Source organism: Mchenga conophoros, linkage group LG20 (assembly GCF_057382185.1).
Source record: "Mchenga conophoros isolate Kocher_MC1m ecotype Shallow Benthic linkage group LG20, M_conophoros_male_GT1.1, whole genome shotgun sequence".
Classification (NCBI taxonomy): Eukaryota; Metazoa; Chordata; class Actinopteri; order Cichliformes; family Cichlidae; genus Mchenga; species Mchenga conophoros.
In genome coordinates this window covers 26,813,801-26,885,889 of record NC_140545.1, presented here as the reverse complement: position 1 = coordinate 26,885,889, position 72,089 = coordinate 26,813,801, and the positions used below count along the sequence as shown (strand labels likewise).

Here is a 72,089-nt window from a genome sequence, read left to right as displayed (position 1 = left end):
ACTGCTAAAAATAGTAAAAAAAAAAAAAAAAAAAGTAATACTTTGAAAACACATCAGATCTAAAGTATATCAAAAAAATCTCCTTTGGGCTATATAAAATATTATCAGTCAATCAATCAATCAATAAACCAGTCTGTCCCTTGTTTTGGAATTTTGTTACATGTGTGCAAACCCATGGACATACCCAATTGAGTGTTCAAAGCGGTTGTGGGATGCTCCTGGATAAACAAAATACACCCCACCAAGTTGCTTGATGTTTCGTAGTCTCTGGAACTCAGGGGTGTTTATAATTTTGACAAGAACTGGGTGTAACTCAATGTGGCCATGGATGGGATCATTAAACACCTTTGTGAAGAAAAAGAACAAGACGACAATCAAAAGAAGACTAAAAAGAATTAAACGATTTCCAGGTCTTACCCAAGAACAGGTAGCAGGTCTCAGTCCTTTTATATATAACTTAATGTTTTTCAAACAGTGGTATGTAAGCATTGAGGCTGATGCTAGGCTAAGGATCTTCTAGTATCATGCCTTTTACTGTGGCAATGGCAACTTGTTTAAATAAAAATAAGGTATTTTCCCACGAGGAAATCTAACTGATATTTTATCCTTGTCCTTTTGAATATTTTTGATATTTGATAGAGCTGATGCTCTCATGGAGTCCTTTAGTGCTGCAGGCAGATTCTGCTATTCCTATACTTATTTTCCACCCTGATTTACGAATAAATTCTTTACAAATCCTACCATGTGAATTCATGGATTTTTTTTTTCACATTCTGTCTCTCACAGTTGAAGTGTACCTCTGGTGCAAATTACTGACCTCTGTCATCATTTTAAGTGGGGGAACTTGCGCAATCGGTGGCTGACTAAATACTTTTTTGCCCCACTGTATATTAGGTTTGTCATTCCATGACCAATTCTGGACATCTGTATGACGCCCAAACTTGGTCTACAATTTGGGCATTCAACCACGCCCCAACCTGGATGTCAATAAGACGTTCAACATTTCAACTTTGGTTGGGTAATTTTTTTGGATGTCATGTAGACATCTATGACAGGTGCAGGCCAATTTATGATTAATAAATGTAATTTTTTTTAATTGGACAATATTGTAACGTTCACAAATGCTCTCAAGCACCAGACGTTTTGATTTCACCACGGTTAATTGAAAAGGCACAGGAAAATGGACTGTTAACCCACAGGAGAATCCTCCAGTCCATTCCCCTCCAGCTCCGAACAACAACAACAGGACCCACCTTCCCACACACACTCACTCACTTTTTCTGCAATGCAGCCAAATATGTCTTTTAAAGAAACAACAACAGTGCACAGAGATTATTTTAATTAAACAACTTATTTGTTTGTAACTAGGCCCATTTACAGCATCCTGCATGCATTTGTCCCTAACCATCAGGAACCCTCCAGTTAACTTTTATCAGGTGGGAAAAAAGTATTCATCCTCCAGCTTCACTGTGTTTATGTTATGCTAACATAGCTTTGTCGCTAGCGATCACATAGCACATTATTATATACCAGCTAGTCCAACTTCAGTAACTCTACAAACATCACTGCTGTTTAGTTTTTGTCCTTATTTATGTTGGAAGTGATAGCAGAGCTGTACGTTTTAATTTATTCAAAAATCTCTTAGTCAGAACATGGTATATCATGTTTAGCTGGAAATTAGTTAGAAGTTAGCAGGAAGTTAGCTAACTCTGTTGAATTTAATAAATTCTGTTTTCATGGATACCTGGATGTTAAACTTAATTGTTACGCCTAGTAAGGCAGCAACGCTGATCATTTTATTAAAGATGAATTAGACAGTTTTTAACTCTCAGTGATGCTGCAGTGTTCGTTGGGAAAGAAAAGCAATTTACCGTATTTTTTGGACCATAAGGCGCACCGGATTATAAGGCGCACTGTTGATGAACGGATCTGTTTTCTTTCGTTTGACTTTGGGACATGAAGCATACAGACTTTTGGACCCAGATTACTCCACGAGGCTCCTGACTACGGCAGCTGTAATGCTCCGACAATCCATCAAGCAGTGCGGCTTCGTAGTTACCAAAGTCGTACTAAAACATTTTTTGACAGATTTTTGAGCGCCGTGGACCAAATCAGTTCAAGGTCAGTAAGCACAACCAGAATTCATACATAAGGCGCACCGGGAGGGAGAGACCGAGAAAGAGAGCCAGGGACAACGACATCACATTAGAAAGGTATAGTAATCATCCACAACTATTTTCAGTTGCGGATGATAAAAGATTCAGAAAGTTTATTCATGCAGGCCCATATGACAGAGAATGTGCATCTTCTTTTTGTTTTCATATTTTAATTTATATTTAATTGTGTTGTGGTTTGCAGTGTTTTGTGTTGTTTCAGTTTAAATTTGTTTAAAAGGAAAAAGCTGAAAATTTAAATAGTTAAAAGTTGAAATGTAAATAGTTGTTTTTTGTATTATAAGATTTATTTATTACATTTTATGTGGAGTAAATAAATAAAAGTATATTTACAGTGGCCCCTAGAGACAAAGCACATAAAAACTCCAAAGCACATTCAAACTCCGAAGCATGCAAAAACACCAAAATGCATAAAAACTCCAAAACACGTAAAAACTCAGAAGCACATACAAACTCAGAAGCACGTATAAACTCCAAAACACGTACAAAACACTAGTGATGTGTGGCTCGATCCTGAAATATCGATTCCTCCAATACCAGTCATTTATGTTCTAGAATAGATTCTCACATTAAAATATCGATATTTTTAGTAATTTAGGGTAAATTTGTAGTTTGTCATTAATAGGAACACAGTGGAAAGAAACTATAACATTCGGATTGTCTTCATTCAAAGGAACTACTTCCTCTTCCGCCTTTCATAGTCATGCGCGAAATACGGCTGTATAAATGTCTTGTAATCTGGGTCCAAAACACCGCCGGCTTCATATCCCAAAGTCAAACGAACACTGCAGCATCACTGAGAGTTAAAAACGGTTTAAATCAGGGGTCGACAAGTACCATCTAAAATTTCCAGGGATGTCAATGTGACATATGATTGCATTAGCAATAAATTTAATAACGCTCTATATTAACAGTTACACACTATATAGAACAACTTTATAGAACTATAGTTGTTCGCAGATGTTGGCAGCTATAAGCGAATAGTTATCAGCTATTTTGAAACAAAAAAGACACTTTTTATCCATAAAAAGAACACTATAACAGCAAATGAACTGTACAACAGAAAATGCAAATGCTGATGATTCAGGATTTCAGGATGTTAGTAGGGCACTTTGAGCTCTTGTTGCCAAAATTGGGACCACATTTAATGAGCTAAATGACCTGAAGCAGCATCTAGCTGTGTCTCCAAGGTAAATAGTTATTTTACTATTTACATATCATTGTATATTCAGTACCACTGCATGTTTTGAGCTACGAACAAACTTGTTGCCAAATCCAGTGGTCTGATTGGTCAGATCTGAAAATAACCAAATTCATCCACCTAAGCGCATTTGGTGTCCAAAAAATATCCATTCACATAAATATTTTGGATTCCTTTTCTTGGAAAATGAAGCAAGTACAAAATGGGGTACTTGGACAGAAAACTCAAATACAAAAACATATTTCAATATATCGAGTTTTTTGTGGAAAATTAACCGTCACTAATCCGACTGAAGTGTAGTTAAAAGGCTTTAGCAAACTCATCTTGAACAAAAAACTATATACAATATAGAAATATGAAAACAAATAAAATATAAAATTTAAAAAATAATTCTTATATGAGTCCCCCCAACCCAGCACCTGCTTCATAATATCATGACTTATGTTACTGTTTAAGTGTGTGTTAATTACCTTGGCCATGGTGATGAACTTCAGTCTGCACAAAAAGGATGTCTCTGTTGCTGATGTCAAGTTCTGACTGCTATGTACATCAAGCTCTCCTCCTTATATTAACATGTATTTGGTGTTTATGCTCCTCCCCTCTGTCTTCTGTCTTTCTATTTGTGTATGTGTATCTATGGGTGTGGTGCTCACATCACTGACTACTTACCTCTGCATAGGACAGACCCAGTGTTGCCAACTTAGTGACTTTGTTGCTATATTTAGCGAGTTTTCAGACTCCCTTGGAGACTTTTTGATGTGAAAGCGGGTATCGCTTTTACTCTCAAAAAGCAGCGGGTGCCGCCCGTTCCAAAGCGCTCACGGGCGGAGGATAGTCCTCCCCCAGCTGCTATCAGGGCAGAAGATGTTCACGCCTATGCATCCGAACTGCAAATGAATCCCGCATGAGCGAAGCCGCTGCTCCCGCACTGACTGTAACGCAGTCGCTTGGTGTCAAAGCTGTGGTAGCTGGACTCCATTTTGTCCCTGTAGTCCTTTCTGGCCTTTTTTATGGACTTTCGGAGGTCATACCTGGCTGCTTTACATGCATCAGCGTCCCCGGAGTTAAAGGCAGAGATCCGCACTTTTAGCTTGGCGCGAACGTCTTTATTTACCAAGGGTTTCTGATTTGGATATATGTGGTTTTTGTGATGGTATCATCCATGCACTTTCCAATATATCCAATGACAGAGTCTGTGAGTTCATTGATGTTGCCATCAGTTGCATCCACAAATATCTGCCAGTCAGTTGTGTCAAAGCAGTCCTGCAGGACCTCCTCAGCCTCACTGTCCCATTTGTAAATAACCCTGGAAGCTGGGTTTTTCCTGTTTTAGTCTTTGAATGGAGTGTAACAGTGGTCCAGTGTTTGATTACCTCTTGTGGGGAAGGAGATGTGCTGATAGTATTTGGGGAGAACTCTCTTCATGTTCTTCAAGTGTCATGTTATCTCATCAACTGCCAGAGAGAGTACACACACACACACACACACACACACACACACACACACACACACACACACACACAGAGTTTGTAGGTTATTTTGCGTGTTGAAAGGGAGCAAATAGGGAAAATCGATTTGAATGTGGAAACATTTACATGTGTACTTTGAAACCCAAATATATAGTCAATACCCAGCATTTTGCATTTAACCAAATAAATGAAAGCGTAAGACACTGAGTTTGTGGAACAACTTTGGATCACAGCCCTACATGATTCTCTGAAATTATTTCCAATGCAAACAAAACTTATTTAGAAATGAATGTGTGTTTCAACATACCTTTTTGGCCCAACACGAAACAAACCAGAAAGCAATTAAAGAAATCAACAAAATAAAATCTAATCAACAATAAAAGACAAAAGGTGTGTTCAAATAGTTCATTTTTTTCATTACTAAATAAGACAGGTAACCTGTGTGGTAGCCATTGTAAGAGCTGTTCCAATTCTCCAAATAATAAAGAAAGGACCTTTGGTGCTTCCTTTGTTGTATTTTTACAGTGATATCATTATATAGGTATTTGTAGTACTTTCTACAGTGGGCCTGTGAGGTCAAATGTACTGCAACTTAAGGAAGAACCAACAAATAGAAAAATGCTGCTTGTTTCGTCCCCTGGCTAGTCTAGGGGGTTGAAGGGACGACCATAAAGGTGGATAGAGAAGGAGGAGCCAAGATGGTAAGTGTAGAAGGTTTATTTAGTGCTGGTGATGAGATTTGGGGTTCAGACTGAGGTATAACGTCAGGGAGAGCCAAGGCCAACATAACAAACAAAACATCCCTGATGTAGAAATAAAAGAAACTTACCTAACTCAGAAACCAGTCTTACTTGTTATCATCTATCGTCCACCTCGGCCTTATACAGAGTTTCTGTCTGATTTCTCAGACTTTATATCTAATTTAGTTCTGAGCTCAGATAAAATAATTATTGTGGGTGATTTTAACATCCATGTAGATGCTAAAAATGACAGCCTCAACATGGCATTTGATCTGTTATTAGACTCAATTGGTTTCTCTCAAAATGTAAAAGAACCCACCCACCACTTAAATCACACTCTAGATCTTGTTTTAACATATGGCATAGAAACTGAACATTTAACAGTGTTTCCTGAAAACCCTCTCCTGTCTGATCATTTCCTGATAACATTTACAATAATTGATTACACAGCGGTGGAGAGTAGACTTTATCAAAGTAGATGTCTTTCTGAAAGCGCTGTAACTAAGTTTAAGAATATAATCCACCCGGTTTCTGGACAGGGTATTTTGCTATTATGTCAACTGTTCTTGGGGTAACTCTTCATCCTTGTCCTCTGATTGCTGTGTTTGGGATTCCTGCTCGCTCACTTACACTTGATTCCACACAAAGGGATATTATAGCCTTCACATCCCTATTAGCGAGACGTCTAATATTGTTGCATTGGAAGTCTGCTAAGTATCCTACTATTTCCCAGTGGCTTAAAGATGTCATGTTTTTTTTAAAACTTGAAAAAATTAAATATACGTTGAGAGGTTGCACAGCCAAGTTTTTTCACAAGTGGCAACCCTTTATCTCTTATTTTGCTAGTCTAGAGGTATTGCCTGTTTAAATCTACTTTTGTTACTGTTATATTCCTCTAATATGTTTGATGGTTGCGTTGATCTGTGTGGGACTGGGGGGGGGGCATTGTGTTTTTTTTCTATATATATATATATATATATATATATATATATATATATATATATATATATATATATATATATATATATATATATATATATATATATACACATTTACTTAGGAAAATGAAGAAAGGTTGATTGTATTTCGGTAACTGCAAGTACTGTTTTCTTTTTTCAATAAAAATATTTTCAAAAAAAAAAAAACAAAAGAAAAGAATATAATCCACCCACTGTTATTATCTTCAATGCCCTGTACCAACACTGAGCAGAGCAGCTATCTGAACGCTACCCCAACAGAGGTCGATTATCTTGTTAATAATTTCACCTCATCACTACGTACGACTCTGGATACTGTAGCTCCTGTGAAAACCAAGGTCTCTAATCAGAAGTACCTGACTCCGTGGTATAATTCTCAAACACGTACCCTAAAGCAGATGACTCTTAACCTGGAGAGGAAATGGCGTGTCACAAATTTAGAGGATCATCATTTAGCCTGGATAAATTGTTTGCTGCTCTATAAGAAAACCCTCCGGAAAGCCAGAACATCTTACTATTCGTCACTGATTGAAGAAAATAAGAACAAAAAGCATCTCTAGACCCAGCTGTCTTAGCTAATTATAGGCCAATCTCCAACCTTCCTTTCATATCAAAAATCCTTGAAAGAGTAGTTGTCAAACAGCTAACAGATCATCTGCAGAGGAATGGCTTATTTGAAGAGTTTCAGTCAGGTTTCAGAGCTCATCACAGCACAGAAACAGCTTTAGTGAAGGTTACAAATGATCTTCTTATGACCTCTGACAGTGGACTCATCTCTGTGCTTGTCCTGCTAGACCTCAGTGCAGCGTTCGATACCGTCGACCATAATATCCTATTAGAGCGATTAGAACATGCTGTAGGTATTACAGGTACTGCACTGCAGTGGTTTGTATCATATCTGTCTAATAGACTCAAATTTGTACATGTAAATGGAGAGTCCTCTTCACACACTGAGGTTAATTATGGAGTTCCACAGGGTTCAGTGCTAGGACCAATTCTGTTTACATTATACATGCTTCCCTTAGGCAACATCATTAGAAGACATAGCATACATTTTCACTGATATGCAGATGACACCCAGCTCTATCTGTCCATGAAGCCAGATAACACTCACCAATTAGTTAAACTGCAGGAATGTCTTAAAGACATAAAGACCTGGATGGCTGCTAACTTTCTGCTTCTTCATTCAGATAAAACTGAGGTTATTGTACTCGGCCCTGAAAAGCTTAGAAATATGGTATCTAACCAGATTCTTACCCTGGATGACATTACCTTGGCCTCCAGTAACGCAGTGAGGAACCTTGGAGTCATTTTTGACCAGGACATGTCCTTCAACGCACATATTAAATATGTAAGAGTGCGTTCTTCCTTTTATTACTTCCAGGCTGGACTACTGTAATTCATTATTATCAGGATGTCCAAAAAACTCACTGAAAAGCCTTCAGCTAATCCAAAATGTTGCAGCAAGAGTCCTGACAGGGACTAGAAAGAGAGAGCATATTTCTCCTGTTTTGGCTTCCCTTCATTGGCTCCCTGTTAAATCCAGAATTGAATTCAAAATCCTGCTCCTCACATACAAGGTCTTAAATAATCAGGCCCCATCTTATCTTAATGACCTTGTAGTACCATATCACTCTATTAGAGCACTTCGCTCTCGCTCTGCAGGCCTACTTGTTGTTCCTAGAGTATTTAAAAGTAGAATGGGAGGGAGAGCCTTCAGTTTTCAGGCCCCTCGTCTGTGGAACCAGCTTCCAGTTTGGATTCAGGAGACAGACACTGTCTCTACTTTTAAGATTAGGCTTAAAACTTTCCTTTTTGCTAAAGCATATAGTTAGGGCTGGACCAGGAGACCCTGAATCCTCCCTTAGTTATGCTGCAATAGACGAAGGCTGCCGGGGGATTCCCATGATGCTTTGAGTTTTTCCTTTCCAGTCACCTTTCTCACTCACTGTGTTAATAGACCTCTCTGCATTGAATCATATCTGTTATTAACCTCTGTCTCTTTTCCACAGCATGTCTTTTATCCTGTCTTCCTTCTCTCACCCCAACCGATCACATGGCCCCGCCCCTCCCTGAGCCTGGTTCTGCCGGAGGTTTCTTCCTGTTAAAAGGGAGTTTTTCCTTCCCACTGTCGCCAAAGTGCTTGCTCATAGAGGGTCATATGATTGTTGGGTTTTTCTCTGTATCTATGAAGCGCCTTGAGGCGACTTTTGTTGTGATTTAGCGCTATATAAATAAAATTGAATTGAATTCAAAGAAGCAAAATATACAACCTATAACCATAACCTACCTAACAACACATGAACAGGAGAAAACAGGGTGTTAAAGCAAAAGGCAGCTCTCCCCTACAAGCAGTCTGAACATGCTCATACAAGTTACAAAGGCATGCAAGCCTGCACAGGTATGGCAACCAAAATGGCCAGAGGGCACAGAAGCACAGCTCCACAGGCCTTAAGTAGTGCTCTGCTGATTACCAATTAGCCAGACTCTGCGCAGCATCCAATCAGGACAGAGGAGGTGGAGCCTAGACAAAACAAAGGGTTAGAAGGGAGAAGAGACATCCTCCTGGGGGATGTAACACTGCTTAAGCATATGCATTGTTTGTCCTTTATTTTGACCTGTGTTAAACAACAGGGTAAAAATACCTTGTGTCTAAGAAGCATGTTTTGTAGTACACTGTAAAAAAAAAATTGTAGAATTTACGGTGAATTACTGGCAGCTGTGGTATGGGGCGCCGTTTGTAAACTGAAACATGCCGAAATTAACAGCAACATTTTTCCACATTTAGCTCTAAATCTTACAAAAACATGTTTTTTCCAGTCATTTTTTACAACATTTAGTAAAATATTTGTAACTTTTCATATTTAAAACCGGATTTTAAATGTTAAATCTGAATGCTAAATGTTAAATCTAAATGTTAAATGTTAAATCTAAATGCTAAATGTTAAATATTATATATAAATCTAAATGTTAAATGTTAAATCTAAATGTTATATATAAATCTAAATGTTAAATGTTAAATGTAAATATTATATATAAATCTAAATGTTAAATGTTAAATCTAAATGTTATATATAAATCTAAATGTTAAATGTTAAATCTAAATGTTATATATAAATCTAAATGTTAAATGTTAAATCTAAATGTTACGGGAAACAAAATATTTAGCTAATATGCAAATTTATTGTACGGGTCAACGGAAATACCAAAATAAAAGCTTCAAGAAAACCTCCCGCGCTAAAGTGTGCCGGTCGTGGTCAGGTTCTGTGTTTGCGCTCCTCTCACGGTCACTTTTGACTGCCATGAGCTGCTTCAACTATTCCCTACCAGCATGTCCAGCGATTTAGCTGAAAACATCGGAAGAGCTGTTTTGTCGGCCATCCAACGATTCAGCGGTAGTGCACCCTCGACCTCACAAACGCCGCAGCACTTGGTAAGTTTATTGTATAGCATTTTGGACGGGTTGATAGCAGTGTTAGCAAAACTAGCAAAGCTAAATTACTTAGCTAGTCCTCAATTATTTCATTTGGTAGGCAGCAGACAGAGATCGAACATCATACAACTCTATTTATTTATTTGGTAGGTAGGTAACAGTCGTTCTTGATGTAAATGTTTCCTTAGGAATCCAGCAATGCACCTGGACCAAGTAGACCTGCTGTCTCCACTGGGATACCATACCGCTCGGTAGGCCTTCTTACACATATCATTTAGCTGACTGATTTCTGTTTTTGTCACCTTAAATTAAATCCTGTCAAAGTAATGATTCTGATTCTACATACATTTCATCTTCTTAGGGGTCCATCACTAGCAGTGTCACATCACCACCAACAACATTCACAAGTTTTACGTCATATTTTATTACTGTTTTTGCTGTGAAGTGTCTTTTGATTGCTCACTTTCATATTTTAAAACTATTGATAAAATATTACTCTAGCTAATCTGTCACAGTACAATTGCCTCAAATTACCCATCTTTTGTTATAGAATTGTGCTCATTGAGATTTTCTGTGCCGTGTTCTAGGATGGTTACCAAGGAAGGCTTCAGATTTCCAAAGAGGAATTGGAAAATGTTCTTTCCCTGAAAACATCTTTTACTGAAGCTGCATCTATCCTTTCCATCTCCAGGCCCACTCTGTATAAGTTACTGCAAGACTATAATATCTCAGAGTCAAAATTCAATGTAATCAGTGACCATGAGTTAGATCAGATAGTGTCCCAGATAAAAACTGAACATCCAAATGTTGGAGAAGTGATGCTGATGGGTCATCTGCGTTCCAAAAACATAGTGGTTCAAAGATGGCGCGTAAGAAAGTCACTGCGGAGGGTGGACTCGGCTGGTGTTCTATCCAGGAGAAGAACTGCAGTTGCTCGGCGAGTATATTCTGTGCCTCATCCAAATTTCATATGGCACATAGATGGAAATCACAAACTGATTCGTTGGAAGTTTGTTGTTCATGGTGCAATAGATGGATACAGCAGGATGTTGATGTTTCTTCAGTGCTCCAGCAATAATCGAGCTGAGACTGTGAAAGCCCTCTTTACTGCAGCTGTTGGACAATTTGGCAGACCCCTGCATATCAGGACTGATCATGGAGGAGAGAACGCTCAGATTTGGGAGGACATGCGAGCAAGCAGGGGTGAAAGCTCTGTCTTAATGGGAAGTTCTGTGCACAACCAGAGGATTGAGCGTTTCAACCGAGACTTAAACAACAACTGTAGCCGCATTTATGCACCTATATTTTATGAATTGGAATCACTTGGTATCCTAGGCTTGGAAAATGCAACAGACCTATTTTGCCTTCATTATGTGTTTCTACCACGAATCAACCACACTTTGAAGGAATTCAAAGCTGGATATAACAATCACTCTATTTCCACTGAAGGTAATAGAACTCCCATCCAGCTTTTTTCCTGCGGAACTCATGTGTCTCATCGTCACAACCCAGAACTTTCTACAGCAGAGGTCATACCCTCCTTGTCAAACTCTGAAAATAGGTTTGTCCCATTAAATGACAGCGATTTACAAGAGCTATATACAAGCATTATATACAAGCATTCACCCTTTTGAAGAAGACAACAATAATGGTAAAACATTGTTTCAACGAACACAGCAGTATATTTTTAACAAACTTGTAAATGTGTGATCTCAACCACAGGATACCAGTGATGTTCTAAAGAGTGATGACACTTAGTATTCTTAAATGCTGTACAGCAAATGCGTTTTTTGTACTACTGCAGAAGCCCCTCCCCTCTAGCAGTGATGCCTCCTGCCACATAAGGACTCAAAGTTAATGACTGACAGTGACTCATAGGCTATTCAGAAGGCTACAACCACTTTTAGTTTATGGGTAAAACCAGTTATTCAGATTGCAGTAAAGATCAAATTCACACTGTAACAGTGTAATACAGTATAACAGTGAAAATTATCAACACGGAACAGTCAGTCTTTAAATCAATTCACAAGATTATCTACAGTATTGTGCTAATCATTGTAAAGTTGCAATAGTCTTAATAAATGTTGCTGTTAGATGTCTAAGTAATCCTGGCCTGTTCTACAAAGCATGTTTAGTATACTCTGTGCATAAACTGTTTTGAAATCTTGTTTAAAAAAAGAAAAAGCTTAATAAAATTATTAATTGTATTACACCAGGGACTTTATTGATTTGTTGTTGAAAATACAGAGTTAGCATTTTTATAAATCTATTGAAGCTTTGAAAATTATTACATTTCAACATTAAATGCAGTCAGAATTTATTTCAACTATCTTGTATCAAGCAAAGTTACTTGAAACTACAATTAATGAACAGGATTAGAGTTAACAAACCCACCATTTTAATTTCACTTTTTTGGAACATGTTTAGATGGTTCTGAATAAAGCTCCATTCATGAGTGCTACTAAGAAGCAGTAATGAAAAGCATCATCATCAGCCATTGTTGTTTCATTCACAAAAAACTGAAGCTCATTTGCACATGTGTGTGCAATCGGGAGATGTTTGCTTTCATCGTGAATGAATGTTATTTTAGGAGATGGTTGAAAACCTATGGCTGGAACCTTGCTGCTCCCGGTGGCAAAAGCCAAGATGTGACCAGGCCTCAAAGCCTTCACAAATGCCTCTTCATCCTTGGTAAGAGTCCTTTCTCCAAGTGAGTCTTTCAGCTCTTTATCTAAAAACAAAGAAAAACCACCGTTAACCTGGGGACACTAAAATAGTTAAAGCTTGAGCTAACAACTAAATGATGGCTAATGTTTTTATAAAAAACACAGAGGTTCTGTCTTTGCCTTGCTTGTCAGTTGTAAGCTATCATAGATCATTATTCCTGTTTTGTGTGTGCATGTGACATAAAAAGACAAAGTTTTACTTTAGTGTCCCGAATTGCTTCATGGCCAGACTACATTCTATGTGAATTTCTGCTTACTTTCGACACACTGGAGAAATTCCTGAAATTTGACCACCATCAGCTCCTCTCTAACTCTTCTGTTGCTCCCAAGGACAGAATAACTTGGCCTGAGAACCCCAGCAATTAAACTGGCTGTCAGATCTTTGTCCTCCCCCGATAGGTCAAGCAGAACACGCAAACTGGGGTTCTCTCTCAGGAGTGATAAAATCTAGACAGAAAAGTTTAGATAATTGTTAAATTCCAGTTTTAAATACAAAAAGTAGCTCACTCTAAATGATTATAAAATAATGATCAATTGATACAGAAAAAATATAAATCTCACTCCATAGTAGGACAAGCCATCAGTTAGTTGATCGAAACAGCTTTGCTGTTGCAGAACTGCAAGGTATAGAGCTGCATTTTTCACGAACAGATCTTTATTGGCCATGGTGACTGTGAGTGGAAGACCTTCAACTTGATATCGCCATGAGTCGCAGCAGCTGACTGCTTCCTCCAAATCATGTTGAGTTGTTGCATTTACAACCTAAATATTTTTTTTGTGATTAATATTTTATTGTACTTTTAGAACACTACAGTCCACTGCAGAGACAGATTACATCAAATAAAATAAAAAAAACATCAGCATAGCAGCAGAACAGTAGAGAATACCAAACCAAAATGAGGGGGGGCAAACAAAGCAAGAGATAAACAAAAGCATGATAAAACAACAACAAATAAACAAAAAAAGAAACAAAAACAGCCAGCCTTTGACTATGTGGGTCTTACTGCATGCCACACTCTGACATCCCCGAGAGTGCTTCGTCAGAATTCCAATGTCTATCCCACTCTGAAGTCTAGTCTGTTCGTTTTATTCTGGACAGATATGGATCCCACTTCAGATGGAAACTCTCCACTTCATTCAGGAGCCTGTATGAGAGTTGTTCTAGTGCAGCGAGTCTCCCTAGTTGGATATGCCATACAGAGACAGGTGGGTTGGAAGGGGCCTTCCACTGGGAGATAATGAGTTTACGCCCCAGCATCAATGCAGTCTGTACCCACTCAGCAGCCTTAGGTGGAGCATAGTTAAGGAGTGATGGGTCTCCCAAAACAAATAGTCTTGGTGAAAAAGGCATATCCCATCGTATGGTTGATTTGATAAAGTCATGTATCTCAGTCCAAAAGACTTGGGTTTTAGGACAGCTCCAAATCATATGGGTCAATGTGCCTACCCCAGTCTGACATCTCCAGCATTCAGGGGACTGTATGAGGTTCGCCCTATACAGTCTGTGTGGCGACCAGTAAATTCGGTGTAGTAATTTGAATTGGATTAGTCTCGTTCTAAGTTCCCTGGACACCTTTTTACTATTCTGCAAAATTGCAGTCCATTCCTGATCTGTAAAAGCCACACCAAGGTCAGATTCCCAAGCTAACCGGAGGGCGGGTAGCCCTTTACTCGTGCCCGTAACAAGCATTGAGTAATATTTAGAGACTTCACGACCCCCCCCCCCCCCCAAAGATTTTTTTGATGTAGCTGAGATATTCAATATTTGGAGGTGGTGTGGAGGAGGAACCAAAGGTTTTGAGCAATAAGTGCCGGAGCTAAATATTTAAGAAAAACACTTTAAATGTTTGTTTTTTTACCAGTGTACACAAATACTGCAGATGGTTCATTTTAATTGGACTCGAAACTTTTTTGTTTTGGTTTATTTGGCTGTATTTCACCAATAATTTTATTTTTTTAACAAAAAGGTAACAAATTGAAAATATAATACATGGAATTGCCTCTAATAACCAAAAGTGTATTTATTATATATTATAAAAGAAGACCAGAAATGGTAAATGGTAAATGGCCTGCATTTGTATAGCGCTTTGCTAGTCCATAGGACCCCAAAGCGCTTCACACTACATTCAGTCATTCACCCATTCACACACACATTCACACACTGGCGAAGACCAGAAGACTTGTGAATATAGGAAATATTACAATATTCTTGTTATAATATTGCAATTCACCTTTTTCAGATTCTCTCTTAACTCAGGGTCACCTATATCATCCGGTGTTAGGTGTACTTGAAGAATGTCTCCTGACACAATGTAGTCTACTACATGTGGAGAGAGAAAGGCAGGTGCTTCTCCACCTTGTACTATTATTGTGGACAACATCCTGCCAATGGTTCGATATACTCCATTTTGCAAGTGTAGGATGTTAAATTTCAGTGTGCATCCATTTGGTGTAGCTGAAAAATAACACACAAAAAACGTATATTCTGTACAGACCCCAAATTGATATCTTGAGATTGACAGACAAAAATGTATTACTTTTTTTTTAACTGTTTCAGACACACAGAACATAACAGATTTATAATCTGTAGTCATTTATTAACTTGTTAATGTTCTGTCAAACAATGTTCAGATCAGGTGGTTGTTGCGTTTGTAACATTATTAAAAACGAGTGTCGTCAACAAGCCTTTAGGCCTTGAGTAAGTAAGTTAGTTTGTCTATGAAATCATATTACCTTCAAAAGCACCACTGTCCTGAAAGATGGCCTTCACCAGTAAACGGAAAAACTCCCGCCTTGGCCCCCCAAGGTCAGCAGCATCTTCCTCTGTATCATGTTCATCGCTTGCAAATGTGACATAAAGCATCTCACAGCTTTCTGCAAACTTGGATCTCTTGAACTGACGCAAAGCAGTCGACCACACATTGGCTCGACTGATATGGAGTTGTCTTGTTCCTGGTGTAATGACTTTCTCACTATGAGCTCTAAGAAGACCTTCAATTTCTTCTTTGCTGAGCTTCTTAAAAGACCTATATAAAAAAGGGACAATGACAAACAGATCTTGAGGAAAAATGGAAATTTGCTGTACATTTGACTCAAGTGCACAGAGTTACAACAGATAATTATGTTGTAATAGTCCATATTAAATTAGTCAGAAATGAGCAATTACCTTTGTAATTGTGTAACTGCAAAAAAATGATGCAAGTAAATGGTAAATGGTAAATGGCCTGTATTTATATAGCGCTTTACTAGTCCTTAAGTACCCCAAAGCGCTTTACATATCCAGTCATCCACCCATTCACACACACATTCGCACACTGGTGATGGCAAGCTACATTGTAGCCACAGCCACCCTGGGGCGCACTGACAGAGGCGAGGCTGCCGGACACTGGCGCCACCAGGCCCTCTGACCACCACCAGTAGGCAACGGGTGAAGTGTCCTGCCCAAGGACACAACGACCGAGACTGTCCAAGCCGGAGCTCGAACCGGCAACCTTCCGATTACAAGGCAAACTCCTAACTCTTGAGCCACGATCAAGTAAAGATGCAAATAAGATATTCAATTATCTTATTATTATTACTTTCAAATCTTACCTTGAAATATGAACTTCACTCTGTCTATCAGACTCTTCTAGGAGGCTACGCTGAATTGCCTCTTCAAGAGCTTCATCTTCCTCCAGAAAAATAGGGCTAAATAGATAAGAGATATTAGAAATCATAAAACATGTCAGCATTGAAGAATTTCTCACACTACATCATTAAAAAAAAATTACATGTAAATCCTAAAGTTGCAGTCATTCAGCAAAAAAACCCCAAACATGCAAATTGGAAACTTGCATCAAAACAATATCCTAAACAACATCTAAAATGAAGGATTTCTTTAACCCCTAGACAACAGCTTACACAAATTCTGCCACATTATATGGAAACATCTGCTGTCCCTCTGCCTGTCCCTCATTTTCACTCTCTTGAATGCAGCTCTCTGCTTCCTGATGCTTGGCCTCACTTTCACCTGGTGTTGTAGACAATGCATGATGCACTGAACAAAGGAAAGAAGGTCAGCATGACTTGCTTCATAATGTTAACAGAGCCTTTATATATCCTTATATTACTTTAAGTGAAAGTTGGGCACATATTCCTCCTTGGCTGTAATCACCTGTGATAATTCGTAAACATTAAAATGGTAAATGGCCTGTATTTGTATAGCGCTTTTACTAGTCCCCCCTAAGGACCCCAAAGCGCTTTACACACCCAATCATCCACCCATTCACACACACATTCACACACTGGTGGAGGCTACAGTTGTAGCCACAGCTGCCCTGGGGCGCACTGACAGAGGCGAGGCTGCCATATCGCACCATCGGCCCTTCTGGCCAACACCAGTAGGCGGTAGGTGAAGTGTCTTGCCCAAGGACACAACGACCGAGACTGTCCGAGCCAGGGCTCGAACTGGCAACCTTCCGATTACAAGGCAAACTCCCAACTCTTGAGCCACGATCGCCCCAATCGGACAAATTAATGATGCTCTCATCAAACAAACCCCCCAGGAATTATTACGCACTGCAGTAACAAAATCTAACTGGTCATTGGTCGTCTTCTCCGGCAGACTGGACTTTCAAAGTCACTGTCAGACAGCTCTTCTGGTTCCTCCTGAGGGAAAAGAAAGCATGTTCTACATAAAATCAAATACAGTTGCACCAAATCACTGGTAACACAGAGGCACATGGCTACACTAAAAACTGTTTACACCTGCTGAAACTGCAATATTAATTAATACAATTAATAAAATTATGTTAAGGGAACAGACTCACTTTTTAGACAATAAATATTTCTGCACTGCAATATAAAATGTTTACCTGTGCAGGTTTTTGTATCCCTGCCATTATATAGAGGCCGGTGGTGGAACAAATCGAGCCAACTTCTTGACCACCCCAAAGAAAATTGCTAGAAACATTTGGTTTCATTAGTCGTTTACATCCTCTAATTGTACTCAAATACTCAAAAGGGAATGTCTGGCCAGTTGACAGTGCAAATGTTCTTCTGAAGATTGCTGCTATTTCTTTTCTAAGTTGTGCTTCAGACCAGTCAGATGTAAAGGAGATCTTCCCAATAAGGCCATCTTGTGCTAGTTTTGCTCGTGAATCTCCTCACGGTATGAGAAACGTTGATGCTGAAGACAAGGGCAAGCACACAACATCTTTTGTGTAGTGTTTGCAGGTCTTGTTTTTTCTCACAAAATGTGAGCGCGTAGCATGAGCTTGAGGAACTGATGGAAGAGGAACCTGAAATGAATTCAAACACAGATACAGATAGACACCTATGCATTACAATACATCCGTAAGGTTTCTGTTATCTGTTCATTAAAAACAAACAAACAAACTGTAGACTCAGACCATCTTACTATTGTCTACCCATTACACAGAAAACTGAACCTTTTGTATCTTGTAGATTAGCATTTGGTGATTGTTGGTCAAGTTGGTGATTCAGTCCCCAGGTGCTCTAATCTAGAGCTCCCAATGAGTTTATCCGACTATGACTGTGTGCGAATGTTGGACAGAAAAAGTGCTTGTATTAATCTGTCAGTGTGTTAGGTCAGTGTGTATTTGGACCCTAACAAGTTTTATTTTGTTGCCCGTTTACTGAAACATATTCCAATCATAGTTATATCATGGACATGATGTGCAGACTCAGCTTTAATTTAGGGTATCCATATTAAAATGATGATGTCATTACCAATTAAGCAGATAAAAGGCCTGGAATTGATTTGAGACCTAGTGTTTGCATTTTGAAAATTTTACTGTGAACAGACAACATGCGGTCAAAGAGAACATAACAGAAAAAATAAAATTAAGAAATTAATACAGCCACTACAGTGACCATCAAAACGATGAAAAATATTGACGTAAAATTTATTTTGCGACACCACAGAACAAATGATAGCGTATAATATGAAATGATAGATGTTTTCATATCGTCATATCGAACAGCCCTAATACAGAGGGTTCAATGCAAGGTGCAAGCCACTCATAAGCCTCAAGAATAGAAAGGCTAGAATGGACTTAACAAAAAAAAAAAAAACCCATCTCAAAGTCAAAGTCAGCTTTATTGTCAATTCTGCCACATGTACAGGACATACAGAGAATAGAAACTACGTTACTCTCAATCCCTAGATAAAATAGCAAATGAACATTTAAATATAAGAGTGATTAAAAATGCAAGTAAAATAATTAAAAAGTAAAAATTTAAATAAATAAATACAATACAATTTTACATATAACAAGAAAGCTATACAATATACAATATAATGAGTAAATGACATTGAGTGCAAACCAGGCAGAGTAGTGCAAATGGGCAAATAGTGTAAATGGAGATTTGGTAATGTACGGTAAGAGATAGTGTAACAACAAAGTCTTATGAGGTAGTGGCAGTCCAATGCGCCGCAAAGTGACTGGTAACTGGTGCAGGCCAGTGAGTGAGTTAGAGAGTGTGTGTGTGTGTGTGTGTGTGTGTGTGTGTGACAGAGTTCAGTAGGACCGTGGAGGAGAGAGGGGGCAGAATCGGGAGGGAGTTAAGCTTCCTGACAGCCTGATGGATGAAGCTGTCCTTCAGCCTGCTGGTCCTGGCCCGGAGACTCCGCAGTCTCCTCCCCGACGGCAGCAGCTTGAAGAAGCTTTGCATTGGGTGCGTGGGATCAGCCGCTATGCAAAGGGCTTTTTTAGTGAGACGGGTGCTGTAAATGTCCTGGAGGGAGGGGAGAGAGACACCAATGATCCTCTCTGCAGCTCTCACTATGCGTAACTATGCGTATCTAGTAAAAGCCAGCAAAATTTTGGAAAAACATTCTTTGGATAGATAAAACCAAGATCAACCTCTACCAGAATGATGGCAAGAAAAAAATATGGAGAAGGGTGGAACGACTCATGATCCAAAGCATACCACATCATCTGTAAAACATGGCAGAGGCAGTGTGATGGTTTGGGCGTGCATGGCTGCCAGTGGCACTGGTAGTGTTTACTGAATATGTGACACAGGACTGAAGCAGCTGAATGTGTTCAGAGACATACTTGTCTGCTTAAGTCCAGCTAAAAGTAGTCACATTGATTGGGCAGCATTTAATAATAAAGATGGAAGATGACCCAAAACATACAGTCCAAGCACCCCATGACTTTAATAAAATAAAGAAATAGAATATTCTTGAATGGCCAAGTCAGTCACTGGATTTTAACCCAATTGAGCATACATTTCAGTTGTTGAAGACTAAATTTAGGACAGAAAGGCCCACAAGCAAACAGCAACTGAACGCCAATGCAGTAAAGGCCTGGCAGAGCCTTAGTAAGGAGGAATGCCAGCATCTGGTGGTGTCCATGACTTCAAGACTTCAGGGTGTCATTGCCAACAAAGGGTTTTGAATAAAGTAATAGAAATGATCATTTTATTTTCAGTTATTTAATTTGTCTAATTACTTTAGAGCCTCTGAAATGATAGGATTGTGTTTACAAATTAATTTTTCCCCCTCACATTTTTATGCATTCATTTAGTCCAACCCACTGAATTAAAACTTAAAGTCTGCACTTCAACTGCATTGGAATAGTTTCATTTTTAATTCATTCTGGTAATGTACAGAAGCAACATTAGAAAATGTGTCTGTATCCAACTACTTATGAACCTGACTGTATATCAAAACCAGTCAGCTAAGATAAGATAACATACCTTTATTAGTCCCACAAGGGGAAATTTCATGATAAATAAATTAAATGATATGTGTAAGAAGGCCTACCGAGCGGTATGGTATCCCAGTGGAGACAGCAGGTCTACTTGGTCCAGGTGCATTGCTGGATTCTTAAGGAAACATTTACATCAAGAACGACTGTTACCTACCTACCAAATAAATAAATAGAGTTGTATGATGTTCGATCTCTGTCTGCTGCCTACCAAATGAAATAATTGAGGACTAGCTAAGTAATTTAGCTTTGCTAGTTTTGCTAACACTGCTATCAACCCGTCCAAAATGCTATACAATAAACTTACCAAGTGCTGCGGCGTTTGTGAGGTTGAGGGTGCACTACCGCTGAATCGTTGGATGGCCAACAAAACGGCTCTTCCAATGTTTTCAGCTAAATCGCTGGACATGCTGGTAGGGAATAGTTGAAGCAGCTCATGGCAGTCAAAAGTGACGATGAGAGGAGCGCAAACACAGAACCTGACCACGACCGGCACACTTTAGAGCGGGAGGTTTTCTTGAAGCTTTTATTTTTGTATTTTCGTTGACCCGTACAATAAATTTGCATATTAGCTAAATATTTCGTTTCCCGTAACATTTAGATTTAACATTTAACATTTAGATTTATACATAACATTTAGATTTAACATTTAACATTTAGATTTATACATAACATTTAGATTTATATATAACATTTAGATTTAACATTTAACATTTAGATTTATATATAATATTTACATTTAACATTTAACATTTATTCAAATTTCACATTAAATAATAATTATTTTTTTACATTAAATGACTGAATTTAAACATAAATTGATGTGAAAACAACAGACATTCCGTTAACCTGATTACAGTTTTTGTTAAATATAGTGAAACTGTATAAAATAATACGGTATCATACCTAAAAAGTTGAATATTACGGTAAATTACTGGCAACTGTGGTTGCCAGAATTTCACTGTGGAAAATATAGTGATAATGCAGAATACATAACGGTATACTTGTTGATAAATGTAAAATTCACAGTGAACTTTGGTTTTTGTACAATTATTACATTGAAATAAAAAACTAATATAAAGTAAACCAGTTAAAATACATTTTACTAAGCTTGTTTAACATCTCCTATTGACAAAGCACAGAAGAGCTGTATAATACAAAACATGCCTTATTTTTCAAAAGTTCATATTTACACAAAATTATTATATTATCTTAACAAGGTTCCAACAACATGCAACAAGCAGAAATGGGAGTGAGACAAAACATTTAACTTACATTTCACAAACTTAAACTGGTACAGGCTGTTTTACAGCTGATCAAATATTTAGGACCACATGCCTTTAAAAGGCCAAATCTGTGCAAAACTGTGGATTCATTGTCATTTTCTGTCAGGTAGTCAGACTGTCAGGATGTTCTGATGGCAAAAGGAAAAAAAACGTTTCTTTTTGAACATGGTCGACTCGTTGAACTGCATAAGCAGGGTCGCTCACAGCGCGCCATCGCTGCTGAGGTGGGATGCAGTTAAGACGGCCATTTCTTAAATAATCCTGGGGGTTATGGAACAAAAATGTGAAGTGGAAGACCTAAAAAATCTTCAACCTGAATTAAGGCCATTAGTGGTGCCGACTGCACCCCATAACCATCAAACGGCATCTGAGACCGAAGGGCTTCAAAAACCAATTCTCTGATGAGAAAAAAATATAACCTTTTTTTTTTTTCTCCTGTAAAAAAATGCAACCTTGATGGTCCTGATGGTTTCCAACCTTACTGGCATGACAAGCAGGTCCCACCTGAGATGTTTTCTTCGCCCTACAGACGAGGGGGCGCCACAATGATTGGGGATATGCTTTTTCCTTCAGTGGAACAATAAAACTTCAGGTGGTGCAGGGGTGTCAAACGGCTGCTGGCTATGTCAGAGCATCCCTCATGACTGAGGGCCCTCATCTGTGTGGTAACGACTGGGTTTTTCGGAATAGAATAGAATAGAATAGAATAATCCTTTAATTTGGTTGTAACAGCAGCCAGAAAGACACATATACAACAAACAGTAAACAGGACACAGAACAGAAACATACACAATTTTTCTTACATATTTACATTAAGGACAATCGTTACTATACTATACTGTGCCGCAGTCGCAAGGTTTTACACACCTTTTGACTATTGTTGAACACACCACCCGGTGGCCGGAGGCGGTCCCCCTGGCGTCCACTACCGCAGCAGTGGTGGGTAGTGGACGTTTTTATCAACCTGGGTCTCGCGTTTCCATTACCTACAGCATTAACAACTTCAAAGCAGGGGCGATTCTAGGATCAGAGCTTTGGGGGTGCTGAGCACCCAAAGAGCTGCCCAGCCAGGCAAGATAAACTTTACTCGTCACGATCAGACTTCTTCCCCGTCTCTGTCAGTCCCTGCATCCTTAAACGTCTCCAGTTGTCCTAAGTTCCCTCTGACTGTCTCCTTGGTGCATTTAAACCCCTGTTCCTCCCTGTCCTGTCGTCTGTTGTCTTTGTCAGTCATCAAAATTTTACCATCTCTGTGCAAGTCTGCAAATTTCTTTATTAAATCATAAGATTCTTAAATTCATCAAGTCTCTCTGTGCCTGGGTCCTCGTCACAAAACATGACATCACTATTTTGTACATTTTAACACAATTTAATCCCACATTTGTGAAAGAAAAGCAAAACACTATTTTAAAAGTCTGTAACAAAACTATCAAATCGGATAAAGGTTATTTAAATGCTGCAAACGAAGAATGGATTGGAATAAAAAAAAAAAATACATATTCTAACCTTAATTACTGGGGGAGAATAATGAATGATGCTCATAGTGAGTAAGAAGTAAACTGAGTGCATTTTTTGTCAGAGATTCACTTTGAATGTGTATGTATAATACAACACACTCAATACACAGAAAATACACAAAATACACTCCAAAAATAGAGTCCTTGAAATGTACAAATGTACAAAATATTGATTAAAAAAAATGATGAAAATGGAGGCAACTTTGCCTATGGTACAATGTATACAATGTATGAAAAGATCTTTACTGCAGATACTAATATGGCTCTGCAGATTTTTTATTTTATTTTAACCTATGTCGCCTCACCTTCAGGTTGGCAAATCTGTCTATCACTTTTTGGTGGTCAACTCTCTCAAGCAGTTTAACAGTTTCTGTTGTGCCGGTCACTGTTCCCTGTTTCTTCCTGACCTTTCTCCTCACGTTCCCCTCTTTCCTCTCTCCCTCTTTGGACTGACAATCATACACAAATAGATTGTATTCAATTAGATGAAAATATTACATTAATATGAAAAAAATTATTATTAAGATCACTAATAAAAAGTCCTCTCTCGGTGTACTTTCAATCAAAAGGCAAATAACCAAACCACATGTACATCTAATAAAAGATATAAATATTGAAACACTGATCCAACATTAAATTTATTGACGGATCATTTGTTCTTTCATTTTTACCTGAATGTTGTTCCTGGGTTTAATATCGGCACATGCACATATGACAAAATAAGCAGCTTCTCTCATTCCATTTCAAACAGGACAGTGGCAACAACAGTAGGCTAAAACAATTTTAAGTTTTAGATTTTAAATAGGCTGTATAAATTTCAGTGGGAGCAACAGGACGGTCAGCTAGAAAGAAACATGGTCTGACTCCAAACTAACTATATAAAGAGTAACTGAAGGTTAAATGCAGCTAATATGTCCTGTTTTAAGCCAGGCACTTACACCTCTGCTACGTTTCACGTCTAATGATATACTTACATATCTTACATATATGTGTTTGGTCCAAAAAAAACTCTGACAAGTTAGGATACTTATTTTAGTAGGTAATGTTTTAATGTTGCTATATAGATTATTTTGGTAGCAATCTTGTGTTTAACAGTACTTTGATACAACTCATGGCTGAAAACGAATGGTTCACCTGAAGACTCACATCATAGACAAATATTGTATTTCCTGCTATGAAGGAAGCAGGAGCTAAGAACTGTTCAGCAACTCAAGTTGGAGCTGTTAGCTCATGTAATTCAAGCATGGATGAAAAATTTTTTCTGATTTTGTTCATTCCAACAGATTCAGAAGATTTTTTTAACACCCAAAATATGAAAAACAATAGGTAGTGAAGTTGGGTGAGAGCCCAACAAGACTCACACACCTACACTTGTCTTGCATCTTTATTTATACACTTCAGTAAAGTGATGTCACATGGCAAAGGAAAGATAAAACAGGAGCTTGGCTGCACGCTCTTCACTCGTGGGGAGAGAACAGTTGCTGGAACTTAATCTAACAATAACAGCTTGTTTTCACAACTCATTGTGGTGTTGTGATGTGACTGTTCAGAGAGTTCATGATAGAAAGACATTTGCATAAGCAGAAATATTAAACACAATCTAACAATAACAGCTTGTTTTCACAACTCATTGTGGTGTTGTGATGTGACTGTTCAGAGAGTTCATGATAGAAAGACGTTTGCATAAGCAGAAATATTAAACACTTATCAGTATATCACTCAGTTGCATTTCATGACAATAAAACTTAAAAATCCCCTGACAATCTGGCTTCATGGATAGATAAAGTTGGATATCACCTGCATAGCAGTGAAAATGTATGCTATGTCTTCTGACGATACTGCCTAAGGGAAGCATGTATAATGTAAACAGAATTGGTCCTAGCATTGAACCCTGTATCCAATGAATACTGAATCCATAATTAACCTTAGTGTGTGAAGAGGACTCTCCATTTACATGAGGAAATTGGAGTCTATTAGATAGATATGATATAAACCACTGCAGCGTAGAACCTGTAATACCTACAGCATGTTCTAATCGCTCTAATAGAATATTATGGTCGACAGTATCGAACGCTGCACTGAGGTCTAGCAGGACAAGCACAGAGATGAGTCCACTGTCAGAGGCCATAAGAAGATCATTTGTAACCTTCACTAAAGCTGTGTCTGTGCTGTGCTGAGCTCTGAAACCTGACTGAAACTCTTCAAATAAACCATTCCTCTGCAGATGATCTGTTAGCTGTTTGACAACTACTCTTTCAAGGATTTTTGATATGAAAGGAAGGTTGGAGATTGGCCTATAATTAGCTAAGATCGCTGGGCAGGAACAGTACAAAATAATTACTGAAAAAATAATTTGTTGGTAGCTGTAATCAGTCTACTGCCTTTCCATTTTCTCTTTCACAACATTTTTTACTTCAGCTTTCTGAAGTTACTGTCATGGTCCTGAGCCTGCCGACTCAGTGTTTTGTTTCCTTATGCTTTTGTTCATTCCGAGTATGTATTCTGTTGTGATTTGCCATTTGTTAGGTTTCTGTTCTTTGCCTGCCTGCTCCCACTTCTCTGTGTTCCCTGTCTGTCCATGGTGTTATTGTGTCTACTTATGAGTCTGCCTGTCAAGTTCAGTGTCCTGTCTGGTTCTTTGTGTCTGTTAGTTTCCTGTTTTATTCTGAAAGTCTGTATTCAATGTCAGTGTATTTAGTTTCACTGTTAGATTAAATAGTTAAACATTTGTCATTTTTATATGTACCATTTGTCCATTGTTTTTAACCCTGTGAAAGGAATTCTTTCTTTCCTCCCATACCCAGATTCTCGAGGTTCTGGGTGCAAGGTTGAAGTGTTTTATCACAGGAACGTCCTTTTGAAGATCTGTTTGATGTTTGGTAGAGCTTCCTACCCTTTGTATGGTTTCACTGTGTTATCTTTGGTAAACCATACATTGGGTGTGGGGGAAGACTACTCTCTTTATGACCAAGGATGTTGTTCCTGCTTTTAGGTTTTATGACCCTTTGATCAAAACACACACACACACACACACACACACTCTCACATAACACCCACACACACACACTTACATACAGTCCTTGTCTATGTAACCAAAAGGGGTTGCAGGGGGAGGTGTTTTGTAAACTATTGTTTGAAGTTTGTCAATAAAAGGCGGCGAGAGGAGGCCACCAGTGTGGTCATTTCAACGTGCTGGTCACAGATGAGAGGCCTCCCTTGCGCAAGAAATCGATCGAACGTTGTTGCCTTGCTTTTCTTTCATGGGAATAAGTCTTAGATACAGTGGGGTCTGAGTTTAGACCCAACATTCACCTCTCCTGTCCTGTCGTTAGGTTCATGTGTGTCAGCTGTGCTCCCATGTGTGGCCACTTCCCCTGATCATCCCTCATGTGTATTTAGTCTCTGTGTTTCATGTAATCTGCGTCGCATCGTCTGTGTTCCCACGCTCCGTGTTTCCATGCCCAGTCTTTTGTATCCCCAGCCATAGCCTTACCATAGTTTGTTCCCAGTTTAGGTTTCTGTTTAGTTACTGCTCTTGTGCTGCCCTCATTCTTGTTTGTTTCTTTCGTGATCATCAGCCACAATAAAAGGCTCGCTTTTGTTTAGGTTCACTCCCGTATCCTCACTTGTGTTTGCACCTGGGTCCACCACACACATCTCCGCACGGTCTGTCTCCACAAACTGTGACAGTTACTTTCATCCCATTTTCTTGATATGATTAAATGGCTATGAAAATAGTCTCCTGAGCATCTTTAAGTTGTGTCTGATTGCACAACAAAAAAGGAAAGAAAAAAACATTATGTTCATGCATTGGGCGTGTCCAACATTGTTCAGACTTGTTTTACCAATTGTTTAAGCTCATACACGTGTTTTAAATAAGTCATGTGTACACTTAACTTGATGCTTGGACTTACTGGGTATTTATGTATCAACATTTGTATATTTACGTCATCCTTCTCATATGAGAGTTTCATATTTTATTTGAACAAAATCAGTGGTTAATCAGTGGCTGTTGATCAATAGTCATGACAATTTGCATATTATTGATCAAGAAACTGACCTCACAGCCCATTGTTTAATCAGTAGGTTTGTTTCAGTCACTGTGCAAAGAAATCACTTGCAATACAGGGAGTGCAGAATTATTAGGCAAGTTGTATTTTTGAGGAATAATTTTATTATTGAACAACAACCATGTTCTCAATGAACCCAAAAAACTCATTAATATCAAAGCTGAATGTTTTTGGAAGTAGTTTTTAGTTTTAGCTATTTTAGGGGGATATCTGTGTGTGCAGGTGACTATTACTGTGCATAATTATTAGGCAACTTAACAAAAAACAAATATATACCCATTTCAATTATTTATTTTTACCAGTGAAACCAATATAACATCTCCACATTCACAAATATACATTTCTGACATTCAAAAACAAATCAGTGACCAATATAGCCACCTTTCTTTCTAAGGACACTCAAAAGCCTGCCATCCATGGATTCTGTCAGTGTTTTGATCTGTTCACCATCAACATTGCGTGCAGCAGCAACCACAGCCTCCCAGACACTGTTCAGAGAGGTGTACTGTTTTCCCTCCTTGTAAATCTCACATTTGATGATGGACCACAGGTTCTCAATGGGGTTCAGATCAGGTGAACAAGGAGGCCATGTCATTAGTTTTTCTTCTTTTATACCCTTTCTTGCCAGCCATGCTGTGGAGTACTTGGACGCGTGTGATGGAGCATTGTCCTGCATGAAAATCATGTTTTTCTTGAAGGATGCAGACTTCTTCCTGTAGCACTGCTTAAAGAAGGTGTCTTCCAGAAACTGGCAGTAGGACTGGGAGTTGAGCTTGACTTCATCCTCAACCCGAAAAGGCCCCACAAGCTCATCTTTGATGATACCAGCCCAAACCAGTACTCCACCTCCACCTTGCTGGCGTCTGAGTCGGACTGGAGCTCTGTGCCCTTTACCAATCCAGCCACGGGCCCATCCATCTGGCCCATCAAGACTCACTCCCATTTCATCAGTCCATAAAACCTTAGAAAAACCAGTCTCGAGATATTTCTTGGCCCAGTCTTGACGTTTCAGCTTGTGTGTCTTGTTCAGTGGTGGTCGTCTTTCAGCCTTTCTTACCTTGGCCATGTCTCTGAGTATTACACACCTTGTGCTTTTGGGCACTCCAGTGATGTTGCAGCTCTGAAATATGGCCAAACTGGTGGCAAGTTGCATCTTGGCAGCTGCACGCTTGACTTTTCTCAGTTCATGGGCAGTTATTTTGCGCCTTGGTTTTTCCACACGCTTCTTGCGACCCTGTTGACTATTTTAAATGAAACGCTTGATTGTTCGATGATCACGCTTCAGAAGCTTTGCAGTTTTGAGACTGCTGCATCCCTCTGCAAGATAGCTCACTATTTTTGACTTTTCTGAGCCTGTCAAGTCCTTCTTTTGACCCATTTTGCCAAAGGAAAGGAAGTTGCCTAATAATTATGCACACCTGATATAGGGTGTTGATGTCATTAGACCACACCCCTTCTCATTACAGAGATTCACATCACCTAATATGCTTAATTGGTAGTAGGCTTTCGAGCGTATACAGCTTGGAGTAAGACAACATGCATGAAGAGGATGATGTGGACAAAATACTCATTTGCCTAATAATTCTGCACTCCCTGTATATGCTAGATGAACAGAATGAACTTTTTGGGATTTACTCACCTGGATGACACCGAGACACTGATGGTTGTAGCAGTTTTTGATTTTCCATATAATATCAGCACCACACACTTTACTGATACAGCACCTGGCATTCACTAGCTCTGGCCAAGATCTTGTAAGTGCACACCAGCCACAAAACACAGGAATATTGAAATTTTACAACAAAAACATGTTACAAAACACATGTGGTCTGATATATGTTATAAAGATTCTTCTCAACTTTGTGACTGCAGTGCACCTGGTTTGCTCGTAAGTTGGAGCACAACCATCTCAAGTGTGCCAAAAGCTTTTGTGGCTGTCCTGTGACACTGTGCAGCCTCTCTTCAACACAGTTGTAATCTTTCATTTCCTACAAAGTTTACAAAGGTTTCTGGTGTCTCTAAACCTCAGCTGTGGCAAAAGGGCTAACGGCAAATGGACTTGATCTCTCTGAACAATAATAATTATTACCTAAACTCCACTCCTCCAAGAGCACCACTATGGACCACTGAAAAATCACATACAATGTAAATTGCTATAAATGTCTGTTAAGTCAGTTTCATAATGAGAGCTCGTGCTACCCGGCTCCATTAGGTTTTGCATTCTAGATGCTTTTTTCCAACACTAGCCAGCAGGGATGAGTAGCATAGTGAAATCTATGCAATTTTTAAGAATATAGTATCTGTATCATAGTTCCCTCTTATGTTCCAAAAACCGTTACTTTAAAATAATACACAACAAAGAGAAAAGTAACTTTATTTTGAATGGACCAGAAACCAGCAGTAAACAAATCTAAAGAGGAAACAGCAGAAAGATTCTGTTATCCTTTGGTAAATTGTCATGTAGAGACCATGTCATGTTATATAATAAATAATGATTTTTCAAATCATAGCAGTAGCCTTTATCCAAACCATTGAGCCAAGTTGAGCTATATAGTCTGATTATTGTGAAAATGTGTGATAAATAGTTTAATCATCAAACTACTTTAGTTTGTCGATTTACCTGTTTTTAAATCTCTGCAGTAACACAAAAAAACCTAATTTCTCAGTGTTTCCCATCTTCATTTCATGGAGTTGCTCTGTCTCGATCCTGTAGATATAAAAGGACACAGACAAGTTCATTAGTACAACCAAAAGGTCAAAAGTGTAATGCTAACTCGAGGCTCTGACAGGATACGCAGGTTTAATTGCAGCTTTCTTCTTTATGTTCTCATCACATTGCTTGTAACATGGTAATGCCTGTCACTGCCATTGAACAGAATAAAGTGTTACCTCAGTTAGGAAGTCATTTTTGTGACACCAGCTTTGAAAGCAGAACTTAGCATCTCTCAGACTCGCTGAGTTCTTACAGTAAACTCTGAGGATCTTCTCAGCAAAGCACACTGGGAGAAGCTTGGACACCTGACAACAAGGACAGTAACATAAAAGCTGTTTTACAGAGACATCTTCAGAAAGAACACACAGCTCATGCAAAGACATGCAGTAGTTCTGACCTGTTCTCTGGAAATCTTGAATGCTTCAGTAGGGTTAGCCTTAGTGTAGAAATATGTGGTATTGATGGGGTCCTTGTTTTTCATCCCATAGTCCAAAGTGACAACCTAAACGAGCAGTGTTCACATGTACATTATGACTCAGTGGATGTTGGCAACACAATTTAGCTAAAAAAACAAAACAAAAGCCAAGAAATTAGTGAGTATAATTAGAATAAAAACTCACTATAATTTCAAAGTTGTCTTTTGGAATGACTTTAACCAGTTCATTTTCCAAGCTGTCCTTCATCTTCTGACATATGGAGGAAAGAACATGTGCTGTCATTGTGTTATCATTGTTTTGCTGATCTCTTTTTATGATCACTTTTCACTCTTACTTTTATTTCCTCTTGGTCTTCTTTCTTGAGCTGAGAAAGGGAGAGAAGAGTCACATCATCTCTCTCTTTTTTAGCGCACTCACACACAACAAATATTGTAATCAACTAGATGTTTTCCAGCAATAAAATAAAATGGAGGTTAAACTGAGCTAATAAGCTATTATGTAGGTGACTATGAATGACTCATTATGGATTTAAATGGTTTCAAAATGGTATCAAAATCAGCTACGATGAATTCAGCTTAACTCTGTCTCAAATATTGAGAACATCGGGCAGTACAGTGGCGTGGTGATTAGCACTGTTTCCTCACACCAAGAAAGTCCTGAGTTCAACTTCGCATCTGGCCGGGACCTTTCTCTGTGGAGTTTAATGTTCTTTTGGAGGTTTTCTTCAGGTACTCCAGCTTCCTCCCACAGTCCAATGACATGTAAGTAGTGGGGTTAGGTTAAGTGGGGAATCTAAATTGCCCGCAGGTGGGTATGGTTGTCTGTCTCCCTGCATAAGCCCTGCGTCAGGCTGGCTCACTGCTTTTGGCTAGTTTTGCTTTTGGCAAAGGTCAGTGTCACTACTGGAAGACTGATGCAATACATGGTCCCTACAGAGGCTGTCCAAATCCTCCAGAATGGCACATTAATACAAGCCACTGCCAGATGTTCTTCTGTGTCTCCCAGTACAGTCTCAAGAGAATGGAGGAGAATCCAGGGCATTAACAGCAGTAACTCTAGGAGAGCAGGAAAGCGCCATAGAAGGTCCTGTCCAGAGCAGTATCTGCTCTTTTGCGCCATGCATTTGCCATTAAATACCAGAAATGACAAGTCTACCACTGGAACTCTGCACTTTTCACAGATGAGAGGTGAACGCATAAGAAAGGGTCACATTGGACAGCTGTGAAAGGGTCTGGAGAAGCCATGGAAAATGTGATGCTGCCTGTAACATTGTTTAGCATGACCAGTTTGAGGGTTTATAAGTGATGGTCTAGGGAGCCATATCCATGGAGAGACACACAAACCTCTACAGGTTATGCAACAGATCTTGGGTTGAAGTCCCACGCTTACAGACCCTATGCTGGTGCATTGGGTCCTGGATTCCTCCTGGTGCATGACAATATCAGTCCTGATGTGGCGGGAGTATGCATGCAGTTCCCAGAGGACAATTTCCATTTATTTTACAGCTAGATACTAGCCTGTACAGGCCTTTGCACATCTACAGTAATTTCCAGTAATTTCCTGCCTTTTTTCTAATGTAAATCTTACAGAAGCTCCGTGAATTATGTTCATACCATAAACGAACCTTCTCCAAAAGCCCCTTTTTATTAGTACCTAATTGGATCTACTCGCCACAGTTTTCAGGGTTTTCTATTAGGTCATAGTACCTTGTACCAGGTACTAAAACAGCGCCTGCTCAGTCAGAGTTCAAAGCGATCTGAGCAGGTACTAAAATGTGATGTGGTCAGACCGCATGCCACCAACTGACTGGTCAGTGGTGTCACTCAATGAGTCATGAGATCATCTGATGGGGCCACAGGGTCTTGGTGCAGTTGTTTTGGTCCACACCTGAAAACAATAAAAATAAACTAACAGATGCAGCAAAATGTGTCAAACTAACCACCATGTTAGCTGCTGCCCCAGCTGTGAAGAGGTGGGGAAGAGAAGAGCAGTGATGAGAATAACAGCATTTTTCAGTAACTAGTAATCTAACTCATTACTATTTCTACTGTTACAATGCTGTTACCGTTACTAAAAAGAAAATGCTGCACGGACACATTACTATTTGTAAGCACACAGACAGTTGAAGCTGTCTACAGCTTACCGGGAGCTATGTGGGCGAAACAATTGCACAAGTGCTGCTGATTGGCTGAGAAAGAAAACTAGTAAACCATGGTAACATGACCAATTTAAGATGACATAGCAACAAGATGTCATGTGAACCCAAGACAAGGCTCAGTGTCCATTTTTGTGTGTAAAGTGAGGTATTCAGACTATATACCAATTTTTAAATTGTATTGACAAGAACACGTAAAACCAGAGCCATGATAAAAAATGTTTGCATTTTTTTTTCCTGAATGCTATTGTCAAATTTACATCTAAGGACAGCGCTAGCAAGCACTCTCTGCTTATGACCAAACAAATATAAAATAAAAAACACCCCTTTCCTATTGGTGGAAAAATGTACATCTTATTTGATGCAGAACACCAGATTGTTCTGTAAATAGTTTGAAAGGGCTATAAAAGAACGCCATGGCTGCAAATAGTTGTAAATAACTATTTGCAATAACCGTTGTTTGTTTATAAATTTACAATTTATATTTACATTTCAAGTTGTGATCTGTTAAACATGTTTGTGGTTGTTAGAGTAAAAAATATAACCTTTTCTACTCAGATTTTTTTTTTGTCTGATTTTAGATCAATTATGGTAATTGTGTCAAAATGAAAAACTAACTGTAAATTCAGAAATATGAGGTTGTGCTGAAAAGAATGATACCAAATGACAGCAAAGCAAGATAAATAGTTTTTAAAGGTGATATGCAGAGGTAGGTGGGCCAAAAAAGCCTGGGCCAAGTTTTTGTCCCAGTCCATCCCTGATTGCACACCTTGGTTTCACCCATAAACTGGTACAGGTCTCGAGACATGATCCTCTGCAGAATCATCCTTGCTTCCTCCAGAGGAGAGGGAGTGAATTCATTTGAACAAGAACAAGGGTGGAGTATTCTTTCAATCATTTGATCTGCAGAGTAAACAGACAAAGTTAAGATCAGGTCAATTCAAGTAAACCAAAGAAACATTCACAACTTCATCAGTAATGTCATATAAAGAAAGACACACACAAAATTGATTAACATTAATAAACAAAACAAGCAAGCAAAGCATTAGTAACACTGCAGTATTAAATAAATAAATTTACAGTTTACTATAAACTAGTAGAGACGTATCCGTCATACTGAAGAATCAACCTGACATCATGGCAATTCCTGTAATAGACACGCCAGTCAACAGGTTTTTTTTTTCACGCTGTGCATCTCCAAAGCGTGAAAAAACAACAACAACACAAATGCAGAAGTTGCAGTAAGTTGCAATAAACTGCAGTAACAGCAGAGTGAGATTTTTTTTTTTTCAATTTCAAACCAACATGAAAATAATCATTGGTAAGCATTTAAACAGACGTTAATTCATTTACATACATTTTTACATACATATTATATGTTTTTGTTCACTACCGAATTCTTGAATTATATAAGATTATTGGCAATGCAACGTCTGCATGTGCACTCAGAAAAATTATGGTTCTTAAATGGTTCTTCAGATGTCTTCATGGTTCTTTAAAAAACCATCATACGTCAAAGAACCTTTTTATTTTGTGGATGGTTCTTCAGCTATAACAAATGGTTCTTTAAAGAACAAAAGGTTCTTCATCTTTAGCAATCTAAGTTTGATGGTGTAAATGGCATAAATATTTATTCACTATAATGAGGCTGTGAATTATACTGTGTGTTTTCTTTGTGTGCATGTGTGTGCGAAGGGGGAGGGCGGGATACCTGGCAATTACCCTTTAAGAGAAGATGGTAGGAAACTGAATATTCAAATAAAAGTTAGACATATTTGCAAACAGTAGACAGTCCAGGTACCCACCGGCTCACTCCTGGTGGCTGCTTGTCGGGGCCTGGAGCCTGGGGCTCGCTCAGGCCCTCAGCCTCTGAGCCTGGAGCTCGGTCACTCTGGCACAGCTGGCTGCCGGCGGAGCCACTGCAATTCCCCCTGGCTTCTGTTCCGTGGCTGCTGAGCGACCCCTCATCTGGGGCTCTCCTCAGCTCTTTCAGGGATAGTGGCACAGTTGCCTCTTCGTTGGTCTTCCTTGGTCTCTTGTGTTCTGGGGGTCTCTGGATGTCTGGAGCCTGGATCTCCTCCATAGCTGCTTCATACCTAGGAGGACAGGGCTATGGCCCCCCACAACCTCTAGCAGATCATTACATGAAAGAACCTTTTAAATACAAGCGCGCTCATGCTCACAGGTGTACACACAGGTGCTCACACACACAAACTACACCCTTTTTGGCTGCTACCTCAAAGCACACTGTGCACTGTCGATTTTACGTGCTGCACAGTAATATTTAATATTTACTGTTATATTCACATAGATCATCGCGATGATGTTGTTTATTATATTGCTCTGTTTTTCTTTGCTTGTTTTCTCTTTTTTCTTTCTCAACAGGGTGAACCAGGTGATTGATATATGTATTTTTTGTCAGTTTGTTTTGTTGGTTTTTGGTTTTTGCCCTTTATCACCATCCCTCTTCCCCGTTCTTTTTCTTTCCCTCTTTCTTTCTCCATTTAGTCCATTTGATAAAGGGCATCTTTCTTTGACTATAGAAAACAATTCTGATGGGAAAAGAGCCGAACAGAACCATATATATATATATATATATATATATATATATATATATATATATATATATATATATATATACATACATACATACAGTGGGGCAAAAAAGTTTTTAGTCAGCCACCGATTGTGCAAGTTCCCCCACCTAAAATGATGACAGAGGTCAGTAATTTGCACCAGAGGTACACTTCAACTGTGAGAGACAGAATGTGGAAAAAAAAAAATCCATGAATCCACATGGTAGGATTTGTAAAGAATTTATTCGTAAATCAGGGTGGAAAATAAGTATTTGGTCAAGAACAAAAATACAACTCAATACTTTGTAACATAACCTTTGTTGGCAATAACAGAGGTCAAACGTTTACTATAGGTCTTTACCAGGTTTGCACACACAGTAGCTGGTATTTTGGCCCATTCCTCCATGCAGATCTTCTCGAGAGCAGTGATGTTTTGGGGCTGTCGCCGAGCAACACGGACTTTCAACTCCCGCCACAGATTTTCTATGGGGTTGAGGTCTGGAGACTGGCTAGGCCACTCCAGGACTTTCAAATGCTTCTTACGGAGCCACTCCTTTGTTGCCCGGGCGGTGTGTTTTGGATCATTGTCATGTTGGAAGACCCAGCCTCGTTTCATCTTCAAAGTTCTCACTGATGGAAGGAGGTTTTGGCTCAAAATCTCACGATACATGGCCCCATTCATTCTGTCCTTAACACGGATCAGTCGTCCTGTCCCCTTGGCAGAAAAACAACCCCATAGCATGATGTTTCCACCCCCATGCTTCACAGTAGGTATGGTGTTCTTGGGATGCAACTCAGTATTCTTCGTCCTCCAAACACGACGAGTTGAGTTTATACCAAAAAGTTCTACTTTGGTTTCATCTGACCACATGACATTCTCCCAATCCTCTGCTGTATCATCCATGTGCACTCTGGCAAACTTCAGACGGGCCTGGACATGCACTGGCTTCAGCAGCGGAACACGTCTGGCACTGCGGGATTTGATTCCCTGCCGTTGTAGTGTGTTACTGATGGTGACCTTTGTTACTTTGGTCCCAGCTCTCTGCAGGTCATTCACCAGGTCCCCCCGTGTGGTTCTGGGATCTTTGCTCACCGTTCTCATGATCATTTTGACCTCACGGGATGAGATCTTGCGTGGAGCCCCAGATCGTGGGAGATTATCAGTGGTCTTGTATGTCTTCCATTTTCTATTGATTGCTCCCACAGTTGATTTTTTCACACCAAGCTGCTTGCCTATTGTAGATTCACTCTTCCCAGTCTGGTGCAGGTCTACAATACTTTTCCTGGTGTCCTTCGAAAGCTCTTTCGTCTTGGCCATGGCGGAGTTTGGAGTCTGACTGTTTGAGGCTGTGGACAGGTGTCTTTTATACAGATGATGAGTTCAAACAGGTGCCATTCATACAGGTAACGAGTGGGGGACAGAAAAGCGTCTTACAGAAGACGTTACAGGTCTGTGAGAGCCAGAGATTTTCCTTGTTTGAGGTGACCAAATACTTATTTTCCACCCTAATTTACGAATAAATTCTTTACAAATCCTACCATGTGGATTCATGGATTTTTTTTTTCACATTCTGTCTCTCACAGTTGAAGTGTACCTCTGGTGCAAATTACTGACCTCTGTCATCATTTTAAGTGGGGGAACTTGCACAATCGGTGGCTGACTAAATACTTTTTTGCCCCACTGTATATATATATGTATATGTCAAGGCTTGGAAGACAACAGACCAGGCATGGAAACACGGAGGGTGGGAACACAGACGACGCGACACAGACTGTAAGAAACACAGAGACTAAATACACATGAGGGATGATCAGGGGAAGTGGCCACACATGGGAACGCAGCTGATATACATGAACTTAACGACAGGAGGAGTGAAACTGAATACACTGACATTCAATACAGACTTTCAAAGTAAAACAGGAAACATGGAGATTAGACATGACATGAACTAAACATAACCATGCAGACATGACTCATGACAGATAGACACACGAACCAGGGAGACTCAGTACAGGGGAAGATGACAGAAGCGACAGCATGAACTTGACAACACAAGACACACGGACATAAACACATGAAGGGCAAGGGAGGCTATATACAAGGGTAATGTAATTACAAATGAGATGGAATAACTAAATGAACCTAAACAATCAATAAACATCAAAACAGACTAAACACAAAACACTGGGTCGCACGACCCAGGACCATGACACCACCCCCCCACCAAGGGCTGGCTCCAGACAGCCCTAAACCAAAAGAAACAGACCACCGAGCCCGGGCGGGCGGCGGGGGACCATACATATATATATATATATATATATATATATATATATATATATATATATATATATATATATATAAGGGCAAATATTCTGTGGCCTGGGGTGATTTCTGTTGGAAAAAGTGTCATGTTATCTCATCAATTGCCAGGGAGAGTACACACACACGCACACAGTTTGTAGGTTATTTTGCATGTTGAAAGGGAGCAAATAGGGAAAATGGATTTGAATGTGGAAACATTTACATGTGTACTTTGAAACCCAAATATATAGTCAATACCCAGCATTTTGCATTTAACCAAATAAATGAAAGCGTAAGACACTGAGTTTGTGGAACAACTTTGGATCACAGCCCTACATGATTCTCTGAAATTATTTCCAATGCAAACAAAACTTATTTAGAAATGAATGTGTGTTTCAACATACTTTTTCGGCCCCACACGAAACAAACCAGAAAGCAATTAAAGAAATCAACAAAACAAAATCTAATCAACAAAAAAAGACAAAAGGTGTGTTCAAATAGTTCATTTCTTTCATTACTAAATGAGACAGGTAACCTGTGTGGTAGCCATTGTAAGAGCTGTCTCAATTCTCCAAATAATAAAGAAAGGAGTTTTGGTGCTTCCAGTGGGCCTGTGAGGTCAAATGCACTGCAACTTAAGGAAGAACCCACAAATAGAAAAATGCTGCTTAAGCATATGCATTGTTTGTCCTTTATTTTGACCTGTGTTAAACAACAGGGTAAAAATACCTTGTGTCTAAGAAGCACGTTTTGTAGTACACTGTAAAAAAATATTGTAGAATTTACAGTGAATTACTGGCTGCTGTGGTTGCCAGAATTTCACCGTGGAAAATAAATTGTAAATGTAGAACACAAAATGGTATCCTATTTTGGTAACCTCAAATTTCACATTAAATAATAATATTTTTTTTTACATTAAATGACTAAATTTAAACAAATTCATGTGAAAACAGACATTCCGTTAACCTGATTACAGACTTACTTTGTTAAATATAGTGAACTGTATAAAATAATACGGTATCATACCTAAAAAGTTGATTACGGTAAATTACTGGCAACTGTGGTTGCCAGAATTTCACCGTAGAAAATATTGTGATAATGCAGAATACATAACAGTATACTTGTTGATAAATGTAAAATTCACAGTGAACTTTGGTTTTTGTACAATTATTACATTGAAATAAAAAACTAATATAAAGTAAACCAGTTAAAATACATTTTAATAAGCTTGTTTACCGTCTCCTATTGACAAAGCACAGAAGAGCTGTATAATACAAAACATGCCTTTTTATTCAAAAGTTCATATTTACACAAAATTATTGGCAGCTGTTGCAGCCAGAATGTCGTCTAAAAAAAATTAAGGTCCAACAAATGAGGTAATAAACAGAATAGGGATAACGGGCATAAAACTTATATTCTTTGACTTTTTGTCATAATTTGCTAGAAACATTACTAAAAACCAGTAGAGACAATGATTCAGTTAAACAGTTAACATCCATTTGCTTCCACTTATCCTTTTTCAGGGTCGCGGCACTGGGGTTTTTCCCAGCTTTCATAAGGCGAGAGGCGGGGTACACCCTGGACAAGTCGCCAGTCTGTCACAGGGCTAACACACAACCATTCGCACTCAAATTTACACCTATGGACAATTTGGATTAGTCAATTAACCTATCCTTATGGGCTCAAAATGTGGTCATAAATATTTTGTACTTGTAAAAAAGATTTGTACTTGTAAAAAAGATTTGTGCGTGCATAAAAAAGATTTGTATGTGTAAAAAAGATTTGTGCGTGCGTAAAAAAGATTTGTATGTGTAAAAAAGATTTGTGTGTGGACTTAGAAAAAAAAAAACCTGCAAGTTACAAGTACGAATTTTGACCCTATTTTTCTTCCTTTAAGCTGATTGGTCAATGTCATGTCAATCACAAATTAAACAATCCAATCAGAGAACAGATGGGTTTGGCTGTCGGGGGGATGCTTTACGGACCTTCAGGTCCTGGAAGGGTTGCAGATTGAAGATGGAGGACAGCGGTGCCGCTTCTGCGGCACAGGTAAGCTTTAGTTTATGGTTTACTGGAACAAGCTAATTGTCCAGACATATATTTTTGAATATCATGTTCGTTTACTACACTGTAATTTTTCACGGTGCCAAAAGATAGCTTAAAAAGGGCTCTCAACATTAGCCCTAGTGTTGCATGTGTTTAAATAGTCTCCTGTGTGGCACGGTCTGTCTGCTTAAACATCAGCATCGTGGAGAATTATGTGTTTGGATTTAAGTGTAATCCCGATGAGATGTCGTTTTGGTAATAATTGGAACTGAAATGCTCTGACTTGACCTTAGCACTGGTCCCAGGTCACCCCCGAGTTTGTGTTAGAGTAATACTACAGTAATTACAGTATACAACAACTTTCAGCAGCTACTGAAAGTTAGGGGACCTAGCTTAACTTTCAGTAGCTGCTAACGCATTAACGAGCAAACCGCGCTAACGTGTTATGCTGCGCTAACTTGCTAACGGAAAATCGATTAATGTCATTTTAAGGAGATTACTGCTGACAGCACAAATATATGTGTGTGTATAAAGTATCTGATTTCAGTTTTCTTCTACTACTGTAATTATGGCTTAACAACCTTCCTTGGTGTTCTTTTAAACTCTCACTCATGACTATTAGTTATACTGTTAACTATTTTAATATTAGGTTAATAAGGGAAAAAGGGATATATCGGGAAACCATATGGTATTGTTTAAATGAAGATGCAGATGTTCAATAACATATAAATATATTTTCAACAGGAGCCAAAGACTGCAATAGAGAAGGCTATACTGAATCTTGTGGGAATTCTGTCAACTTCCCAGTCTGATATTAGGAGTAGAACTGCAACCACATCTGTTACTGCGACAGTGCCTCAGCAAACCCCAAGAGTGAGCACCCAAATAGAAATGCAAAGGTAAAAAGAAAAAGAAAATTGCCAGTAATGCTACTCCTTTCTTTTTTTTCGGGGGGGAGGAGTGTTATGGAACAGTAATCTAAGATATTCAGTAAAGTAGAAGCCCAGATAATTAGGTTTGTATTTCAGTTGTTCATATTTTTAATATTATTTTCCCTGTATTCTGGAGAAGACATAAAATCTGTACTGACAAGGATATAATGAATACTGGATTCAAGGAACCCTTTTGGTTTTGAGTTACTCTTTGGTTTTGGTTTAAAAATATAATTCATAGGCTTTAACCTGGCATGCACAAAAGTAAAATGCTGCATCCAGGATTTGTCTCTATTGTGTGTTCAGCTTTTACTCTTACTCTCTTTTATGTAAGTCATCTTTTTATTTAAACAACCTGCTCTGCAAATTACCTATGCTCTTGGATCCTCCTTAAACATCATTATGACATTTCACCTTAACAGTAATGCAGTACTTTTCCAATCAGATGAGTAGTCTTGCTTTAATTTGGAAGAATTTGGCAAAGTGTTTAATGCCTCAAATGTATAATCTTATTTACAGGTCATTTCCAGCAATGTTTCAAAGAAGGCAATCCAAAGGAAAGAGGCCTTTCCCAGCTCCTAGTAATGTCATACATGCAGTTCGCAACCTTCAGTTGCAATTCTCTTTTGCCTGACTCCATGACAAAAACCCCAAAGAATGAAATACGGCTTCTTCAAGCTGGACTTGGAAGGCGAACTCTCACCATAGCTGACAATGCTGATCATGAAGAAGTACTTTTCTCAATTTTAGATGCCTTTATCTTGTCAAAAAAAAATCTAATCTTAAACTTTAAAATTAAAATTGAAAAATGTTACAATTTGATTTGACAAACTAATGATGAGGAAATGTTTGATTTCTTTTAACCCTAATTTAGATTACTGTAGCTCTGCATGAAGAGTATCCGAAGATGAAGGCCCTAACTGGTGGATGGCTCTTGTATAAAGCTGGAGGTAAGTCATTTTAACTCCCCAACTTTGTGTCTGAGTTAATAGAAGACATTTACTTAGAGCCAAAAGCATCCGGATAAGTTTTACAAGAAGCTTTTTTGTCTAATTAAAACATTTCTAACACTTCTTCCGAGAATAACTTATGGAACACTGATATGGCTTTTATTATTTAGTTTTCAAATTTGTAGGCATGGTCTTTTTTTTTTAGATTAACTCACTTTTTTTTGTGCATTGTGATTGAAAAGCTATAAAGGCATAAGATGCACATCAATACACTTCCATTGTTTACAGGTATAAGATCAACAGTACAGCACCACTTAATTAAAAACTTGAATATTCGGAATATATTTATGGATGAAATATTGTTTTGGTCTAGTGATTCATTCAACATTTTAAGCATTGTTTAAAAATGAAAAGCATAGTTTGCTACAAGGTAGTTTTTAAAGACATTGCTATACAAGAGTAGTGTTCCATAATGTTATGGATTTATTTGTACTTTATGATCTCAACTTTTAGAACATTGCTGTATTGCGAATGCATTATTTGGTTTTTGTTCCATATTCTAGGTGGTAGCGGACAGAGAAATCTCTCTCTAGTATCTCAGGGAACACAAGGCTACACAGCCAAGACGCTCAAGATGGCCACCAACAATGGAAAAAATACTCTTTATATTGTCCCTCTCCAAGAAAAAATTGATACTACACCTCTTCCACATGATGCTGCAGAATTCAGCAAAATGCCGAAGTCTCAGTGCAAGACCTGTGGTGTGACTATGCCTCTTCAGCTACTTGTTGGTCATGTAGAAAACTGTGTACAAGTAAGCCAAATTCAACAGTAAAACAAACATTGCTACCACCTTTGCTAAAAACTAAAACTTTTTAAGTTGTATTCTTTTTACTACTTTCAAAATGGAAGGACAGAATATTATGCTTTACCCAAGACTACTTTGGGTGAATTTCCAGAGTCAATGTATGTGCTGAAATCAGTCGTAAGTTTTGCTCTAAATGTCTGTGAAGTTTCTCAGTTATCCCAGTCATTGTAGTCTAAAGAGTTTGCAAAGAAAACATCTGGACTTCTATAAGTTTTCTTGAAGATGTGCCACCTCTCATCTGAGAAGCTTCTTCGTTTCTTTAGAGCATAGGTGTCAAACCCTGTCCCGCAGCCTAATTACATTTGCCCCGCGAAGCCATACCAAATTACTATCAGAGCTGGCCTACTGGTATTATACAGCTAATATATATATTGTTTAGTATTAAGCTTTCCTTGTTTAATATTCCGTTTTTTAGCAAAACGTGTTTGAGTCCATAAGAAAAGATTCATTCTTATATCTGTAGGAACAAATATATTTCAATAAATATTAACGTTAGCCCGCGACTTTGTTCCAGTTTTGAATTTTGGCCCACTGTGTATTTGAGTTTGACACCCCTGCTTTAGAGCAATTGGTGGAGAGTCCAAAACTTTATGCCCTATTGGAGTGTCCCCATGAGGGGCGTTGATCCCCTAGTTTGCTCTAAATGACAAATCGTGAGCAGCATGTAGCTACCTTAAATGTGTAATGTAACATTAGATTCCTTTACCAGGAAGCCGCGTGTGAAAGCATGACTGACCAGGCACATCAGAATGAAGTCCAATTGGAGGTGAGTTCCCAGATATATTTAACATTGTAATATGGACAATACAAAATTCCAAGCAGATCTTTGTTCAACTGTTTCATTATTTGCTAATTACCTGTGGCATTCTGTGCTAGATTTGGACTGTTCATCTTTGCTAGGACTAAAATAAATACACTTTTTAATTGCAATATCCTCTTCAGCCTTCTTGTCCTGTTTGTGGAAATCATTATCCTCCAGATGACTTGGTCTTGCATGCCAGTACATGTGGTGATCGGTAAGTTCATTTTAGTTGGACAACACTAAATAAATGCTATGTGTAGCACATTTATAGTTGCTCTTGCTTCTGTCTTTGCATCATGTCATAGCAGGGGCTCATCCTTATCTAACCTGTTCATCTTCTATGATCATGTTGACCACATGGATGAGCTTTTATCAGTGTTCATCCTGGCATTTTAACAATATACTTTTGCTTCTTTAGAGTGCATTGTTTAGGTGACCTTATCTTTTATTGACAGTATTCCTGCATCCATCTATCGATCGATCGATCTGTTTAAACACTGATGGTTTTTTTTCTTTTGCAACTCTTTGGGTAAAGTGAAGTGGATGACCTGCATCACGCAGCACATGAAGTCAGAGACACACTTCTCAATTTTGCTGCTGAGATGAACACTGACATCCCAGCCAACAATAAGGAAGGTACTTTTCATACCAAATGTCAGAGTATAGTTAAAATTCCAAATTGACGTGCTTACCAGAAAGTGTGCTGGGCCTTAATTTTTTGGCTTACTGGGTTTACAGTACAAAATGTTATTTTTGCATACAATGTACTTTATCTTTTAGTAGAACAGTGGGAAAAGGCCAGTGATCCCCAAGATGCTGCAGTTTTGTTTAAGAGGCATCTCTTAAAGGAAAAGGAGGAGAACCCCAAAATCACAGCTATCATTGACATTCGACAAGATCAAACATCCCAGAGCCGAGAGATCATTGCTTTCTACAAAAGACCACAGATTGATTGGGCAGGACCTTTTTGTTGTTCTTTACAAGGTAATGCTTATGGTGAAGCATAGATTCAGTTAGTTTCTTTAAAGGCTGTTTAACATTCCAACTTGGTAAATGAGAATTTTCCATTAAAGGGTGCTGTAAAGCAGTTTGTAACTTTACTTGTGTTGTTGTTGTTGTCTTTTTCTTTTTCCCAATTTTAAAATAGGTGACACAGCTGTTGGCACTGGGGTCCAGAGACATTTTTTCAGCATGGCAATGCTAAAGTTGCAACATGGCTTTAACATCCATAGCGGTATGTTTCTATATCCTTTTCTTAATTAATGTGAGATGAGTTTTTAAAATAATACATCGAGAAATTTACTCCAGAAATTTAAAAAAGAAAAAAGATTGAAGTATTTGCATCATGTTTGACCACTTCATTAATCAACTACTTACGTCAATAGATAACGCTATACCTTTTTTATTTTTCTTGTACTGTTCTTCTCCAGGTGCAGCCAACATGACCCTTCTCTTTGAGGGACAAGAGAACCATCTAGTGCCTTCTACTTCTCAGATTTTGGCAGACAGTGACTTATTTGTGGTAGCAGGCAGAATGATTGGGCATTCATTTTTGAACGATGGGCCACGATTGCATGGCCTCAGCAAGGCTATTATTCACATGTTGGTCCATGCTGATAGAGACACTGTCACTGTCCAGCTCGATGATGTGCCAGACCTAGATATTCGTTCTACAATTTGCATGGTGAATACTAATTTACTTCAAGCCTTTGTGAAATCATAATTTAAATTAACTCATTATTTTTATATACGTGTAAATACCCCCCCCCAAGAAAATGCAGATTTTTTATGCAATATATTTGCAACATACTAAAATGGAATTTTTTTTCCTCTATAAGCTTGATGGTAATAAACACCTCACTGAGCAGCAGAAGGATGACATTAACAATTTGGCCATTTCCTGGGACTTGCCACCCATTAGTGCAGAAAACCGCAGATGGCTGTTCCAACAGCTTCTCCATCATGCAGTAAGATTGCCCTTTAAAAAAATTTTTTAGATTGTCATCACCTAAGCAAATGTCATGTGGTTATTTTTAATTATTGTTTTAGGTGATAGGCCGAACTAAAAGGCAGACAAAACACAAGGTCTGAAGGACACCGGATTGTTGACTATGCTTCAACAAAGACCTGACACAGCCTCAGTGGTCTTTCCCCAGCATGAAGACAGCATTCTTACTGCACAGGTATTTCAATGCATTTCTAATATGCCTGAAGGAAACGGTTTCCAGGGCCTAATCCGTGGATCGACTTCCTTCGAGGCGTGGACGTCTATCAGCAGAGAATGTACCTTCACCTATCAGCAGAGAATGTCCCTTAGTCTGTAACACAGTCAAATAAATTCTCAAGTAACATTCAAGCATGCCATTCAGCGTGTTAGTACGAGCTCGGGAGCAGCTTGGGAGAACAAGAAAACAGAGACTGCTTTAGATTGTCTTCCCAAAGTGACTCAACTTTATTCACAAGTAGAACAGTTTATATAGAGGGTAAAATTCATGAGACAGCAGATTATCAGTTTAAACCAGTACAGACCAAGATAAGGCAGCGTCTTCCTGCCCTTGGGTGAAGAAGCATCCTTTGTGTAGTTTATTAGTTCAGATACAATTGTGATTATCTCAGCGACATATTTTCAAGGCACAAAACAAAGAGTTCTTACATTAGTGAAATCTGAAACAAACCATTTGGCCTACAACAGGCGTCTCCTAAAAGATTAAGAAACTAATGTAGCTGAGGGAGTGATCTCTGTGGTATTTCAACCTTGTACCAGCCTGTGATTCTCACACATCAACTCTTGGGTCAAAGAGAAAAATAACTAAAACAAAGGGGCCTTATTGAATGACAGAGTTTTCCTGCATAATGTCACTATAAAACAATATCCAGTAAATGCTCCCATGGTACTAAAATACCTAACAATGCCGACTACAGTGACAAGGCTAGATGGCATGACAGTTAATGCTGCTTTTAGGGGAGGCTGTAGCTCAGGAGGGAGAGCAGGTCATCTACTGATCAGCAGTTTGTTAAGATCCCTGGCTCCCCGCTCTGTATGAATTTTTGGTAGGAAGTACAGAAAATAACAATGTGATTGTGACAATGATAATTGTTGTAGAAAAAACTTTGAAGGGTCTGGGAGAGTAGAAAATTAAGAATCAGTCCTTTTACCATTATACTTTAAGTGAGACAAAATGATTGATTGATAATACTTTATTCATCATGAGGAAAATTCTTTTAAAGGATGCCAGATAATCCAGTGCCATCATGAGCACCCCCTAGAATACACCATATATAAATGCCAAGTGTCGGAAAAAAGTCCCTTCGCAAATTTAACATGTAAAAAAACTGTATTTAAGGCAGTTGCATTCTTAAGTGTGTCTCTGAAATCTCATTTTAGGCTGTTCTTAGCCACATTGTTTGGCCAGGAGATGAGGGCGATGATGAAGACGATGATGATCCACCTTACCCACAAAGCATCCAAATGCAAACAGTGGGATTTCTGAAGACCTACATTGAAACAGGCGAGTGTAATTGCATTGTGATTCAAAATTTGAATCTAATTTAATTTCTAATGCATTGATTATTTTTACAGCCACTCCATTCCAGCTCAGCCAGCTGATGAGGTTTTGGGTCGGGTGGGAAATTCCGACTGGTACCATGAAGGTTGAAGTAGTCGAAGCAGACTACCTCATATCCTCTACATGTTTTGGAACGTTGCGTGTGCCTGGGCACTTCCACGAGTACAATGTCTTTTCCAAACATGTTGATGATTGCATTGCAACTTGTGCCACAGGTTTCGGCCTTATTTAAAAGCAATTTGTAGACACTGGATGTCGAATAAACTTGCTAAACCATGCTTGAAAAATGTTTTACATAGCCAAAAGTTTCACTGTTACTTAGGCTTATTGATTTTTTGTGAATATTGTTATGCGAGTTTAAATATAAAAATTAAAGTTACAGTTCCCACCATTAACATTTATATTTGAAGTTAAGGAACTAATGATTGTGTTATTTAGGTTTCAGTCATTGTCATGCATCCGATTCACATCATCTCTTTGTTTGAAGCAGTTTCCTGGATTACACGAAGTGAAAAAAAAGTAGATTAATACCAAAGCTGTATTAAATGTTACACACAGTCCAATGATGTTGAATATAATGTTAATAAAAATCTGCCACACTGTCAGCTGTGGTCAAGCTATTTAATTACCGCATGCAGGACAGCTAACACACATCAAAACATTACAGTTCTACAGTCATGAGAGTTTTTGTCACTTTCAAGCTGTTACCAATAAAGTAAAGTTTTGGGCAACGAAAATTGGATGATAATTTTCCGGATTATTTTTGAGGTTGTTTGAAATCATTTTGTAAATCAAAGGAAATATGCTTGAACACCCCAAATTGAAATCCAGAAGTTGTTAAGGACATGGATTTGGAGCAGCAGTTATTGGACTTAAATACAAGTTACATTCTAGACTCCATCACAGTTAAGAAAAAGAATTCTTGTCAGACTGTAAATAAAGTATATTAATTGAATCTTGCCTTTAAAATTAAATAAAAATATAAATCATATAAATCAGCAAGAATAGGCATGATGGCACCTAAACAAAATTTTATTGAAGCTATTATTAAACAAAGGACTTACATGAGAACAGAAAGCATTTATCATGTTACCTTTGCATTAACTGACAGATTATCAGGAAAATATGGTTTAGTAAACTCATCAAACACAAAATGCATTAACATTAAAAACTGAAAATAAATATTGATGCAGACTTTTAGTAACTGTCCTCGGATACAAAAACTGATAATTCAACATAATGTAAACATCTGTTAGGGCATATTATTTTCAACTATCACTCTAGATAAAGCTATAAATCCTGCCTGTTCTCAAGAATGCCTTCCACATACTGGAGAAGGGAACTGTAAATGTCAGCCCCATAGGACATAGAGGGTTCCATGGGATTGAAAAGGTGTCTCACTCTTTCCAAATCCTCACTGTCAAGTGGAGACACAAGTTCTGGAAGGTGAATACCAGTTTGGTCCAAGTCTGCAATGTCCACATCTGGATACTCTGCCTGAAATTAGACGCCATCAATTCAGGAAGTCTTTAAAATACATGCTTTATTAATTTTGTCAATGATATACATTTTTTTTTTCAAAAAAGCAATTTGAATAATTTAGAGATGTGTAATCATACCACAATACTTTCAGGAGGATTGACTGGATTCTGAGTCTTTCCAATCTCCCATAGTTGGTTTGGGGTGTAGTTCCGCTCTGTCCTAAGAGAGTGATTGTTCCAGCCTTCAATAAACGTCTCCAAATCTGCTTGGATTCGTGGCAAAAACACATACTGTGCACAAAAAAGGTCAGTACAGTTTGTTGGATCCAAGAGTCTGTCTTCCTCAAGTCTGTGAAGAAGATCGTATGTTGGTGACAACATTCCAAACGTCTCGCCACAGGCGCTCTATCCTTTAAAACAAAACAAAAATTTTAAACGTAATTTTGTTAATAACACATTCAATAATTAACGCCAGAATACTACACCTGGCAATCAAAAATATGTTTTTGTTGTAAATTAGGAATACCTTTGGTTATGCACGCTTTTGCCAGACATAAAGCTTCCTCTACCACAGCCCCGAACTTCAAACATGTATCGAGCAATGTCAACATTCTCAACTCCTTGGTCTCCCCTCACTCTAGAAATATGAAAAACAAAGGACACAGAAATTACAGAGTATCACAGTTTAGCAATATTTTAAAGTTAATCATTTAAAGAAAAATGTGAATGTTTTACATTCAACTGTATAATATTTTTAGGGCTCTTTGAGCTCTTATGCAGAGCTATATTTGTAAATATTTTCCCCAAAAGTACAATACACAACTAGCAATGTTAACTTGCAAAGTCAGTGAAATGGTTGTTCTGTCACAGTCTGGCTGAGCAGCTGACTATGTGAAGTATTAATATTTGACCCAAGTGCAGACAAAAATGGAATGTGGTACAAAACTTGAATGTTAACAGAAAGCAAGCCGTTTCTTAAGGCTGGTAAAAACTATACAAAATAAAAGGCAGAGATGAAGCTAAACTGGGCAGACTAAAGATAAACATAAAAACCAAAACATGAAACTCGCCGTGGATACAAAGATACCTGAAACCCGGAGCGTAGAAGCAGAGACGCATGGAAACATGGCACAAACGACAACAGACAACATGACAAAGAATGAACAGAAACACACAGACTAAATACACACAAGTGTGATTAGAGAAAATGAAAACACATGGGAAACAGCTGACACTGATTTGACATATTCGTCCATATTTATCTGATCTTCTACATTTGTACTACATTTGTACTCGCCCCCTCATACACTTCGCTCTTTTTCAGCTTCCCTTCTGTCTGTTCCACATGCTTGCCTAACTACAATGGGACTCAGAGCCTTTAGTTGTTCTGCCCCAAGACTTTGGATGTACCAGATCTCCGGACCACAAACTCTTTCACCACTTTTAAGTCACGTCTCAAAACCCATCTATTCAGAATTGCATACACCTGATTCTGTATTAGTCCATTTTAACTTGATTAGCTTTTATACTGTCATGCTTGCTTTTCTCTTCTTTAACTTATGTCTACATTTTATTTGCAATGTTTCAATATATTGTATTGTTGCTATTGTAAGATAACCTTAAGGTGTTATAAAACGTGTTATTATTATTATTATTATTATTATTGTAGTATTTCTCTGAAAATATAATACAAATGATAGGAAAATTCAATCATTTCCAGACAGCAAGCATGTGTGTCAGGCATGAATGTGTATTCAAAATATAAGTGAGACTGATTTAAGCCTCTATGCTCTAATGTGAACAGCAAGTTTTTGCATTATACCTCAATGGAAATCCATGCTTCTGTACAGCCTCAAGGAAGAACGTCAGTGCTGTAGAAGCCTTGTTGTTGTTAGCTGCTTTCAAGTACAAGATCTGAAAATAAAGAGACATTATGGAAGTACTAGTACTAGCATCACATTTTCTGCTATTTTAGTGAAGAATGCAAACCTTCCTTGAGAAGCCATCAACACCACCAAACATCACAAGTCCATATCTGTAAAGAGACAAAGACACAGCCCCTAAGACTTCAGCCACTGAGTATAATTAATTAATTGCATTTTTCACCAATAATCAAATATGATATATAAACACTAAATAAAAAAATAAAAAAAAAATATATATATATATATATATATATATATATATATATATATATATATATATATATATATATAAATAAAACTGCTAACTTGGCGGTAAAGTGATGGCGTAATGTAAAATACAGTGTTTGCATATGCATGAATGAGTTAAATAGTAATGGGCCCAAATGTGCCCTATGACTATTGAGTTATGTTAAACTTACCTAATTAACTTATGGTTGGTGTCAATGTGGAGCAGTGACAGAGAGGACCAGGAACACTGTATGTCCTTCTGACAACACATCCAAGATTTGCCATCCTTTCAAGGATTCCAGCGCTGTCAACACGACGCATGGAATCCCATACTCTGTTCCACTGCACCCTGTGGCCCAGTGCCCTGAGGCATCCTTTAACCATTCTGTAGCCTAAAAAGACATTCCATAGTGAAAGAATCACAACTGCACATTGGAAGGCACTTATAGTACAGTAAATCAAACTACTAACTAATCATGACATTCAGCTAGTGTTATTCATGTAAATATGAACGGTTGCTAGCAAGAAAAATAAAATAGCCTTATTACAAGCATTATTTTTCACATGAATAACTAACCCAGATTTTTTGATTCCTGTTTTATGGCTGCAATTAAGTTGTCAATTTCATCATCTGATAGTGAGCTGTAGGTTGCCGTTATTGAGAGGCCCCACTCTTCCATTCTTCGTCGGACTGTTTTCTGCGATATGCCCAAAAGCTTGGAGATACAAGGAACGGAGAGGTCCATCTTTATTAGATCTTTGAGGTGGTCTTTGGAAACATAGAGCTTTGGCCTCCCCCGTTCACCAGCTGAGCTGTCAACAACAATGGCAGACCTTCTTGTATCCATATCGGAATGGATGAGGCAGATGAGGTGGTGAAGAGCTTCAACCACCTAAAAAATGGTTGCATTAAAATATTTAGTTGGATGAAATCCTGGAATTCAGTTTTACCATCTTACTATCATTATTCTTATCCCCAATCTTTATATTGAAACACAGAACAAAATTTCATCTTGGATTTAACAAAGCAATGGATGACAGGTGTATTTGTATAGCATAATTACTACACTGTAAAATTAACATTATAAGATACATAAGAATGGCATATATCGAAACGATTTTTAAAGGTAACCAAAACTAAATCAAATAAACCTACCACTGATGGAACATTAATATGAGCAGAAAGAACAGACTAGAGTTGATGCGTTCACGCAGAGGAACTCAATATGATCAAGGTCCAAGGGCTGCTGTTGGTAGGACTGCACCAGCCTATTTTGAAGGTTTTGGAAAACATGTCTTCCTAAAGCCACCTGAAAGAAGAAAAAATTTATTCAATTACTAATATCATATGAAGTGCATTGAAGGAACAATGAAATGTCAAACTGCGTAAAACTCAATAAAACAAAATAATATTCTCATGAAATCTTTTTATTTTGATTAACTTTGTAATACAGTAAAGAAACTGAATTGCATTAAAAATTATTTTTAAATATGTTTTATCCTGTGCCACCTTGCTGTATTCAAAAAATTCAAACAACTTTACTTTAATAATGAAAAAAATGAACCCACCAAAGAGTCACAGGAACATCCCAGGTTCTCTGTTCTGGAGGGAGATCGACCAAGGTCCACTTGATTTATAGTCACCTGTTAAGTAAAACAATCAGGCAATTTTCAAAGATTTACACGTTTCTCTATGGATGTATCATACACTCTACTATTTCTCTCTCTGAAGTACCCTGTGGATGTTCCCATGATGACACAGATGACCCACAAATTTAGTATAGCACACTTCAAAACACATAACCCGATGCAGAAAGACTTTAAAAGTCCCTAAACACATGTGACATCTGTTAGGGTTGAAAATTTACTTTACAAAATTATTAAGTAAGGCTGTTTCATTTTTTTTTTTTAAGATGTACACAACGCAAATGTGCTCATAAGCATGTTGGCACTCCATGTTTGAAGGTTGAGAATGTCATTCAGCGCTGTATTCGAAATATTGCAGGTACACATAGAGTGCAGAGGGGTTTTTTGCAGTATGCTTACAAACACACGATAATGGTTAGATTAGTCTCTGGGTTAGGGAGGCTGAACAAGATGCCGTGAACTGGGCCTTAGAATCAGCATCTGTTTTTATTGTCACAGTATATAAGCTGTAAAGCCCGTTTCAGCATTATCCTTTTTGGGAAGCTGGTTCACACAAAAGGCTGGCACTATAAACTTGTAATTTCAACTGCTGAAGCAAGTTGAAATTACAATCTTTTTAAATCATTTTCTCCTGAATTCCTTCTTAAATTTTTGAACAGGACACATCCAGCAAAGCAAATATCAACAGACATTAGCTTACTGACACCAGACAGACACTGCACTACAGTTAACTACAGAAGCATTCTTGGTCAATCTGGTACTGTATAACAGAGTACTTCTCAATGTCACTGCCTATAAGCTGTCATAAATCCCAAAATGCTCACTGAGGAAGCTTGTTAAGCCATAATTACAGTAGTAGAAGAAAACTGAAATCAGATACTTTATACACACACATATATTTGTGCTGTCAGCAGTAATCTCCTTAAAATGACATTAATCGATTTTCCGTTAGCAAGTTAGCGCAGCATAACACGTTAGCGCGGTTTGCTCGTTAATGCGTTAGCAGCTACTGAAAGTTAAGCTAGGTCCCCTAACTTTCAGTAGCTGCTGAAAGTTGTTGTATACTGTAATTACTGTAGTATTACTCTAACACAAACTCGGGGGTGACCTGGGACCAGTGCTAAGGTCAAGTCAGAGCATTTCAGTTCCAATTATTACCAAAACGACATCTCATCGGGATTACACTTAAATCCAAACACATAATTCTCCACGATGCTGATGTTTAAGCAGACAGACCGTGCCACACAGGAGACTATTTAAACACATGCAACACTAGGGCTAATGTTGAGAGCCCTTTTTAAGCTATCTTTTGGCACCGTGAAAAATTACAGTGTAGTAAACGAACATGATATTCAAAAATATATGTCTGGACAATTAGCTTGTTCCAGTAAACCATAAACTAAAGCTTACCTGCGCCGCAGAAGCGGCACCGCTGTCCTCCATCTTCAATCTGCAACCCTTCCAGGACCTGAAGGTCCGTAAAGCATCCCCCCGACAGCCAAACCCATCTGTTCTCTGATTGGATTGTTTAATTTGTGATTGACATGACATTGACCAATCAGCTTAAAGGAAGAAAAATAGGGTCAAAATTCGTACTTGTAACTTGCAGGTTTTTTTTTTTCTAAGTCCACACACAAATCTTTTTTACGCACGCACAAATCTTTTTTACACATACAAATCTTTTTTACGCACGCACAAATCTTTTTTACACATACAAATCTTTTTTACGCACGCACAAATTTTTTTTACACATACAAATCTTTTTTACAAGTACAAAATATTTATGACCACATTTTGAGCCCATAGGTTTGTGGGTGTGATCACCCGTGTGTACACCTGTGAGCATGGACGTGCTTGTTTTTAAAATGTTCCTTCATGTAATGATCTGCTAGAGGGTGTGGGGAGCCACTGCCCGTCCTCCAGGGCATGAAGCAGGTATGGAGGAGATCAAAACTCCAGACATCCAGAGGCCCCCAGAACACAAGAGACCAAGGAAGACCAACAGAGGGGCAGCTGTGCCACTATCCCAGAAAAAGCTGAGGAGAGTCCCAGATGAGGGGTCACCCAGCAGCCGCGGAGCAGAAGCCAGGGGGGAGCCCGTGTGCTCCGCCGGCAGCCAGCTGTGCCTGAGTGACCGAGCCCCAGGCCGAGAGGCCGGGGGCACCCCACCTCCAAAGTAGTCCGAGCGAGCCACAGGCTCCAGGCCCCGATAAGCGGCCGCCAAGGAGTGAGCCGGTGTGTACCTGGACGCCCATCCCCAGACACAAAGAACCACCAAAGAAAATACAAGGCACAATAAAGCAAACTGCCCATTTCAAAAGCAAATATACAATCTTACATGTAATATAGCTGACACAATTAATCGTATAATGATTTACAATTGTGATGCATTGCAATGCGGAAAAAAAGCATTCTTAATCCATTCAGAAGAAACTAATCGATTATTAAATTCAGTCCTAATCAAAAGTTTAAGACCACTTGAAAAATGGCAAAAAATCATCTTTTGCATGGTTGGATCTTAACAAGGTTTCAACAACATGCAACAAGCAGAAATGGGAGTGAAACAAAACATTTAACTTACATTTCACAAACTTAAACTGGGACAGGCTGTTTTACAGCTGATCAAATATTTAGGACCACATGCCTTTAAAAGGCCAAATCTGTGCAAAACTGTGGATTCATTGTCATTTTCTGTCAGGTAGTCAGACTGTCAGGATGTTCTGATGGCAAAAGGAAAAAACGTTTCTTTTTGAACATGGTCGGCTCGTTGAACTGCATAAGCAGGGTCGCTCACAGCGCGCCACTGCTGCTGAGGTGGGATGCAGTTCCCATCCATCCATTCACTTCCGCTTATCCTTTCCAGGGTCGCGGGGGGCGCTGGAGCCTATCCCAGCTGTCAAGGGCGAGTGGCGGGGTACACCCTGGACAGGTCGCCAGTCTGTCGCAGGGCCAACACACAGGGACAGACAACCATTCGCACTCACATTCATTCGCACATTCACACCTAGTGGCAATTTGGATTATCCAATTAACCTATCCCCATAAGGTGAGATGCAGTTAAGACAGTCAATTCTTAAATAATCCTGGGGGTTATGGAACAAAAACGTGAAGTGGAAGACCTAAAGAATCTTCAACCTGAATTAAGGCCATTAGTGGTGCCGACTGCACCCCCATAACTATCAAACGGCATCTGAGACTGAAGGGCTTCAAAAACCAATTCTCTGATGAGAAAAAAATATAACCTCTTTTTTTCTCCTGTAAAAAAATGCAACCTTGATGGTCCTGATGGTTTCCAACCTTACTGGCATGACAAGCAGGTCCCACCTGAGATGTTTTCTTCGCCCTACAGACGAGGGGGCGCCACAATGATTGGGGGAGATGCTTTTTCCTTCAGTGGAACAATAAAGCTTCAGGAGGTGCAGGGGTGTCAAACGGCTTGTTGAGATTATTAGTAAAACATATGTTATTTTATGCCCGTAGTCAATGTAGTTGAATTATGATAACAGCTGTAGGACATATATTATCCTTTAGTTTAGATGGTGTGCTGTGTATGTAGTTTAGTCTTCATTATACTCTTGAGTTAAAAGAACATAATCATTTTGTAGTTCATTAGATAAGTATGCATCACTCTGTATCCTTGATCTGCTGTGAATGTCTTACACTGTTTTCTTGACATACTTTATTGTTGAATCATATAAAAAGGTTGTAACCAGGAGACTTTGTGTTTAGGACAGAAGAGATAGACCACATTCCATACCCCCACCTTTCAGACAGCAGAGGAGCAAGGAGCCGAGGTCATAAATTAGGCGCCGTAAGGGAGAAAGAATGTGAATGTTTAGGCTTTTCCGACTAGGTGGGGGCCGCTAGGCGCTATAAAAGGCTGTGAGATCTGCCGCCATTTTGAGACCTGTTGTGAACCCTCAGCAAGCAGCTCTCCCGTCTAGACGTTCTAATGCTCTTAAGTGTTGAATTGTATGGAAGTAAATGATTGTTGATTGAGCATTTATACACCGAGTATTGTCCTTCCTTCAGCCCAAAGATTCAAAGAATTGGGAGTTTTCAACAACTTGGTGCCTGGTGACCCGGATCTTTGGTGTGCTGAGGAGGGGCAGATTTGGCCTGTGGTGAGATCGTGAGGCGAGGCGAACAGAGGGCCGGCCTAAAACAGAAAGGTAAGCACAGCCTGTTGTATTATAAATACCAAATGTGCATATTGGGCTTTCCAAATTAATCTGTTCGCTGACTTACACGTATTTTAACATTAAATTTGTCGGTGTCTGGTTTTTGGCGCAAGATACTAACAACATAAGTTGAGGCTGAATTCCAGTGTGTTAGATAAACTGCTTCTACCGAGAAACTAATAATATACTACGTTGAGCTAGTTGCAGTTAAACTGCTTCTACCGAGAAACTAATAATATACTACGTTGAGCTAGTTGCAGTCCACTTTACCTTCCACATTTAACTTTGTCTAAGACTGGCTTCTGTAGCAATAATACATTAGAATCTCTTTTGGAGAGGTGGCCATAAGTCCAGTACATTGAATAGAGGTTTTGAAGTGGGTTATGCAGACGGTTCAGTCTTCGTTGATGCGGCCATAAAATTGAATATAGAATTAAGGAAAAGCAGATGCTGGCTCACGGTGCAGTTGAGCACTGGCAACGCCAAAAGCGCAACACGTCCGTAGGTTTTGGTCTATGATACGGCCGTGTTCCGGTGATGCGGCCGTGAGTACAGTAGTGAGGGGTGATTTTAGCACATTGGATAGAGGTTTGACGGTGGTTTATGGTATCAGTTGAGCCTCGAGGGCTGCGGTCATAAAATAATAAGTAAAATTTTACTTGCCATGAAATAAAGGTAAAGCAGATGCTGGTTTATGGTGTCAGGGACGCATGCATCACTTTTTACGATGCGACTTTGCCCCGTGGTGGCGGCCATAAGCACAGTAAAAGGGGTACCTGGGTATGGTGCGGTTGTGCTTTAAAAGGATTCTAACAGTTGAGCTCAGAGGTTTCTGTGTGAATTTCTGCTGATGAGGGGCGCTCTCTGTGGGTCTCACTGTGGGTGAAACGCGCTGTGTGTGTGAGGCGCGCTCTGGCTGTGTGTGAGGTGCGCTCTGAGTGTGTTTCTGTGTGTGAAGTGTGAGCACAGTGACAGTGACGGTTGATGTGTTTGAATAGGAGGACATTAGTGTGAAGAGAATGCTTTAAGATCAAAGGTTGATGCCTACTGTACCTGTGGAAACAAATTTTGTTCATGGTGTGGCGACCCCCCTGTCTGTGGATGTGCAGGCAGGTCCAGCGGCGTCTGGGTGCCGAGGTGGTGACTTGGGAACTGAGGACTCCCGCATAGCTACAGAATAACACTGGAACGGCCGTGTAACCACGGGTTCACATTTATTCTGGAATAGAACAAGAGAATGCTTTTACATCTAAGGTTGAGTTCTATCATAGGTGAAATATAAAAAGGTTGAATTCCTCGTTTCAGTGGTTGAAATTGTTGTGTGCCTGTCCCCTGACGAGTGTGAAAATAAAAAAAGAGGGAATTTGGAGCCACATAGAGATAGACGGGTATAATTGGGTGTATTACTCTGTGGTGTAATAAAAAATAAAAATAATAAAGAGAGATAGTAAGAGGTGTGTAGTGGAGAATTATTGAGGAGTAGAGCGAGGAATGGGTTGGGAGACTGGCGTGCAGTTTACGCTGTCAAGGTAGGCGTGTTGCCTGCTGGTCTATTTAACAGTGATGAAAATGATATTAATAAATCTCTTAGTGTGTTGATACAGGTGGCTACGGGCCTGGACCAACTGCCCCCACAAGCACAGCGGCCGAAGCAAAATTATAGTAATGGAAACCACACCCAGCACGAATCAGCAGCTGTGAAACAGACAGCAGCGAGGAGAGAATTAGAGGAGAAATGAAGGTTTTAAGAGCACAGGAAATTGGGTTGAATTTTGGGGCCAACGGACTTGTGGAGGTTGGGAAGGCGTCCGGAGCATCACAACAAAAGGTGAAACAAAAACACACACAAGCAGAGAAATGTGAGAGAAAGGCTCCTTTTAAGGTAACGCCTAGTTTGAGAGAAAGTTAAAATTAACCTGCTTGCCTACAAATGCACACACATGCAATGAAAAAACAGCTTACACTCATGAACATGTGAAGATTTTCCAGCAAGGTTAAAGCAAAAAAATTTAACATACTTCTGTTGTTAAATTATGAAGTTTATCCATTACTGACAAAGAAACCCTCTGGGTTGCAGGACAACAATTTAACTTCAAAAAAAAAAAAAAGACACTGGTCAGTGAAGACACGACAAATTTAGTGGTTAAAAGATTCAAATTGTGACATGTTTTCTGCTGATTGATTAATACAAGTGATTACTGAATGAAAGAAAATTCATTTTTTGGGCTTTTAAACATGATCTTAAGAATTTTAACATGTACAGTGGGGCAAAAAAGTATTTAGTCAGCCACCGATTGTGCAAGTTCCCCCACCTAAAATGATGACAGAGGTCAGTAATTTGCACCAGAGGTACACTTCAACTGTGAGAGACAGAATGTGGAAAAAAAAAATCCATGAATTCACATGGTAGGATTTGTAAAGAATTTATTCGTAAATCAGGGTGGAAAATAAGTATTTGGTCACCTCAAACATGGGAAATCTCTGGCTCTCACAGACCTGTAACGTCTTCTGTAAGACGCTTTTCTGTCCCCCACTCGTTACCTGTATGAATGGCACCTGTTTGAACTCATCATCTGTATAAAAGACACCTGTCCACAGCCTCAAACAGTCAGACTCCAAACTCCGCCATGGCCAAGAACAAAGAGCTTTCGAAGGACACCAGGAAAAGTATTGTAGACCTGCACCAGACTGGGAAGAGTGAATCTACAATAGGCAAGCAGCTTGGTGTGAAAAAATCAACTGTGGGAGCAATCATCAGAAAATGGAAGACATACAAGACCACTGATAATCTCCCACGATCTGGGGCTCCACGCAAGATCTCATCCCGTGGGGTCAAAATGATCATGAGAACGGTGAGCAAAGATCCCAGAACCACACGGGGGGACCTGGTGAATGACCTGCAGAGAGCTGGGACCAAAGTAACAAAGGTCACCATCAGTAACACACTACAACAGCAGGGAATCAAATCCCGCAGTGCCAGACGTGTTCCGCTGCTGAAGCCAGTGCATGTCCAGGCCCGTCTGAAGTTTGCCAGAGAGCACATGGATGATACAGCAGAGGATTGGGAGAATGTCATGTGGTCAGATGAAACCAAAGTAGAACTTTTTGGTATAAACTCAACTCGTCGTGGTTGGAGGACCAAGAATACTGAGTTGCATCCCAAGAACACCATACCTACTGTGAAGCATGGGGGTGGAAACATCATGCTATGGGGCTGTTTTTCTGCCAAGGGGACAGGACGACTGATCCGTGTTAAGGACAGAATGAATGGGGCCATGTATCGTGAGATTTTGAGCCAAAACCTCCTTCCATCAGTGAGAACTTTGAAGATGAAACGAGGCTGGGTCTTCCAACATGACAATGATCCAAAACACACCGCCCGGGCAACAAAGGAGTGGCTCCGTAAGAAGCATTTGAAAGTCCTGGAGTGGCCTAGCCAGTCTCCAGACCTCAACCCCATAGAAAATCTGTGGCGGGAGTTGAAAGTCCGTCTTGCTCGGCGACAGCCCCAAAACATCACTGCTCTCGAGAAGATCTGCATGGAGGAATGGGCCAAAATACCAGCTACTGTGTGTGCAAACCTGGTATTTTCTGATGATTGCTCCCACAGTTGATTTTTTTCACACCAAGCTGCTTGCCTATTGTAGATTCACTCTTCCCAGTCTGGTGCAGGTCTACAATACTTTTCCTGGTGTCCTTCGAAAGCTCTTTGGTCTTGGCCATGGCGGAGTTTGGAGTCTAACGGTTTGAGGCTGTGGACAGGTGTCTTTTATACAGATGATGGGTTCAAATAGGTGCCATTAATACAGGTAACGAGTGGGGGACAGAAAAGCGTCTTACAGAAGACGTTACAGGTCTGTGAGAGCCAGAGATTTTCCAAGTTTGAGGTGACCAAATACTTATTTTCCACCCTAATTTACGAATAAATTCTTTACAAATCCTACCATGTGAATTCATGGATTTTTTTTTTCACATTCTGTCTCTCACAGTTGAAGTGTACCTCTGGTGCAAATTACTGACCTCTGTCATCATTTTAAGTGGGGGAACTTGCACAATCGGTGGCTGACTAAATACTTTTTTGCCCCACTGTACCTGTGTTGTCCTGTCAGCTTGGTGGGTTATGAGTTGATTATATGGTGAGAAAAAAACAAAAAAGGGGGAGAGAAGGCTGACACAGGGCCTGGCCCCGTTGTTTCTCCCCTCTCTGAATAACACAGCCAACACAACATCATTTTCCTGGGCCCTATTTCAGGAAGCCGGTTTAGAAAACTCAGAGTGAAAAACGATACTCAGGGTTGAGTAACCCCGAACTGTCCAACTCGGAATATTCGGTTTCAGAAAGGCTGATAACAAGTAGTTCAATCAACGCGGAGTTGCTTTAACCCCAAGTTAAGCGCGTGCACGAGGATACATAAAGCCCTGATTAGTGGAGCACAGATTAAGCGAGTCACCATGGAGACGGAGGGAAAGAAGGCGTGGTCAATGTATTTTACAGCGCTTGAGGCCGAAATTCTGATGGCAGCATATGCCGATAACATGCAAATTTTGCGGAAAAAAAGTAACACAGCCTCAGCTGCAAAACAAAGGGAGCATGCATGGCAAAACATAGCCGACAGAGTCAATGCGTGAGTGTTAATTTAAACATTGGTCTAGGGATTTCCACCCATTTAACACGTTATTTTATTATATGTTATTTTATTATATGTTATTTTATTTTATATTTTATACATTTTATTTCGTGATGTGATGTGAGCGCAGGTGCAACCCAACAGGCCTCAAACGTTCCTGGCAGCAAGTAAAAATGAAATATAAAAATATAGTCCAAACAGGTAAGGTGTAATTGTATTACGAGCCATAGTGCTTGGTCTGTTTGTCCGATGTAAATCAATTGCAGTTAGAGGCTACATTAATTTTCTTTCTGTAAGCACTTATTGAAATTATCTGAGCACATTACAAGTACATATTTGCTTACTCTGTATGCTCAAATGTGACCCGTTATAGCCAACAGAAAAAAAGCGGAGGCCCGAAAAACAGGTGGGGGTCCTCCACCACCACCACTCACAGAGCCTGGCCACTTGGCTTCCACGTTTGTGATAATGTTGGCAGCATCACATATGATCTTCACAGTGCAGAGAACACAAATTAGTATCCATTACTATAATGAAATAATTTGTTAGTTTGAAATGCTACAGGGACATATGTACCTGCACATTAATGCTGTGGAAAGACTTCCTGTTCACATAGTCTCCTTCATTTACTGAAGGAGCAATGATTGGAATGTGAGTGCCATCTGTACAGCCAATCACGCCTGGGAACCGTGAAAATAAATGTAAAATTTAAGTAGTAGTTCAAGTATCACCACATCATGAATTAAGTTTTGTTCATCCTGCTACCTGCAATTTTGTGGAATCCCTCTTTGATGAATCTTGTGGGTCTATGACCGGGGAACACCACAGACGAGTACAGGAGACGTTTCAGTGCAACTGTAACATTCCTGACTGCCCGACAGACGGTAGCCTTGGAAACGTGCTCAGCGTCATCAATATTAGACAGAAAGCTCCCGCTTGCAAAAAACCGAAGTGCAATACAAATAATATGTACAGAACTGAGAGGATGTCCGCGATGTGTCACATGAGCAATATTAGGCCTGAGGATGTTATTCAAATGAATTATAGATTGTGCTGAAAAACGGTAACGTTCACACAGGAAATCATCAGGAAATGATAAAATGTCCAAACACACTCTAATCACTCTCTCCCGGCGGAGATCTCTGCGGAGAATTTGGGCTTCAACATCTACTGGCTCTTCAAGGGAGGGGCACGCCATGTCTGACACTTCCTACAGTCAGGTTTCCGACACAGAGGCGGAGAAAGTCAGGGTTAGTTGAAGCTAACCTGCTAGGGGGCAGGTTAGCTTCACGGAGTGTGTCGTCATAGTGACTCACTCAGGATTAATCTAAACTCGCTTTGTGAAACCGAAAACCCAGAGTTTTCGTTAACTCAGGGTATACTTAGTCAGAGTTTGCACTAAACCGGCTTCCTGAAATAGGGCCCTGTTCGTCTGTTTTTGTTTTGTTTTTGTTTTGTTTTTTCTCTTTATGCTTAATTACAGGCTGCTTTGCCGGCCCTGAAAGCCGAGGCTGACCTGGACTCCTGCTCTCCCCTCTACGTGACCCTGACCAAATGCTGCAACAGCTGGACCCACAACAACAACCTGAAAAAGTCAACAGTGCTGCAGTAATGCGATCTCATGCAGCAGAGACGGAGAGCACTAAACCTAAGGCCCGTTTCACTACACGGGGGAAAATTCTCAGACAGCTTCAGCTGACAGAGCTGTGACGAGACGCCCGCCAAGCCCGAATGAAAAGTAAGGCCGAGCAAAGGAATGCTGACCTTAACAACTCTGCATTAACACTGTGCAGGATAGTGATGGACCAACACGGATGATCGGGCAGCAAAAAGGGCGTGACCGAGACAGGAGGAGTAACTGAGGTCAGAAGGCACCTCAGAACGGACAAAAAACACAGAAGATGATGCAGGTTTCACCTGCGGTGAGCATGGACACTGGAGAAAGGACTGCCCCAATTGGGGTCAGAACCAGGACGGACAGAACTTTGAGCAGCAGCAATGGTCGCAAAGCGGACTTTTAACACAGACTGAAAAGGAGGAGGGCAGGACCCGAGGGCATGCTTCAGGCCGTGGTTTACCCAGAACACCAGAACAGGAAGGTGATGAACACACACACACACACACACACACACACACACACACACACACACACACACTGGAATGCTGATTCACTGAGAAGTGATCCACACACATACACATGCACACGCTTGTGCAATGGAGAGTGATGCACACACACACACACACACACACGCTGATGCAATGAAGAATGCTTTGCTTATGCTGATATGCAAAATGCTGCACACAAACATCCCAATATATAATTTTTATGAGGAGCCATTGATTACTTAGAATGTGTTACATGTCACCCAGAGGGCATTTATGTAGAATTAAGGAATAAGGTCTAAAACGGTTTGGTTATGAAAATAATGTCTGTGCGTGATGTCTGTTTATGGCTCAAGGCCTTGACTGAATTCTTTGCTGTGCTTCACACAGCCCTGATGAGGAACAGTGGCACAGAGTGAAAATGATGAATTAATAGTGTAAGTTTTAGGTTGGAGTACGGCATTTTTTGTGATTGAGATTTAATTCAAGGAGGAACAAAATTGTTACGGCACCTGAGGTTCTCATTCCCACACAATATTGTCCCGGCAGGATGCAAAACGTTCCTGTGAATTTCTGGTTGATTTTTTGGTTTGGCTTAGTGCTAGCTTGATTCTGTCAGTGAGCTTTGGCTTGTGTTCTTTCTCGTAAGCGAGAGAGGGACAGTTTTATGCTTGGACATGTCTGCAACGGGCCTTAGTTTGTGTTATTTTTATTAGTATTTTGTTGGTTACGTCTGTTTTCGTTTTTGTTACAGTGCACTGAGGAAAAAAAACATCTGAGAGGGGTGATCCACCGGTGGTGATATGTTGATATTTTGTGAGTTCATGATTTAACAGTCAGCTCTTTAAACCAGGCCTGAAAGATTGAGATTTAAAGCGCTATAAAATATTATTACTGTAAACAGTTGCAAAGTGTGCTGTCACGGTCCGCTGTGACAGACCGTGCGGTGGTGTGTGTGGTGGACCCAGGTGCGAACACAAGTGAGCAGACGGGAGTGAACTTCAAACAAAAGCGAGCCTTTTATTGTGGCTGGTAACGCAAGAGAAACAAACAAGAATAAGGGCAGCACAAAAGCAATAACTAAACAGAAACCTAAACTGGGAATGAACTAAGGTAAGGCTATGACTTAGAATACAACAGACCGGGCATGGAAACATGGAGGGTGGGAACACAGATGACGCGACACAGACTGTAAGAAACACAGAGACTAAATACACATGAGGGATGATCAGGGGAAGTGCCCACACATGGGATCACAGCTGGCACACATGAACCTAACGACAGGACAGGAGGGTGCAACTGAATACACTGACAATGAATACAGATTTACAAAGTAAAACAGGAAACATGGAAATTAGACATAACAAGAACTAAACATAACCACGCAGACAGGACTCATGACCCAGGGAAACTTAGTAAAGGGGAGATGACATAACTGACAGCATGAACTTGACAGTACAAGACACACAGACATAAACACACGAAGGGCAAGGGAGACTTAATGCAAGGGTAATAAATACAAATGGCTGGACTACCTTAGAGAACCTAAACAAACAATAAACATCAAAACAGACTAAACACAAAACACTGGGTCACACGACCCAGGACCATGACATGTGCTTTTCCATGATTGTAATTGGCTTGAGAGAAATTCACTTATAGGGGACACACAGTAAATTCACACAAGGATCTACAAAGTAAACTTTTGTAACCGTCTTCTTACACATTAATACAAAGATAACACCCATTAGTCGATACCAAAGGATACAAGTGTTACACCTTAAGAATCTGCTTGCCCAACCCATCTCCCCATCTTGTGATTTTTTTAAATGCAGTTCATTTACATGACAAAAACATTATTTTCACTTTATTCAAGCAATCAGAAAGTTGGACAGTCACAATTCAAGCTAAATTTGTAACACCTACAGAAAATCTGAAGGTGGAGTTAGCCATGTACTATGTAACACTTCCCTATATAAACCGGGCTGCTCCTCACTTTATAGCATTCAGCTACCACAGCTCCAATCACACGGCTGTAAACATCTGCAAGAATCCATTTACCAGGTGAGAATTTTACATTTTATTTCAGTAATAATTTCAGAATCTCACTGTATTGTGAAGCTTAACATATCTTTATAATATAATTCTTAAAACCACCAGAAATCACTTTTTTTTCTCCCTTTTTCTTTCTTTCTTTCTTTTGCATCTAAAAGCATATTTTTGTGGGGTTGTTTTTTTTTTGACAATTGAAACTGTTGTTTAAAATTCTCCAACCTTGCCACAATCAGAGGCAGGTCGATTACCCGTTCACGAACATTGTTCAAAAGCATTGTGCAGGCCACTATTTTCATATAGATTGTAAACTGAAGATCCCAGATTGTTACGGTTTAGAGGAGGATTCAAGCGCAGGACTTCGGGCTCAGATGCATACAAGAAAGATTTATTTACAATTCACCAGGTGTATATACAAGAAGGTGCGGGGGGAGTGCTATGTACAGCTGAGTGGGGGGGAAAGGGGCTCCAGGGAAGTCCAGGGGAAAAGCATGCGTTCTTCAGATAATCCACACACACGATCGCAGGCTCTCACTCCAACACTCACCACTCGGGAATCACACGGGGGAAAATCCAGGGAGCTCTGCAGACAGGGAGACTGGATTAAATACAGCGCACAAAAGAAACACACTTAACTTGACTTGCTGTGGCTTGGCTTCACTAACGCGTGATAGACAACGATCTAGCGACAAACAGCAGTCACCTCCTGGCTTAAATACTGATCATCTTGATGAGACCCAGGTGTCTCATTTCCCAAAGGCGTGGGCCGAGGGCGTGAACCCACAGTGAGTTCCGCCCCAGCGACAGAGAAGAGGAGAGAGAGAGTGGAAGAGAGAGAGAGAAACAGAAAGTGCCGATCAGCATGCAGTTGATCCACCTGGCTGTGACACAGATATTGTGATATTCATATTCTGATCTAATTATGATATTTGTACTGAACGCTACACATTTTAAAGCTGTATCTAAAACATATCCTCCTGCCTCCACCACAAACCACCCGAAGCAGTCTTTCTTTTTTTGTGTGTGTGTCCCGTTTGGATCTTTAGCCATCAGAATTGTTGTCTTAAGGCCAAGAGAGATGCCAAGCGGATTTATTTTACCAAGTGGATCATCATGGCCTTGCCATATTGGTCCATTTGATTGACCTTTATTATAATTATGAATTTATTTTATTTTCGGTTGCTACAAACGGGACAGAGATGACTGGGGGATAGGACAGGGGGAAAGAATGAAAGAAAGAGAGGGAGAGAAAGAAAGAAAACCAAAGGGGAGAAGAGATGGTGAGAAGGGGGGGAAGAAAGAAAAAAACAAAAAAACAAAAAAAACAAAAAACAAACAAAGCACCTGGGTCACCTGTATGGAGAAAAAAAACAGAAGAGAAAGCAAACAGCAAAGAGCAACATAATAAAAAAAACAGCACCATCACAATAAACTAGCTAGCAGTAGATATCAGTAGATACTAAATAATAAACGATATTGTGCAACACGCAAGATAGACAGCGCACAGTGTGCTTTGAGGCAGCAGCCAAGAAAGCTGTAGTCCGCGTCTGTGAATACCCGTGTGTACACCTGTGTGCATACCTGTGTGCATACCTCCGAAGTGGCCCAAGCGAGCCCCAGGCTCCAGGCCCCGATAAGCGGCCGCCAAGGAGTGAGCCGGTGTGTACCTGGACGCCCACCCCCAGACACAAAGAACCACCAACGCACCGATACCTGAGGGAGTCCGCCACTGGCAGGGGAAGTGCTGAAGCAGTCTTTCAATCTGACTTTCATATTTAGAAATGGATACAAAACATGTAGTTATGCTAGGAGAGAAAGGTTTTGAGAGTGTGAAAAGAAAAACACAGTATTGTGTTTATTTAAAATATATTAGTTATCTGTGTGTTTGCCTCTTTCCCTCCATCTGACAACTGAGATAGGCTCCAGTTAGACAAATGGTCAAGAAATGGAGGGATAGATGGCACCAGTTAATGTTAGAGGAATGGAGTGTGCTTTATTAGAAACAATCACTCTTCAGGTTTGAATCCTGTGGTTAAACACAGGATGAAGAAGATCATAATTGATGTGGATGCTGGGGTGGATGATGCTATTGCCATCATGATGGCCCTGGCCAACCCTGATGTGGAAGTTTTGGGGATCACCTGCTGCTATGGCAACACGTCTGTGGAGAATGTCCTCAGAAATGTCCTGCGTGTCCTGAAAGTCTGCGACAGGCTGGGCGTAAGTTTGTGTCACACTGTAAGAGAGCCCTTGTACATGAATATATTCGTAGACCTGTTCTTACGTCCAGTGTATAATACTCATACAGATTCCAGTCTACCGTGGCTGCTCAAAGCCTTTGTTGGAGCATGAAAACCATGCAGATGATTTCTTTGGGAAAGACGGGTTTGGGGACGTTCCAGAGCCACAAGCACCAGGCCTGGATCGGGTGCAGCAGAAAAAAGCTATACAGGCCATTATTGACCTTGTGAACGTGAATAATAAAGAGGTGAGTGTCTGCACCATTAAGCTTCTTACATGAATGAAAATTGAGAGCATCATTTTCATGTGATATGTGTACACTAAGAAGGTTCTAGTTTACAAAGGGGTCGGGTGAAAATGCTGTGTGGAGAACTAGGTGATCTAAAAATATATGAATACATTTACCAACTTTTTGTAAATGTTTTGCGGTTCTGATCAAATGTATTATTTAAAGGCCCAGTCACAGATTATTTCAACCTTATTTCCATACCTTGAAGTTTTCCTTAAAAAATATGTTGACTTTTAGTTCAAAATTGTTGAACTAAATAAACACAATACTAATAAAAATGTGTTTCACCCAGAACTAATGATGTAATTGCTTTTTTATGGTGACCAGAAAAATGGATGTAGAAACAATGGCATCTGTTGGTTATGGATGGTAAATGGTACAATGCACTTGATGTGAAAGAAGCCAACTCGTGGCAAAGGATCACAAAGTTGCCAAACACACATAAAAAAAAATTTAAAATAGAGAGAGAGGCTTTAATTTAGTTTAAATTGGGAAGTCATGATAACTTATCTGTCAGTTGTCATGAAGTTTCAAGTAGTCATTAGACAAACTGCACTGCTTGCCCATCTCAAACCAATTTAATTCATTCTCAACATATCAATAATTTAAAAACATTTGAAACTTGTTGCTTATGAAAATTTTTTCAAGGAAAATTATTATTTTGAGGGTTTGTTCTCAGCTTAAAGTTTGGTTGTGGGGGAATAAAATCATCAGTACAACTCTGTCTCCGGTCTTCAGGTGATCCTCGTAGCCACCGGCCCCCTCACTAACCTGGCTGTCGCAGTGCAGTTGGACCCTTCCTTGCCTAAAAAGCTGAAGGCACTCTACATCATGGGAGGAAACACTGAATGTTGGTTGAATCCTCACAGAGTATTTCCTCTGTCTATTATTATCCATTCGGGATTTTAGTCTTATAAATCTCTGATACATGTAAGAATGAAGTTTGTGTTTGTATCTGTGTGCAGCCAGGGGTAACGCCACAGTGTGTGGTGAGTTTAACTTTGTGTGTGACCCAGAGGCGGCTTACATCGTGTTGGACCGCTACACATGCCCAACCTACATCGCCAGCTGGGAGTTCACCCGCAACAACGACCTGCCATGGGTGAGGAGAGAAACAAGCTGAACCAGGGTTTCTGTTCTGTTACAATGAATAATGTCTGAACTGTTTTAAAGTTTGAAAGGATCTCTGCTAACACTGAGTTTGTGTTTGAAGTAATATTTAAAAATATCTCACACTCCTTTTTCTCCCTTAGTCTTTCTTTGACAACAATTTATCCCAACGTACTGAAAAATCAAACTTTTTGGAAAAGATTTTACACATCTCAAGAATGGTAAGAACGTATAAATTGACACTAAGCGTCAGGCAATTAAATCTGAAGTCATCACTTTGTACAAGAAAATAAGCTCCTGTTTGCATTGAATTTAACCAATTGTCAGTATTGCATACATACTACTGGCAACCCATTTGAACATTTTTAAAACTTGGTGCTCCACTAGTGATATTGGCATCAAACGGAATATTAGAAGATGTCTAAATACCTCTGACATACTGTGTGAACAGAACTGTGAACACAGAGATGAAAATTTTAATCCCTGTGACGCCTATGCCATGGCTGCAGCCATCAACGATGCATTCATAACTGACAGAGAAGAGGTAAGTGAAGGCTGCTTTTTTTTTGTCAGGATACAATATAAAACATTTGAGCTAAAATCATTGTTTAATGAATTCTTTGTTTCCTCTTTCAGCTTGCTGTGACGGTGGAGTTGAAGGGGAACTACACCCGAGGCATGATGGTGCTGGACCACGACGAGAAGCTGAAAAAAGAACACAGAGTTATCATCATGAAGAATGTCAACTCGGAGATGTTCCAGCAAATGTTGATTAATGCAGTCATTTAGACTGTGCACTCTGAGACCTGAGTGTTACGGGTCATAACAACAAATAAAATATGTGGTGCTGCAGTTTCATAAACCATTTACAACATTTATTAACAAACTATTTGTCCAGACTGGTGTTGAACAATTTGACAAGATTTCGACTATGTGGTAGTAAATAAAGTGCATACTAGTAATGCTGTGACCCAAATAAGAAGAAATTGTTTTGATTTGTTTTTTTCACCGAAGCAGCTAATAAAGCATAATGGAATACAATTTTGCCTCTTTCTTGTAAGATTCTATAATAGAATGAAACAATAATGCCAGTTATAAATAAAGACAATAAATTGAATGAATTATGAAACACTCATTTTTTTCTATTAGATCTGAAAATGTTGTGTAATACTACAACCTGAAAAGATGTTGGCCTGTACAGGAGATAAAGGAACAAAACTTTAACAACAGCTGTGAAATGGAATAGATCAAATCACCAAAGTAAACTGGATCTGGACTTGTTGCAGGGATCTGAAGTTACTAAACATTTTGTGAGTGTATGCACTAAAACTTAGGACCATACAATAATAAATATGTGCGTGATGAAAGTTGTGCAGCACGCTAACGTCCTTATTCCACTCTGTACGCTCGTATGGGTCTAACCCTTTCACTCCTTTGATTTTTTCCTCGTACATTTTTTTTTTTTGCCTTTTTGTCAAGTCTTTCTTTGTACGGACCTGCCGTGTTCACCGTTGTTTTGTACATAACTGTTTTTGGGGCAAATAAAAAGCAAGTAGGGATTAAAACCGCAGAATTAATGATTGCAGGTGCTGGAAATGCCAGAGCTTGATGCAGTGTGCGAAAGTCACGTGGTCTGTCAATCTCTATAAGTTTTTTTCAGTCTAATTAAAGTGTACTTGTTTTTCAAGTACCACACCAAAATAATCAGCATATCTTTGTCCTTTCTGTTTTTAACTTCAGTTATTGTAAATAAACCTGGGGAAATTTGACAGCAAGAAGTTTGAGGAATGTACCAAAGCTTTGAGGATAGTGGCCATGTATAAACATTGGCAACAACAACTTGTTAGCTGGTATGTTGAAGTTTGGGTTTTTCTGGATCTCTAATCAGATGATCTTTTTATCTGTGCAAGTGAGCGACTGTCAAGAACCCAGACCTCAGTTGCTCTAAGTTGTTCTAAGATAAGAATAAAAAAAATCCACTGCTATGGCTCAGGAACAAGTCAAGATTCAGCTACATAAGGAGAGATTCTGATGTGCAGATTCCCAAACTTCATGATGAGCCTGGATGGAATTATAAGGTTGAAAGTTGAGCTGTAGTCAGTAAACAGCATCCACACATATATGTTGTTATGGTCCACGTGGGAGATGGCTAGGGTTGCCAACTCTCCCATTTTAGCCAGGACATCCCGTATGATGAGATAAATTGGTTTCTCTCGAAGTCTACCTCCCATATACTGACTGTTATCTGCAATGTCACATACAGTGCATTTTTACATTGCATCCAGCTGGTTGCGCTTTGTGCTTCTGGCACGCCAGTGTCCCTTATTTGATTGTTCATGGCAACATCTGTGGATCTATTTGGCCTAAATGCAAACTGAAAATGATCAAGCGTAGCAGGCAGTGAAGATGTGATGCGAGCTTTGACTTTGACTCAAAGCACTTAATAACAATGGAGGTGAGTGTTACTGGGTGACAGTCATTCAGGCAGCTAATGTTAGGATTCTTTGGGACAGGGATGATGATCGTCCTCTTAAAGTACCAGAAAACTACAGAGAATAACAAGAAGAGGTCGAAGAGGCTCGTGAAGACAGGGCCTCTTTGACCAGGGCCTCATGCCACTTCATGTGTGCATACTTTGAGAGCACAACCTGGGATAATATTTGGTCAGGGAGCGTTTTATGTGCAATTTAAAATAAACAATTGAATTGAATTGAATTGATCCATGGCTTCTGGTTGGAGTTAGTCCGTACAGTAACTGTTAAGAAATCAGTTTTACCCCGGTTCTTTTTATTCCTCGAGCATCCAGAGATGGCACCGGACTCAGTAGTCATTTTCACAAAATCTTCATTCATCTTCATTTATCTTTACTCTTCTTCATTTAAGCATGCACTCCTAGGAGGGAAGATGAGGCCGGTGTCCCTCTGCAAAAATCTTCAACCCTTTGTTAGTTACAGCCAGCTTTATAGAAACAACCCCATCATAAAACCCCCATGGTGTGCTGGAAACTCTGTGTCTGTGTGAGTGCTCGTGAGTGAGTGTGTGCGCATACCTGTGTGTATGTGTGTGCACATGAGTGACTGTGCATGTGGATGTGTGTGCGTGACAACTAAAACACTGTGGGTGTAGATGACTCCCTAGAGGTCATAAAACCCCTCTCCCTTCTAGACCACAGTTACAAGTATCATAAATGTTGCAACCCCCCACCCTAAAGCTTCCTCTGGGGAATTTCCACTCAGTGGGGGAGAAGCCTCCTACTATCCACTCCTAAGTTCAGAACACAAAGAGGCCTTTATTACTCTACACACAGTGTCTCTACAATAGTTCTATATTCTATGTTAACACATTTCTAAACTCTAAAATAAGCTAAACATTCTACATAACCCATTCCATAGAACTCATTGAACTCATTGCTGCCTGTTTTTATTTACATCTTGAAGGTAGAAAAAGACCAAGACCCTCCATGCTTAAGAACTGCAGAAGTAAAAGGGCATCATATTTTACTTACAAGAGTGGATGAATTTATCTAAATTGTTACTGTATGGCAAT

The 72,089-nt window shown here is 39.4% G+C and overlaps 4 protein-coding genes and 2 pseudogenes across 5 annotated transcripts in view; 2 read left to right on the top strand and 4 right to left on the bottom strand.

The window, feature by feature from the left end:
* Positions 1-3,903, bottom strand: part of LOC146550970 (deoxynucleoside triphosphate triphosphohydrolase SAMHD1-like) — a 26,910-nt gene extending 23,007 nt beyond the window's left edge. The window contains exons 1-2 of the mRNA XM_085260490.1: positions 3,846-3,903; positions 185-345 (exon numbers count right to left, since the gene is read on the bottom strand). Of these exons, the coding sequence (XP_085116616.1) occupies positions 185-345; positions 3,846-3,854 (170 nt within the window). The 5' untranslated portion in view covers positions 3,855-3,903. The remainder of the gene's footprint in view (positions 1-184; positions 346-3,845) is intronic.
* An 11,066-nt stretch (positions 3,904-14,969) lies between these two features.
* LOC146550969 (uncharacterized) lies at positions 14,970-17,759 on the bottom strand. Of its 2 annotated transcripts, XM_085260639.1 has the most exons (6): positions 17,574-17,759; positions 17,298-17,367; positions 16,621-16,756; positions 16,331-16,407; positions 15,454-15,746; positions 14,970-15,175 (listed from the first exon to the last, which is right to left on the bottom strand). In XM_085260639.1, exons 1-5 carry the CDS (start codon positions 17,679-17,681, stop codon positions 15,487-15,489), a joined length of 651 nt encoding a protein of 216 aa, XP_085116765.1. In that variant the 5' UTR covers positions 17,682-17,759; the 3' UTR covers positions 14,970-15,175; positions 15,454-15,486. The 2 variants fall into 2 exon arrangements, 1 of the variants encoding a protein (XP_085116765.1); XR_014890263.1 differs by lacking the exons at positions 14,970-15,175; positions 17,298-17,367; positions 17,574-17,759 and having other exon boundaries at positions 15,609-15,746; positions 16,312-16,801.
* A 12,223-nt stretch (positions 17,760-29,982) lies between these two features.
* LOC146550968 (deoxynucleoside triphosphate triphosphohydrolase SAMHD1-like) lies at positions 29,983-30,846 on the bottom strand. Its single transcript, XM_085259280.1, has 5 exons — positions 30,796-30,846; positions 30,645-30,710; positions 30,422-30,526; positions 30,201-30,329; positions 29,983-30,018 (listed from the first exon to the last, which is right to left on the bottom strand). Exons 2-5 carry the CDS (start codon positions 30,705-30,707, stop codon positions 29,995-29,997), a joined length of 321 nt encoding a protein of 106 aa, XP_085115406.1. The 5' UTR covers positions 30,708-30,710; positions 30,796-30,846; the 3' UTR covers positions 29,983-29,994.
* A 13,172-nt stretch (positions 30,847-44,018) lies between these two features.
* Positions 44,019-46,748, top strand: LOC146550967 (uncharacterized; annotated as a pseudogene).
* Positions 46,749-47,948: 1,200 nt separating this feature from the next.
* LOC146550966 (uncharacterized) lies at positions 47,949-51,467 on the bottom strand (annotated as a pseudogene).
* Positions 51,468-64,869: 13,402 nt separating this feature from the next.
* On the top strand, positions 64,870-69,667 carry LOC146550965 (nucleoside hydrolase-like). Its single transcript, XM_085259336.1, has 8 exons — positions 64,870-64,915; positions 66,946-67,123; positions 67,212-67,391; positions 68,172-68,283; positions 68,399-68,535; positions 68,687-68,764; positions 68,995-69,087; positions 69,180-69,667. The coding sequence occupies exons 2-8, from the start codon at positions 66,947-66,949 to the stop codon at positions 69,330-69,332; spliced, it is 930 nt and encodes a 309-aa protein (XP_085115462.1). The 5' UTR covers positions 64,870-64,915; position 66,946; the 3' UTR covers positions 69,333-69,667.
* Positions 69,668-72,089: the final 2,422 nt, after the last annotated feature.

What these genes read in the sequence shown, in the direction of transcription:
- LOC146550969 (XM_085260639.1), bottom strand. Translation starts at nt 17,681, where the DNA reads ATGAAACCAAATGTTTCTAGCAATTTTCTTTGGGGTGGTCAAGAAGTT. An exon ending in GAGAAGACGACCAATGACCA is followed by an intron (nt 16,757 to 17,297) that starts GTTAGATTTTGT and finishes TCCTTTGTTCAG; the next exon opens with TGCATCATGCATTGTCTACA. An exon ending in TATAATGTGGCAGAATTTGT is followed by an intron (nt 16,408 to 16,620) that starts GTAAGCTGTTGT and finishes TTATCTATTTAG; the next exon opens with CCCTATTTTTCTGGAGGAAG.
- LOC146550968 (XM_085259280.1), bottom strand. Translation starts at nt 30,707, where the DNA reads ATGAAGGACAGCTTGGAAAATGAACTGGTTAAAGTCATTCCAAAAGAC. An exon ending in AAGACAACTTTGAAATTATA is followed by an intron (nt 30,527 to 30,644) that starts GTGAGTTTTTAT and finishes CTGCTCGTTTAG; the next exon opens with GTTGTCACTTTGGACTATGG. An exon ending in AAAATGACTTCCTAACTGAG is followed by an intron (nt 30,019 to 30,200) that starts GTAACACTTTAT and finishes TTATATCTACAG; the next exon opens with GATCGAGACAGAGCAACTCC.
- LOC146550965 (XM_085259336.1), top strand. Translation starts at nt 66,947, where the DNA reads ATGAAGAAGATCATAATTGATGTGGATGCTGGGGTGGATGATGCTATT. An exon ending in AAGTCTGCGACAGGCTGGGC is followed by an intron (nt 67,124 to 67,211) that starts GTAAGTTTGTGT and finishes ATACTCATACAG; the next exon opens with ATTCCAGTCTACCGTGGCTG. An exon ending in TCATAACTGACAGAGAAGAG is followed by an intron (nt 69,088 to 69,179) that starts GTAAGTGAAGGC and finishes TTCCTCTTTCAG; the next exon opens with CTTGCTGTGACGGTGGAGTT.